The 72,089-nt window shown below is 42.1% G+C and overlaps 2 long non-coding RNA genes across 2 annotated transcripts; both read left to right on the forward strand.

Annotated features, from left to right (window-relative positions):
* The first annotated feature begins 11,344 nt into the window (after nt 1-11,344).
* On the forward strand, nt 11,345-20,983 carry LOC116352940 (uncharacterized). The gene is made up of 5 exons (XR_004211613.1): nt 11,345-11,463; nt 15,755-15,884; nt 19,827-19,965; nt 20,104-20,165; nt 20,506-20,983. It is a non-coding gene; the product is annotated as an uncharacterized LOC116352940 (long non-coding RNA).
* Nucleotides 20,984-22,125: 1,142 nt separating this feature from the next.
* LOC109898876 (uncharacterized) lies at nt 22,126-31,525 on the forward strand. Its single transcript, XR_004211614.1, has 3 exons — nt 22,126-23,381; nt 24,187-24,276; nt 31,114-31,525. It is a non-coding gene; the product is annotated as an uncharacterized LOC109898876 (long non-coding RNA).
* Nucleotides 31,526-72,089: the final 40,564 nt, after the last annotated feature.

Here is a 72,089-nt window from a genome sequence, read left to right on the forward strand (position 1 = left end):
CTTCAAACATCAGCTATCTGAGCAGCTAACCGATCGCTGCAGCTGTACATAGTCTATTGGTAAATAGCCCACCCTTTTCACCTACCTCATCCCCGTACTGTTTCTATTTATTTACTTTTCTGCTCTTCTGCACACCAATATCTCTACCTGTACATGACCATCTGATCTTTTATCACTCCAGTGTTAATCTGCAAAATTGTAATTATTTGCCTACCTCCTCATGCCTTTTGCACACATTGTATATAGACCCCCCCTTCGTTTTCTACTGTGTTATTGACTTGTTAATTGTTTACTCCATGTGTAACTCTTTGTTGTATGCTCACACTGCTATGCTTTATCTTGGCCAGGTCGCAGTTGCAAATGAGAACTTGTTCTCAACTAGCCTACCTGGTTAAATAAAGGTGAAATAAAAATAAAATAAAAAATAGGCCTCGGGCCATTTTGTGAAATAGTCCATGGCCGTGAGCACCCAGCGGTTTCCACTGTCTGTGGTGGGGAACGGCCCAACTACATCCACTCCCACCCTCTCCATGGGAGCCCCCACTGGGAACTGTTGGAGCTGGGCATGAGAGCGGCCTGGGAGGCACTTTCTCGCTGTGCAGTTGTCACAGCAGCGACAAAAGTCCTCCACATCCCTCTTCTGACCCCAAAGTGTCCAGTCCCCACCCCCCCATGAGTACTCTGGAGCACAGCCTCCCGCAATGCTTTTGGGACCACCACCTGCCACCTCTCCTCTCCCGTAGCTGACTCCTTCCATGCCCGCTGTAGCACTCTCAAACTTTGACCACAACCCTTTGGTTGCGAGTGAGAGCGCTGTCACCTCTTCCCATGGTGGCCTCACCTGCGCCTAGGTCTGTGTCCCGTCCCTGCTGCTGCCCCCATTCAGCCACGTCGACAGTCTGCAGCTAGCAGCAGACAGGCCCGCTCGCCCGACACACTGTGGCACAGACTATCCCACTTCTAACACCAATGTAATGAAACAGCAGGGAGCAGTTCTCGAACCCTCGACCTTCGAGCCCGAGGTCCGGCACGCTATCGACTGTGCCGCAAAAGCATGCTCGAACGGCAGAGTCGATTTCCGCGCTTATAAACCCAGGGTCGTTACAATATGTTCAACGAAACCAATTAACAAGCCAAATAGCACAGCAATCCAAATGCAATATATACAGTTGAAGTCGGAAGTTTACATACACTTAGGTTGGAGTCATTAAAACTCGTTTTTCAACCACTCCACAAATTTCTTGTTAACAAATTATAGTTTTGACAAGTCGGTTAGGATATCAACGTTGTACATGACACAAGTCATTTTTCCAACAATTGTTTACAGACAGATTATTTTACTTATAATTCACTGTATCACAATTCCAGTGGGTCAGAAGTTTACATACACTAAGTTGACTGTGCCTTTAAACAGCTTGGAATATTTCAGAAAATTATGTCATGGCTATAGAAGCTTCTGATAATTGACATCAATTGAGTAAATTGGAGGTGTACTTGTGGATGTATTTTAAGGCCTACCTTCAAACTCATTGACTCTTTGCTTGACATTATGGGAAAATCAAAAGAAATCAGCCAAGACCTCAGAAAAACAAGCAATTTCCAAATTCCTGAAGGTACCACGTTCATCTGTACAAACAATAGTACGCAAGTATAAACACCATGGGATCACACTTCCGTCATACCGCTCAGGAAGGAGAGGCATTCTGTCTCATAGAGATGAACGTACTTTGGTGCGAAAAGTGCAAATCAATCCCAGAACAACAGAAAAGGACCGTGTGAAGATGCTGGAGGAAACCGGTACAAAAGTATCTACATCCACAGTAAAACGAGTCCTATATCGACATAACCTGAAAGGCTATGTGTAACAGTATAGCTTCCGTCCCTCTCCTCACCCCTACTTGGACTCGAATCAGGGACCCTCTGCACACATCAACAACTGCCTCCCAGAGCAAGGGGAACAACTACTTCAAGGTCTCAGAGCGAGTGACGTCACCGATTGAAATGCTATTAGCGCGCACCCCGCTAACTAGCTAACCATTTCACATCGGTTACACAAGGAAGCAGCCACTGCTCCAAAACCGCCATAAAAAAGCCAGACTACGGTTTGCTACTGCACATGGGGACAAAGATCATACTTTTTGGAGAAATGTCCTCTGGTCTGATGAAACAAAAGTATAACATTTTGGCCATAATAACCATCATTATGTTTGGAGGAAAAAGGGGAGGCTTGCAAGCCAAAGAACACCATCAAAACCGTGAAGCACGGGGGTGTCAGCATCATGTTGTGGGGGTGCTTTGCTGCAGGCGGGACTGGTGCACTTCAAAATAGATGTCATCATGAGGGAGGGAAATTATGTGGATATATTGAAGCAACATCTCAAGACATCAATCAGGAAGTTAAAGTTTGGTCGCAAATGGGTCTTCCAAATGGACAATGTTCTCAAGCATACTTCCAAAGTTGTGGCAAAATGGCTTAAGGACAACAAAGTCAAGGTATTGGAGTGGCCATCTCAAGCCCTGACCTCAATCCCATAGAAAATGTGTGGGCAGAACTGAAAAAGCGTGTGCGAGCAAGAAGGCCTACAAACCTGACTCAGTTACACCAGCTCTGTCAGGAGGAATGGGCCAAAATTCAACCAACTTATTGTGGGAAGCTTGTGGAAGGCTACCCGAAACGTTTGACTCAAGTTAAACAATTTAAAGGCAATGCTACCGAATACTAATTGAGTGTATGTAAACTTCTGACCCACTGGGAATGTGATGAAAGGAATAAAAGCTGAAAGAAATCATTCTCTCTACTATTAATTCTGACATTTCACATTCTTAAAATAAAGTGGTGATCCTAACTGACCCAAGAAAGGGAATTTTTTACTAGGGTTAAATGTCAGGAATTGTTAAAAACTGAGTATAAATGTATCCGGCTAAGGCGTATGTAAACTTCAGACTTTAACTGTATGTATATAGCCTACACCAGATGAGAAGAATGAATGATATGAACAGCAGTAGATATGTGAGCTATATCCAGTATATAAATACACAGTATTTTACAAAACCCCATGACAAAATGGATAGAATTGCAGTAAATTAGCTTCCTGAGTCCTGACCAGAGTCCTGAGTATAAATATTTATGTATGAGAATAGTGTGTATAGACAGTATGGACAGTATGTGAATAGAAAAGGTATGTACAGCAGTATTTACAGTACATTCAGAAAGTATTCAGACCCCTTCATTTTTTTCATATTTGGTTATGTTACAGCCTTATTGTACAATCAATTAAATAGTTTCCCCCCTCATCAATCTACACACAATAACCCATAGTGACAAAGCAATAAAAGGTTTTTAGACATTTTTGCTAAATATCACATTTACATAAGTATTCTGACCTTTTACTCAGTACTTTGTTAAAGCACCTTTGCCAGCGATAACAGCCTCGAGTCTTCTTGGGTATGATGCTACGCACTTGGTACACCTGTATTTGGGGAGATTCTCCCATTATTCTCTGAAGATCCTCTTAAGCTCTGTCAGGTTGGATGGGGAGTGTCGCTCATAGCTATTTCAGGTCTCCCCAGAGATGTTTGATTGGGTTGAAGTCCAGGCTCTGGCTGGGCCACTCAAGGGCATTCAAAGACTTGTCCCAAAGCCACTCCTGCGTTGTCTTGGCTGTGTGCTTAGGGTTGCTGTCCCGTTGGAAGGTGAACTTTCTCCCCAGTCTGAAGTCCTGAGCGCTCTGGAGCGGGTTTTCATCAAGGATCTCTGTATACTTTGCTCCATTCATCTTTCCCTCGGTCCTGAATAGTCTCCCAGTCCAAGCCACCGAAAAACAGCCCACCATGCTTCCCCACAGGGATGGTGCCAGGTCTACTCCAGATGTGACGCTTGGCATTCAGGCTAAAGATTTCCATCTTGGTTTCATCAGGCCAGAGAATCTTGTTTCTCATGGTCTGAGAGTCGGTGTAGGTGTCTGTTGGAAAACTCCAAGTGGGCTGTCATCTGCCTTTTACTGAGGAGTGGCTTCCGTCTGGCCACTCTACCATAAAGGCCTGATTGGTTGAGTGCTCCAGAGATGGTTGTCCTTCTGGAAGGCTCTCCCATCTCCACAGAGAAACTCTGAACCTCTGTCAGAGTGACCATCGGGTTCATGGTCACCTCCCTGACCAAGGCCTTTCTCCCCCGATTGTTCAGTTTGTCCAGGCAGCCAGCTCTAGGAAGAGACTTGGTGGTTCCAAACGTCTTCCATGTAAGAATGATGGAGGCCACAGTGTGTTCTTGGGGACCTTCTATGATGCAGACATGTTTTGGTCCTTTCCCCAGATCTGTGCCTCGACACAATCCTGTCTCGGAGCTCTACGGACAATTCCTTCGATCTCATGGCTTGGTTTTTGCTCTGACATGCACTGTAAACTGTGGAACCTTCTATAGACAGGTGTGTGCCTTTCCAAATCATGTTCAATCAATTATATTTACCACAGGTGGACTCCAATCAAGTTGTAGAAATATCTCAAGGATGTTAAATGGAAACAGGATGCACCTGAGCTCCATTTTGAGTTTCATAGCAAAGGGTCTGAATACATATGTAAATAAGGTGTTTTAATTTTGAATACGTTTGCAAACATTTCATAAACCTGTTTTCACTTTGTCATTATGGGGTATTGTGTGTAGATTGATGATGAGGTTATTTAATTCAATCCATTTTAGAATAAGGCTGGAACGCAACAAAATGTAGATGAAGTCAAGTGGTCTGAATAGTCTCGGAATGCACTGTATATATGATAAGCCATGACTAAAATACAATATATACATATAAAGTGGGTAAAGCAGTATGTTAACATTATTACAGTGACCAGTGTTCAGTGACTCTGTATACATAGGGCAGTCTCTAAGGTGCAGGATAGAGTACCGGGTGGTTGCCAGATAGTGACAGTGTCTAAGGTTTAGGGCAGGGTACTGGGCGAAGGCCGGCTAGTGATGACTGTTTAACAGTCTGTTGGCCTGGAGATGGAAGATGTTTATCAGTCTCTCTGTCCCAGCTTTGATTCACCCATACCGTCTCTGCCTTCTAGATGGTAGTGGGGTGAATAGGCCGTGGCTCAGGTGGTTGAGCTCCTTGATGATCTTCTTTGCCTGCCTGTGACACTGGGTGCTGTAGATGTCCTGCTGTAGACACACTGCAAGGCTCTACACACACACACACACACACACACACTCTCTCTCTCTCTGCAAGGGTATAGTGCAACAAAAAAAAGACAGGTCAGTTCCCTTAAGCTTTCTCACAGGCAGACATATTGGCTATTTGCACATATATAATGTATATATACAATACATATTGCAATATATCTAGTAGTTTAGGCTACACTATCAGCCGATAATGAAATGATGACTTCTCATCATATCTGGAGCTTGCCACCATCTGCTGGCATTGTACTATCCACACATCATTCTGCACTATTATGCACTCACTAACTATTTGAAGGGTTGAGTGCAATATGTGCAATCTCTAATTGTAACTAAAGTGTAAGATTCTTGACAGTTAAGTAAGAAATGATCTGCTGACCACTATAATTATCTTCCACTGAACTCATGAGGATACAAAACAGTAGCGGATATGTTGAATAAAATTCCAATGTGAGTTTGGGGTCATGAGAGAATATGCTATTGTGTTGATCTCCTGACGTGCCCTTGCAGTTCCATGGAAAAGTCATGACCTTGAAAAGAGTTATGACCCTCCATTGAATAATATTCTTGTCTCCAACACCATTGAGAGCATGACCTTTGTGTGACTGGGGTTACAAATGTGTTCAGGATATGCTTATTGATGAATTGCACTTCTGCTACAATGAATGGGCTGATGGGAATACAGAAATAAATCACTATTAGCGATCTGCCTCAACCATGTGGTGGTTTCTATAGTGTGAGATATTTAGCATAAAAAATACATTAGAAATGTGTTGCATTAGAAAAGTCTTGCTGTTGCATCACACTCTTTATGAATCACATTCAACATTTTGGAAAGTGCCTTGAGACTAGAGTCTGCATAAGCCTACAGTATATCAGTAATATCTGCAATAATTCAGCAGGTGTAGCTGTTTTCCAAAAAATGTGATTTACTGAGGACAATGTATAGCATAATGGAACTTGACTGAGTCGGGTTCAGGATCTGTAGTCGTCCAAGTAGATGTGATCTAATAAATGCTGGCATTCATTAGAAAACTTGCCTGCCGTCTCATTCTCATGGATTACTTTTTGAGGTTTAGCTGGAGAACAGACAAGATCGGTCTGACATGAGTCTATCTACAGATGCTTGTTGACCGGGAATCACAAGCGTTGTTGACCATAGTGACTCACAAAGGAATGAAGAGGTACCACAGGTTCTCTTCTGGGCTCAGCTCTGTCTCTTTCTAAGACCCATGGACTAGATTTGCATGGGGCAAGTCTGAGTAAGCATGACTCTCCTACAGAAAGGACAGGTAATACGGGGCAATAAATGACCTCCCATCTTTATTCTATTGTAGACTTTTGTTGTTTCCCCCAGAAATGTCACTTAAAGGATCTAGGTTAATTAGAATACTTCTCAGTCTCTGTTTCTATATTTGCATAATTAAAAGCAACCCTTCATGACTTATTCTTGACCAACAAGCTTCTGTTTGCTGTGAGAATAAAAAGCAGCACCTCCCAATACATAATAAATTCCTTCAGAAATATTCTTGATTTATTTCACATATTCTTGTGTTACAGCTTGAAATCAAGATGGATTAAATAAAATGTCTCACCCATCTACACACAATACCCCATAATGAGAAAGTGAAAACATGTTTTTGGAAATATTTGCAAATGTATTGACAACGAAAGACAGACATATCTCCTTTACATAAGTATTTTACACAACTGAGTCAAAACAAAAATAAATAAATCTTCTAGCTCAGTCAAATTGGCTGTTTACACGGCCGGCCTGGTTATTAGTGTCACGCCTTGGTCTTAGTATTTTGTGTTTTCTTTAATTATTTGGTCAGGCCAGGGTGTGACATGGGTTATTGTGGTGTGTTTTTGTCTTAGGGGTTTTGTGGGGTGTCTACGTAGTCTATGGCTGCCTGAGGCGGTTCTCAATCAGAGTCAGGTGATTATCGTTGTCTCTGATTGGGAACCATATTTAGGCAGCCATATTCTGTGAGTGTTTTTGTGGGTGATTGTTCCTGTCTCAGTGTGTTTGTATTTCACCAGACAGGCTGTATTAGGTTTTCACATTTTCCGTTTGTTGTTTTGTATTGTTCGTATTCGTTCTCATTAAACATGTATCGAACTAACCACGCTGCATTTTGGTCCGACTCTCCTTCGACGGAAGAAAGCCGTAACAATTAGGCAGTTTTTTCCTTTCACAGCGATTAATTAATAACTTCACCATGCTCAAAAGGATTTTCATTGTCTGCTATTGTTTGTGTTTTTGTTTTTTTACAATCTACCAATAGGTGCCCTTCTTTGCGAGTCATTGGTGTTTGTGGGTGAATCCTTGTTTGAAATTCACTGCTCGACTATGGCGGCAGATTGACAAGGGCGGAATTTTCTGAGCTAAACTGACCAAGACGCACCTCCAACAAAAACACAAAATCTCACATAATTCTGCCCAATAACAATTTCTCTCAACCATTGGCATATGTGCTTCTTAGGTGAGCGTTGATGTCACCCTTTGGTCAGCAATGCCCACTTTGTCAAAGGCAGGGGTACAAAATATTTTTCTTGTCCATTCCCAGCGTACCTCTCCAGGGTGTAGCGCTGTAGCGCTCCACCAATATTCTGTCAACCCCCAAAAAACATACAGATCATGTAGCAGATATAGCATATGGTAGAAAGTGTATGTGCCCTTTTCTGTAGCCTACAGGATTTTCAAGCTGATTTAAGTCAAAACTGTAACTAGGCCACTCAGGAACATTCACTGTCATCTTGGTAGGCAACTCCAGTTGGTTATTGTCCTGCTGAAAGGTGAATTTGTATCTCACTGTTTGTTGGAAAGCAGAGAACCAGGTTTTCCTCTAGGATGTTGCCTACGCTTAGCTCTATTCCATTTCTTTTTATCCCAAAAAACTTACACGCATACCCATAACATGATGCAGCCTCCACCATGCTTGAAAATATGATGTGTGGCACTCAGTGGTGTGTTGTGTTGGATTTGTCACAAACATAATGTTTTGGATTCAGGACATAAAGTACATTTCTTTGCCACATTTTTTACAGTTTTACTTTAGCACCTTATTGCAAACAGGATGCATGTTTTGGGATGTTTTTATTCTGTACAAGCTTCCTTCTTCTCACTCTGTCATTTATTTATTTTTATTTAACCTTTATTTATCCAGTTAGGCCAGTTGAGAACAAGTTCTCATTTAAAACTGTGACCTGGCCAAGATAAAGCAAAGCAGTGCGACAAAAAAAACACAGAGTTACACATGGGATAAACAAACATACAGTCAATAACACAATAGAAAATCTGTATACAGTGTGTGCAAATGAAGTAAGGAGGTAAGGCAATAAATAGGCCATAGTGGTGGAGTAATAACAATTTAGCAATTAACACTGGAATGATAGATGTGCAGATGAGGATGTGCAAGTATAAATACTGATATTAATTCTGGTGTGCAAAAGAGCAAGAAAAAAACAAATATGGGGATGAGGTAGGTAGTATGGCTATTTACAGATGGACTGTGTACAGCTGCAGTGATCGGTAAGCTGCTCTGACAACCGATGCAAGTCTTCAGGGATTTTTGCAATTCGTTCCAGTCATTGGCAGCAGAGAACTGTAAGGAAAGGCGGCCAAAGGAGGTGTTGGCTTTGGGGATGACCAGTGAAATAGACCTGCTGGAGTGCGTGCTACGGGTGGGTGTTGCTATGGTGACCAGTGAGCTGAGATAAGGCGGAGCTTTACGTAGCAAAGACTTATAGATGAGGGTAGTATTGTGGAGTAACTACAATGTTGTTGATCCATCCTCAGTTTTCTCCTATCACAGCGATTCATTTTTAACTTCGCTATGCTCAAAGGGATATTCAATGTCTGCTTTTACATTTTTTTATTTTACCATCTACCAACAGGTGCCCTTCTTTGCGAGGTATTGGTGTTTTTGGTTGAATCCATGTTCTAAGTTCACTGCTCGACTGAGGGAACTTCAAGATAATTGTATGTGTGGGGTACAGAAATGAGGTAGTCATTCAAAAATCATGTTAAACACTATTACTGCAACTTATTAAGTGACTTGTTAAGCAAACTTTTTACTCCTGAACTTATTTAGGCGTGGCATAATAAAGAGGTTGAATATTTATTGACTGAAGAATTTTCAGCTTTTTATTTTTAATTCATTTGTTGAAAAAAATTATGGGGTATTGTTTGTAGGCCAGTGACACAAAATCTCAATTTAATACAGTCTAATTCAAGCTGTGACACAACAAAATGTGTAAAAAGTCAAGTGGTGGGAATACTTTCTGAAGGTACTGTTTGCCGGCCTAATTCACTTAAACACAAACAGGCTATGAACTGGAGTAACCTTGTGCTTGTGTGCACAACTGCCCAACACGATGAATGAAGCATGCTGTAAGAAAATATATTTGGAGGCTCTGTGAAGCGACTAAACTCCCATGTTTTGTGGGTTGCTATGAATGAAATTAAATATTACTCCTAACAACCAACCCACCCAGGAGTGGAGTGAAGAGACTAGGGTAAACTCTCACAGCAGTACCATGGACTTCAGAAAGGTATACAGATAGGCATTTGTAACACTTTGCAACCACAAAACTAAACCTAGGCTATAACATTCCTAGGCCTTGCTTTTATCTTTGCCACTGTCATGCTTGGACAATGTCTTATTGTGTTAGCTACAAATCAACTTTCCCTCAGTATTCAAATTAAAATAGGGTTTGTGCTCAAATAATAGGAGTATAGGTGAAGTGAAGATATAGAATGTACCATAAAATGTGTGCCTATGCGCAGGGGTTAAATTGGAACTATGAAGGTACTTCTTCCATCTGCAGTGGATGGAAGTCCATTCCTCCCGAAATGTAAATCTTGTATGACTCACATTTGGGATAACTTTAGTACTTCCACAGAAGTTCAGCTATTTTCAAGCCACTTCCATATATTTGAGGTGTAAAATACACTGTAGCCTATATTTTCATCTGGACAACTCAGTGATGAACTGGATTTAGTTCACAAAATTCAACCCTAAATGTACTTATTATATAGCAGTATCTGAATGAGGAGAAAAAAAGGTATGACAAGAAAAATGAAGTAACACATATGTGTAGATATGGCCAGGGCTGCCGATCCTTTTGATTGGTTCCATGCCTGCACTGTTTTCACACCTGGTCTGCAAACAATGGCCAAGTCATGTGCCAGAGATTCAGTGGTTTTAGGAGGGGAGGGAGGAAAGGGAGGGATGAATGAGGGAGGAAGGATGGATGGAGTAGGAACCCTGCCACAGACTCATCCATCTGGAAACAGTGGTGTTGGTACCTCCTTCCAGTGGCCCCTCCCTGCTCTCGATGCCCACACAAGTCAACAGGCTCGGCTCATGACTGGGCACATCTGCAGTTATGCAATACAAGGCATAGAGGGAGAAAATATGTCCATTAGGACATAAAAGGTCCATATGTGTCAGAGAGAGGCCTGAATTAGAATCTTGATGAAAAGTGAGAAGACAGAATAGATACAGTGCATTCATAAAGTATTTAGACCCCTTGGATTTCTTAACATTTTATTGTGCTACCAAGATGTATTAACATTGATTTAATTGTCATTTTTGTCAACAATCTACACAAAATGCTCTGTAATGTCAAAGTGGAAGATTACTATTATTATTTCACTTTTTTACAGATGAATAGAAATTAACTGTTAAAAAAAATAGTCGTTATGTAAGTATTCAGCTCCCTGAGTCAATACATGTTAGAAACACCAATGGCATTGATTAAATCTGTGAGCCTTCTTAGGTGAGTCTATAAGAGCTTTGCACACCTGGATTGTGTAGATTTGGCCTTGTGTTCTAGGTTATTGTCCTGCTGAAAGGTGAATTCCTCTCCCAATCTCTGGTGTAAATGTTACGATCAACTAGGAGTGGTGGGTGGAATCAGGCGCAGAGAGTAGGGTTCAGTCGTTTGTCAAATTTATTCACCAGCGCAACAAAACCGGTCACGCCTACACATAGGGCGTATATAAATTGCCAGTCCAAACAACAGGACAAAAATAGTCCGGAGAATAAAGACACGAATAAATCACAACATCAAACACAGAGTAACAAAAAAAACAAGCCCGCACAAATACCCAGCGGGCCTAATGCCCTTAAATACCCTACAAACAAACCCTAATACAAAACAGGTGTACCCAATTACCCAATAACCAAAACAAACGGAAAGGGAATCGATGGCAGCTAATAGGCCGGCGACGACGACCGCCGAGCACCGCCTGAACAGGGAGAGGCACCATCTTCGACGAGGTTCGTGACAGTAAAGCAGACTGAAGTAGATTTTGCCTGTGCTTAGTTCCATCCTATTACTTTTTATCCTGAAAAACATCCAATTATTTGCCGATGTCAAGCATGCCCATACCAACTCTGTAGCGGTTTTTAAATCACCAATGGTAACATCCCTGAGCAGTTTCATTCCTGTCCTGCAGCTCAGTTCAGAAGGACGGCTATATCTTTGATGTATCAGAGTGGTTTAATATATAATCCACAGCATAATTATTAACTTGGCCATGCTTAAAGAGATATTCAATGTCTGATTAGTTAGTGTTAGTCATTTACCAAATCATTGGCGTTCTTTGTAGTTGAATCTGTGCTTGAAATTCAATACTTGACTGAGGGACCTTGCAGATGTATGTATTGGGGACAAAGGACGGATTAGTCATTCAAAAATCATGTCAACTTGATTATTTCACACAGCGTGAGTCCATGTAACGTGAGTCCATGTAACATATGTGATTTGTTTAAGACATTTTACTCCTTGACGAATTTAGGCTGAAGGGGCTGAATACATATGCAATCGCTATTTTATTAATGCATTTTTATTTATAAAATGACGGAGTATTTTGTGTTGATTGTTGACAGAAAATTACAATTCAATTCATACCACTTTTCAATTCAATCCATACCACTTTGAAACACAATAAAATTTGAAGAAATCCAAGGAGTCTGAATACCTTTGCAAGGCACTATATACATACATGGACCTCATGCACCCAAAAAATCTGAGGGGCACAAGTACAGTGCATTCGGAAAGTATTCAGACCCCTTGACTTTTTCCACATTTTGTTACGTTACAGGCTTATTCTAAAATGGATTAAATTAAACATTTTCCTCAATCTACACACAATAGCCCATTAATGACAATGCAAAACCAGGTTTTTAGAAACATTTGCAAAAAAAACAGAAATACCTTATTTACATAAGCATGAAGACCCTTTACTATCAGACTCGAAATTGAGCTTAGGTGCATCCTGTTTCCATTGAACATCATTGAGATGTTTCTACAACTTCATTGGAGTCCACCTGCGGTAAACTCAATTAATTGGACATGCTTTGGAAGTGCACACACCTGTCTATATAAGGTCCCACAGTCAGAGCAAAAAGCAACCCATGAGGTCGAAGGAATTGACCTCTTAAATGGAAGAAGTTTGGAACCACCAAGTCTCTTCCTAGAGCCGGCTGCCCGGCCAAACTGAGCAATCAGGGAAGAAAGGCCTTGGTCGGGTAGGTGACCAAGAACCTGATGGTCACTCTGACAGCGCTCCAGAGTTTCTCTGTGGAGATGGGAGAAACTTCCAGAAGGACAACAATCTGAAGACTGAACTCTTTGGCCTGAATGCCAAGCATCACGTCTGGAGGAAACCTGGCACCATCCCTAAGGTTAAACATGGTGGTGGCAGCATCATGCTGTGGGTCGAGGCAAAGATGAATGGAGCAAAGCACAGAGAGATCCTTGATGAAAACCTGCTTCAGAGCACTCAGGACCTCAGTCTGGGGCGAAGGTTAATCTTCTGACAGGACAACAACCCTAAGCACATAGCCAAGCCAACGCAGGAGTGACTTCTGGACAAGTCTCTGAATGTCCTTGAGTGGCCCAGCCAGAACCCAGATTTGGACCCGATCTAACATTTCTGGAGAGACCCGAAAATAGCTGTGCAGCAACGCTCCCCATCCAACCTGACAGAGCTTGAGAGGATCTGCAGAGAAGAATGGGAAAAACTCCCCAAATACAGGTGTGCCAAGTTTGTAGCGTCATACCCAAGAAGACTAGAGGTTGTAATCACTGCCATCCAACCTGACAGAGCTGGAGAGGATCTGCAGAGAAGAATGAGAGAAACTCCCCAAATACAGGTGTTTCAAACTTGTAACGTCAGACACGAGGCTGTAATAGCTGTCAAAGGTGATTCAACAAAGTACCGAGTAAAGGGTCTGAATACTTAAATGTTTTATATATATATATATTTTTATAAATTTGCTAAAATTTCTAAAAACCTGTATTTGCTTGATCATTATGGGGCATTGTGTACAGATTGATGAAGGGGAAAAAATTATTTAATCCATTTTAAAACAAGGTTGTAACATAATAGGTGAAAGAAGTCAAGGGGTCTGAATACTTTCCGAGTGCACTGTATTGGCACCGGTGAAGTTAGCACAGCAAACCATGCCAATATATCTTCCATCCAAACACCGTCTTTGAGTGCATTATCACTTTTATACAATGGGTTACCAACATAATAAAATAATGATTGACATATTTTAATTTAAAAAAGTATTTTGATGAATTCATTCATACTTTTTCATCCTTCCACAAGATATAGTCACCACACAAATATAGGGTTGCTGTCAAAGGTGCTTCAACAAAGTACAGAGTAAAGGGTCTGAATACTTATATGAGCGACCGCTCGTTCTATCGGTTCGGTTGCCAGAGACGTGACCCAGTCACTCAGTCTTTTTGTTCTGTTTCTATGGGCGTGACTCAGTCGTTCATTCTAAGTGTTCCATTGCCATACTGTTTGGCAACTTTCTTATTCCTTGCTTGTTAGCTAGCCAACTATGGCTAACGTACAGTCATGTCTAAATGTGCAGTCAGAATAATATTTGTTTAAGCTGTTGTCTAGTGACATTTATTTGGATACATCCATAACAATGAGCTAATGACGCGCGATTTCACCTGGCATAGAAAATGTGCTCTCGTCAGGACACTATTGTTCAGAGGATCTAGCCAACAACACAGCTAACACAATCACTTCAAACTGATGCTAGAAGGACTGCAAACTAGCTGCACTTTGTTCAGTTGTAAGTTTTTTCAATTGACATTTCGTTGTGTGATTACGACTGGCTGAGAAACATTGCCTACCTGTCTGTCTCATCCCGACTCCTGACACGTTCATTACTATGAGACAGTTGAAGATCGAATATGAATATTGAAACAACGTTGCAAATGACGGAGAGACAGACAGCAAGGTTTATAAAAAGCTCTGCTGTTGAAAACTAAATGTTAGTCTAAAAGAAAAATGTACAAATTGCCTGGCTGGGCTGATGACACAGTCAGATGGAACAGAGTAAATAGGCATTTTAACTTGTGGAATAGACACAGGCTGGAATGCGGTTTAAACCAATCTTCATTCAGAATTAGATCCACCCATTGTATAATTGTCTATTAACTTACACTGCCTGGTGATGACACCAGGCAAGCCAAATCTCCACCCATGCAAAACCTGCTTATCATAAGATCCTGTGTAAATTGTATTTTCAACCAGAAACTATCCGGAAATAACACTGATAAAATGTTGTCAGACTTTAACAGTGTTAGTTTCACCAGCTGTTGTACGATATGATATAAAACTCAAGAAAAACATAATTTTAACAATATCTTGCCCACACTTTCTTGAGAATGTAATGTCTGAATCATGTCATTAGCCTAATCTTTTGTAAATGAAGATAAGTTATTTTCCTCCAGCTTGTGCATTTATTATTTTGTTGCCGCTTCTCAGAGCTCCACTCATGCACGTGGACGTGTGCGTGTACACACGTGAACACTTGAGAAGCTCGCACCCCATTTCCTGTGGGTTCATTCATTTTGTGAATTTACTATTTTGTTTGTTGAGAGCTCTGCTATTGAAATGTGTAGGCCTACCGGTTCAATGGAACTTCTATGAATAATGTGATACTTTGATAGACTAATCTGCTTTTAGACATATAGCCATAGTGTTGTGCACCCATGCTCATTGTGGCTATGGTTTAGCAAAGTGGCACTAGGAATTTCTACCTGGCTTTGCCAGTGTTCTGTAAACTCTATTGGAGAGTGTCCATGTGGTTAGGCTGTATTTTATCTTCACAGTACCCCTAGCCTGTTTCCTTAGGCCAAATCCTGATTTGGTTCAATTTCTTAGAAGTAGATTTTTGTTCACCATTTGTTTGTTTTTGTAACTCAATTTTGCCAATATTATTTATCCTAACCACTGCTACTACCACTACCATTATTTAGTGAATAATAAAAAAGAAGAACTTTTATCCTTTGCCTCCTGACCTCCTGAAAACATTTTCACAGACTTGGATTTGGAAAAGGTCTCACTCAATTCATAGCCTTTCATGGATCTGTCACTGTGGTCTCTGTAGTCAACATTCAAGTCTATGGCTGTAAGTCTCTAGTGACATCAGCTCTCTTGGCCGTGTTTAATTGGATCCACCCTGATAGCATGTCTACACTGTACGTTGTTTTCCGTTTTCCTCCCATGATGGTGTCATCTTCTTTTGACAGGGTTTGACGCTTGGAGCCAAGCAGGCCTTTCCCTACCTCAGCACATTCATCTCCTCCCTGAACCAGAGGAGGGAGACGGGAGGCAATGGCAGCTTGGGTATACACCCGGGTCTACCAGGAGGAAGACATGGTGAGTTAACAACACTGGGCAGACACACACCCATACTGAAAACACATGTATTATAATACATACTCAGTTTATTAGGTACAGCACGGCGTTCAAGAATATGGATCACTCATAGAGAAAGTGAGTCGTGTGGCCATGGCTTGCTATAGAGAGCAGGCAGATAAGCATTGAAGCATTCAGTTACTATTTGGGGAAAACAAATGACCTAAGCGACTTTGAGCGTGGTTTGATCGTCGGTGCCAGGCGAGCCGGATCCAGTATCTCAGAAACGCCCGCACACCAGAGCGTTTCACACACGACAGTGTCTATGGTTTACCGATAATGGTGCGACAAACAAAAAACCTCCAGTCAGTGGCAGTCCAGTGGGTGAAAACAGCTCGTTGAGAGATCAAAGGTGAATAGCAAGAATCATGCAAGCTAACAGGCCGGTCACAAACAGACAAATAATGTTGCAGTGCAATAGTGGTGTGTAGAACAGCATCTCAGAATGAACAACTTGTCGATCCTTGTCACGGATGGGCTATTGCAGCAAACGGCCACACCGGGATCCACTCCTGTCAGCAAAAAAAAAGAAGAAGAGGCGGGTCCAGTGGGCACGCAATCACCAACACTGGACAATTGGGGAGTGGAAAAACATTGACTGGAACATTACAGCGTGTTCAGTTTACTTGAGTGGCCTGCGCAGTCCCCAGACCTCAACCCAAAAGAGCATCTTTGGGATGAGATGGAACAGGCTGTTTGCAGAGTGTACCACCGTTCAATCTGCAGCAACTGCGTGATTCCATCACGTCAACTTGAACCAACATCCCTGTGGAACGTTTCTGACACCTTGTAGAGTTCCCCAAAGAATTTGGGGTGTTCTGGAGGCAAAGGGGTATCCGACCCGGTACAACATGGGTGTACCTATACAGTACCAGTCAAAGGTTTGGACACACCTACTCATTCAAGGGTGTTTCTTTATTTTCACTATGTTTCTACATTGTAGAATAATAGTGAATACATCAAAATTATTAAATAACACATATGGAATCATGTAGAAACCAAAAAAAGTGTTAAACCAATGAAAATACATTTTATATTTAAGATGCTTCAAAGTAGGCACCCTTTGCCTTAATGACAGCTTTGTACACTCTTGGCATTCTCTCAACCAGCTTCACCTGGAATGCTTTTCCAACAGTCTTGGAGTTTCAGTACAACTTATCCCAAACCAACTCAATTGGGTTGAGGTCGGTTGATTGTGGAGGTCAGGTCATCTGCTGCAGCACTCCATCACTCTCCTTCTTGGTCAAATAGCCCTTATACAGCCTGGACGTGTGTTGTGTCTTTGTCCTGTTGAAAAACAAAACCAGATGGGATGGCGTATCGCTGCAGAATACAATGGTAGCCATGCTGGTTAAGTGTGAATTCTAAATTAATCACAGACAGTGTCACCAGCAAAGCACCCCACACCATCACACCTCCTCCTTCATGCTTTACGGTGGGAACCACACATGCGGAGATAATCTGTTCACCCACACCGCATCTCACGAAGAAACACCGATTGGAACCAAAAATCTCAAATTTGTACTCCAGACCAAAGGACAAATTTCCACTGGTCTAATGTCCATTGCTCATGTTTCTTGCCCCAAGCAAGTTTTTTCTTGTTATCGGTGTCCTTTAGTAGTGGTTTCTTTGCAACAATTCGACCATGAAGGCCTGATTCACACAGTCTCCTCTGAACAGTTGATGTTGAGATGTGTCTGTTACTTGAACTCTGTGAAGCATTTATTTGGGCTGCAATTTCTTAGGCTGGTAATTCTAATGAACATATCCTCTGCAGCAGAGGTAACTCTGGGTCTTCCTTTCCTGTGGAGGTCCTCAGGAGTGCCAGTTTTATCATAGCACTTGATGGTTTTTGCAACTAAACATGAAGAAACTTTAAAAGTTCTTGAAATGTTCAGTATTGACTGACCTTCACGTCTTAAAGTAATGATGGACTGTCATTTCTCTTTGCTTATTTGAGCTGTTCTTGCCATAATATGGACTTGGTATTTTACCAAATAGGGATGTCTTCTGTACACCACCCCTACCTTGTCACAACACAACTGATTGGCTCAAACATATTAAGAAGGAAAGAAATTCCACAAATTAACACCTGTTAATTGAAATGCATTCCAGGTGACTACCTCATGAAGCTGCTTGAGAGAATGACAAGATTGTGCAAAGCTGTCATTAAGTCAAAGGATGGCTACTTTGAAGAATCTCTAATTTAAAATACACTTTCTTGGTTAGTACTTCATTTCATGTGTGTTTTTTCATAGCTTTGATGTCTTCACTATTATTCCACAATGTAGAAAATAGTAAAAATCTAGAAAAACCCCAGATTAAGTATGTGTTCAAACTTTTGACTGGTATTGTATATATTAATAAAATACAAATTAGAAAAACATATTTTCTTCACATAAATAGTGCACTGGGTCTTTGCTAGTCCCTTATTAACTGATGGATATAGCCGTCTGTAGCGTTGGTGAGAAATGTTTATCCAAGCCGTTGCATTGATTCTCTTAATGGGTAGAGCCTGTTAGATCGTGAAAAAGATGGGTAGAGTCAATGTGTGTCCACACTTAACGGAAGGTCAGTGGGGGTCAACTGAATGTCATGCAGTGAATGTACTAAATGATTACAGACTGATTGGGTTGTGGTTAAAACCTCTTTAGGCTAGGTGGGTAGAGACAATGTGGGAGACAAGCTAGCGTCCCACCTAGCCCAACATCCTGTGAAATTGCAGAGCGCGAAATTCAAAATACAAAAATCGTAATATTAAACATTCATGAAAAGACGTGTCGTACATCGTTTAAAAGCTTAACTTCTTGTTAATATAACCGCATTGTCAGATTTTAAAAAGGCTTTACGGCGAACGTATACCATGCGATTATCTAAGGACAGCGCCCCGCCGACAAAAGCACTAAAAACATTTTTCAAACCAGTAGAGGCATCACAAAAATCAGAAATAGCGATAAAATAAATCACTTACCTTTGAAGATCTTCCTCTGTTTGCAATGCCAAGCGTCCCAGCTACACAACAAATTGTTGTTTTGTTCAATAAAGTCCTTTATATCCCAAAAAAGTCAGTTTAGTTGGCGTGTTTGATTCAGTAATCTACCGTTCCACTTGTTCAACATGCAGAGAAAAGAATCCCAAAAGTTACTGGTAAACTTCGTCCAAACAAGGCAAACAACATTTCTAGTCAATCTTCAGGTACCCTAATATGTAAATAAATGATACGATTTTAGAAGGAATGTAGTATGTTCAATACCGGAGATAAATAACGAAGTGCGCGTCACAAAACTAGAGTCCTAATGAGAGACACCTTGAAAAAGTACAGCTACTTGCTATTTTTTTTTTTAAACAAGCCTGAAACTCTTTCTAAATATTCTTGACATCTAGTGGAAGCCATGGGAACTGCAATCTGGGAGGAATTATTTTGAATATCCCATAGACAAGCATTGGAATGGCCTGTGGCCTAAAAAAAAGAAAAGATTCCGGATGGATTCTCCTCGGATTTTTGCCTGCCATATCAGTTTTGTTACACTCACAGACATTATTTTAACAGTTTTAGAAACCTCAGAGTGTGTTCTATCCAATGCTACCAATTACATGCATATCCTAGCTTCTGAGTAACAGGCAGTTTACTTTGGGCACGTCAGTCATCCGAACTTCCGAATACTGCCCCCTAGCCCAAAAAGGTGTTAATGGCTTGGTTTTCTTAATCTGAACAAGTCGCAGACTGAGGATCTCGCTATCAAAGCCTTGTGAATCATGTGCATTGTGGAACTGCTGTATGTATCCCATCTGTGTCTTTGCAAGCAGTGAAAAAACAATTTACTTATCTGCCACAGTACACATTAGTCGTGTGTATTATACTCTATGTATAGAGAACTATGTGTCTCTTTTGTAATTTCCCAGGGAGGGAGCTACCTTCTATTTCCTGGAGTGTGATGCAGAAACAGAGGTTCTCCATCGACACACTTCCCCCCGAGGTGAAGGCCCCGTTCCTCTCTGACCCTATCATCCCTCTCCTCACTAAAACCACCAAAGAGTTCCAGTGAGTAACACCTCTCCCAATTAGCTACATTATGACCTTCCTTTGACCTTGTGTAACAGTGAGTAGCCTACCTTAATCCCCTCTTATGATCACCATGACCTTTGATTTGCTACGACAATGATCATAGTCTGTTCGCAGCTCCTCATGATGAGCTGCCCCCTCTGTCCAAGTGCTCCTGGTGGATTCTGGCTGCCACCAAGGTCCTTGCCCTCTTCAATAAGTCATGTCCACAACATCAGGAAAAGGGGATATTCATGGGGCTCTGGGTATCCCGCAGTGCTGCAAAATGAGCTCTGTGTAGTACAGTATGTGCTGTAAAACCTAATACTCACACATAGGCCTCCCAGAAACAGAGCGAAAGGCTATTTGCTCAAGGGAGGCTGGAGTTTCAGGTGCTGTCAAGAGGGTGGAGGTCGAAGGGGTGAATTGGTTTTTCATGCATATAGAACCTGGGTAGAGATCATATTTCACGTGTACTATAAAGTAATTTATAGACGTGTAGATAAACTCTAATACCATGGTATACCATGTCCACACCAGATGCAGCTAACAGCATATCCAAGCCCCCTATCATCTCCTTCACGGACTTCTACAGCATCACCTTGGACCACATTGATATCATGGAGCAGTATCGCACCTGGGCGAGCCATGGGAACTCCAACAGTGAGTCACCAGTCCACAGGAGCAACACCCATATCCCGTATTCAGAGCTAGGAGTTTTCCTGACCAGGACATTTTCTGAGCCTTTCTTATAGGCCATACATTCTTCTTGTTTAAATGTCTTCAATCCTGAACAGAGTTGGGAAGCCCTGCTGGGAAGAATGTAAACCACAGCAAGTTGTTTTCCCGTTTCTGTATTAATCAGTATCAGTAAATGATTGACAGCACATGGTACAGAAAGCAGAACACACTGCACATTCAGAAAGTATTCAGAGCCCTTGACTTTTTCCACATTTTGTTACAGCCTTGTTCTTAAATGGATTTTACACAATTTCCTTCATCAATCTGCTACACACAATACCCGATAATGACAAAGCAAAAACAGTAAAAGAAAATACAAATAAAATAGCACCTTTGGCAGCGATTAAAGCCTTAAGTCTTCTTGGGTATGACGCTACAAGCTTGGCACATTCTTCTCTACAGATCCTCTCAAGCTCTGTCCAATTGGATGGGGAGTGTCTCTGCACAGCTATTGTCAGGTCTCTCCAGAGATGTTCAAGTCCAAGCTCTCGATGACCTACTCAAGGACATTCAGAGACTTGTCCCGAAGCCACTCCTGCGCTGTCTTGGCTGTGTGCTTAGGGTCATTGTCCTGTTGTAAGGTGAACTTTTGCCCCAGTCTGAAATCCTGAGCGCTCTAGAGAAGGTTTTTATCAAGGATCTCACTGTACTTTGCTACATTCATCTTTTCCCTCGATCCTGGCCAGTCCCTGCCTCTGAACAACTGGGCGGCCAGCTCTAAGAAGAGTCTTAGTGGTTCCAAACTTCTACCATGTAAGAATGATCGAGGCCACTGTATATTTGGGAACCTTCAATGGTGCAGAATTTTTTTCTGACCCTTCCCCAGACCTGTGAACACAATCCTGTCTCTGAGCTCTACGGCCATTTCCTCTGACCTGATGGCTTGGCTTTATCTCTGATATACACTGTCAACTGTGGAACCTTAAATAGACAGGTTTGTGCCTATCCAAATGATGTCCAATTAATTGAATTTACCACAGGTGGACTCCAATCAAGTTGTAGAAACATCACAAGGATGATCAATGGAAACAAGATGCATCTGAGTTCAATTTTGTTAACTTGTTAATTGTTTACTCCATGTGTAACTCTTTGTTGTATGCTCACACTGCTATGCTTTATCTTGGCCAGGTCGCAGTTGCAAATGAGAACTTGTTCTCAACTAGCCTACCTGGTTAAATAAAGGTGAAATAAAAATAATAAAAATAAAAAAATTTAGAGTCTCATAGCAAAGGGTCTGAAAACTTATGTAAATAAGGTATCCGTTTTTTTTATTTTTAATACATTTGCAAAAATGTCAACATCTGTTTTTGTTTTGTCGTTATGGAATATTGTGTGTAGATTGATGAAGATAACAATTTAATACATTTTAGAATAAGGCTGTAACGTAACAAAATGTGGAAAAAGTGAAGGGGTCTGAATACTTTCTGAATTCTCTGTACTTCTCATAAGCTTCATGTTTTTCCTCTCTCCCTGCTTGTCCATTCCATGTTTTTGATGATAGAGCTCCCTCTTGTGTGCCATACCTCATATGAACAGTTCAAAGTGCTAATGCAGTGCTACAGAAGGTGAGCCTCCCCAGTTCTTCTCTCACTGTGACTACCCTCAGTGGAACAGCTCTGTGAGTCAGAGCCGAAACTCAAAACAGAGCACCACGCCTCCATATGAAGTGTGACCGTTATGGAGAGAGAAGGATATTGCACAATCATTCCTCATTCTAAAGATGGAAATTATTATGGATCTGGATCAGACCAGAGACTGTGGGTTGCTCTCTTCCTCTTCACGGAAATCTTCATGCTTCCATATTTGCAGTTATTTTTCCCAATCCATTATTTTGTCCTCTATTCTCCTCCTCAAGTTCTCTTTATGCCAGTTCCTATTTATCCTGTCAAAAATGGTGAAGAGAACCATCTTCCAGAGGGACTCAGAACAGCAGATGATCTGCATGGCCAGAGTGAGACACACAGCCTAGTGTCTTCTGTCAACTTTCCTTTATCATCGACACCGTTGACTCTGAGCTGTGCATAAACTGAGATGACCTGCTTTCATATTAAAATAAATAAATGTGTTTTTCCGGCAAAGCCTGGTGAACAAGGTCTCCTGCAGGCAGAGAGTGGACAAGAACCTGCTGTTCCTCAACATCAAGGTAAGACAGGCCCAGCTACTCAACGACTCACTGGATGAGGTAAGACCTAACACACCAAGCCTGGGTGGCCCAAGCGTTGGGTATGGTCGAGACATTGTTGAGACGCTGTCCTCTGTAAAAAAAATCCCACTCAGTATGCTCTTCTTTATGAAGTTGTCTGGTCCCATGAACACTATAATTGTCTGACAGCTTATTCAGCACTCTGCCTTCTAATGGTGATACATAACACTAAAGCACAGAGCCATTAGTGGCTCTCCATTCCTTCCCCCCCTAATGCCCATCTGGTCTTTTGCTCTAGAAAGTATTCTGTCACCATGGCTTGATTTGAAAAACCTGCCTGGATGTAAAACGTGTCACCCCTCCTCCCCCTCCTCTCCAACCCTCTGTCGCCCTGTCCAGCTGAGCAGGAAGAACGTGGACCTAAAGAAAAAGCTCAAGGTGACCTTCCTAGGAGCGACAGGGCTCGACATGGAAGGCCTCACCAAGGAGTGGTTCCTGCTGCTGCTTCAGTAGATTATTCACACTGACTATGGTGAGTCAGGAGGGTAAAGAGGCCCTCTTGGATGCACATTTGCTGTTTTAAAGATAATTACCACATTTCGTCATTCATGGGGCAGAGAGAACATTTTACAGTTGTAAAGCTAGTTTCCTGCAGTTATACAAGTTTGTCATGGGGCTGTGAGACAAATTGCAGTTTCAATTCTTATTTCTTGCAATTATATACATTTTGCCATGGCTAATCAAAACTTACAAAGAATCCATATATTTCCTAAAAACCCATGCAAGATTTTTCAAATGTTTCTCTCTCTCATTTTAGATACTGTATGCAATGCAATGGAAAGTAAATCAGCTTTAATTGAAATCTCAGCAGAATTCAAATACTAGCCATTAAGCCACACTCACACTACCAATAAAAACACAATAACTGTGAGTGTGCTTGTGGCTTTTGGAGGCAAAGAGTCGCTCTCTCTCCTTCACTCACAGTCCTCCAAGCTGAGTTATTATTTTCATAGATACATTTTCAGAAGTGCGGGCTGCTTGCCTAGACTTAATGAAAACTGTGGCCCGCTCATTAAAACTGCTTTTTTTGTACCAGTAAGTTCATGTCAGCTTTTCATAGCCGAGCTGTGAAAGGCACAATAATGTTTCATGTTTGAAGGTCAGTGTTTAAATCTGGTTAAGGAATGCTGCTGAATGCTCCTGGGAATGTTTTCAGTCTACTTTTAGAAAACGTCATTGAATAGACGTTTGTGTTACATTAGGCCTATGGAGGGGTTTTCCCAGTCGCATTTATGCCCTTTCACTGGATTAAATATCAAAATTGTTTGTTTTTTCAGGCATGTTCACCTACTTGAGGGATTCCTGTTGTCATTGGTTCAGCAGCTGGAAGTGTGACAACTACTCTTGAGTTTCAATTGGTCGGGACTGTATCCTTTCATTACCAACCTAGGAATTACTGTGTCAACGTTTTCAGATATACAGCAATCTGCACCACACACACACACACAACAGATGAGGCAGTGCTTGAAAACCACACTGGAGAAACATATACTTTAATGTATTTTTGATGCTATAAATCTGTCTAACCATCCAATATGTGCTTATTATCTATCTATATTTCATAGGACTTATGTCAACCACTTTTGCGAGACATGAACAATAACAGAATCTTCATGATATAAGAAATGATATTTCCTGCGATTAATAAGTGAGAGATACAAAAAAAGTACAATTTCAAACCACTGAACATAACATCCCTAACCCTCCGAAGATAAAGCTGATCTGGACTGCTGGTCTGTCTGCATATTAGGAAGGCAGTGGCCACATAATCATTATATTGACCCAATCATTCACATGTAATGTCATTGTAAGCCAACGTTATCTGACATAACTTTCCTAGGGTTGTCTTCTAGGCTTGGGCGGTATCCAGATTGTCATACCTTCATACCAACCTTGTGCCATACCAAGATATATTCGGTAATACAAGAACTGAACACAAGGGGCACTATTTTAAAACCCTACTGAGCCTTTGTAATCCTAAAGTTAGCAATATTATGTAAACAAATACATTTAAAATCCCATAGAGAATGCTAACTAAATGCTAACGAGCACATTGCGAACATTTTATTCAGTCTCTGACCTAAACTATTTGCAAGACAAACATCCAAGCTCGTAAAGTTATACAAGTAACTCAAAAATGCTACTCACAATTTGCTTCACGCACAAAACAAATATTAGACAGCATAGGTCCCCAGATCCTCAAAAAGTTCTACAGCTGTACCATCAAGAGCATCCTGACCGGTTGCATCACCACCTAGTATGGCAACTGCTCAGCATCCGACCGTAAGGCGCTACCGGGGGTAGTGCATACAGTCCAGTACAACACTGGGGCCAAGCTTCCTGCCATCCAGGACCTATGTACTAGGCGGTGTGTCATGGATCCCTCCGAAACTTTCATTACGCACACCTGTCCCCTATTCCCACGGATTAGTATTTGTATATATGTGCCCTTTGGTTTCCATTGGAGTTCGATTATTGTTACAATGTCCATTGGTGCGTGTGCGAATCTGTGCTGTGTGTTTATGGCTTTTTGCACTTGTGAATACGCAGATGATTACGGGTCTCATCCCGTGTGTTAATCATTGTGCCCGTGTGTTATTTATTTCAGGTACTCCTCACTCTTTTGTTTGGGTTGTGTTTTGTTACGTGTTTGTTTAGTTTTCGTCCCCGTTCCTTTACACGGCACGCTGTAATTGGGTGTAATGTAAAAAACGATTATACATTCCTGCGGCTGTCTCCCGAATCATTCATACCAACATGACACCATTCATACCAACATGACACCGTGTCAGAGGAAGGCCCCAAAAGTGATCACCCAAGTCAGATTGATCTCTCTGCTACCACACGGTAAGCGGTATCTGAGCGCCAAGTCTAGGTCCAAAAGGCACCTTAACAGCTTCTACCCACAAGCCATACGACTGCTGAACAATTAATCTCCCTTTGTTTTTACACTGCTGCTACTTGCTGTTTATTATCTATGCATAGTCACTTTACTCCTTCCTACACTTTACTCCTTCTTCAGTTTCTTGGCAATTTCTCGCATGGAATAGCCTTTCTTTCTCAGAACAAGAATAGACTGACGAGTTTCAGAAGAAAGGTCTTTGTTTCTGGCCATTTTGAGCCTGTAATCGAACCCACAAATGCTGATGCTCCAGATACTCAACTGGTCTAAAGAAGGCCAGTTGTATTGCTTCTTTAACCAAAACAACAGTTTTCAGCTGTGCTAACATAATTGCAAAAGGGTTTTCTAATGATCAATTAGATTTTTAAAATTATAAACTTGGATTAGCTAACACAACTGTATACTACACCCTTCACAGAACAGAGCCAACTGGCTCTAACCAGAATAGAAAGAGAATTGGGAGGCCCCGATGTACAACTGAGCAAGAGGACAAGTACATTAGAGTGTCTAGTTTGAGAAACAAGTCCTCAACTGGCAGCTTCATTAAATATACCCGCAAAACACCAGTCTCAGCATTAACAGTGAAATGGTGACTGGGATGCTGGCCTTCTAGGCAGAGTTGTAAAGAAAAAGCCATAACTCAGACTGGCCAATAAAAAGAAAAGATTAAGATGGGCAAAACAACACAGACACTGGACAGAGGAACTCTGCCTGGAAGGCCAGCATCCCGGAGTCGCCTCTTCACTGTTGACATTGAGACTGATTTGTTGTACTATTTAATGAAGTTGCCATTGTCACTGAGTGATTAGCAAACCAAATGCACAACTACAGAGCACTTAGCAATTTTTACAGAGTTAACGTAATAGTTATGACACACTACATGGCCAAAAGTATGCGGACACCTGCTCGTCGAACATCTAATTCCAAAATCATAGGCATTAATATGGAGTTGCTGCCCCCTTTTCTGATATCATAGCCTCCACTCTTCTGCGAAGGCTTTCCACTAGATGTCGGAACATTGCTCTGGGGACATGCTTCTATTCAGCCTCGAGCATTAGTGAGGGAAGGCACTGATATTGGCCGATTAGGCCTGGCTCCCAGTCTGCGTTCCAATTCATCCCAAAGGTGTTCGATGGGGTTAAGGTCAGGGCTCTGTGCAGGCCAGTCAAGTGCCCCAGGGGGGCAGGGTAGCCTAGTGGTTAGAGCGTTGGACTAGTAACCGAAAGGTTTCAAGTTCATATCCCCGAGCTGACAAGGTACAAATCTGTCATTCTGCCCCTGAACAGGCAGTTAACCCACTGTTCCTAGGCCGTCATTGAAAATAAGAATTTGTTCTTAACTGACTTGCCTAGTTAAATAAAGGTAAAAAATAAAAAATAAAAATGTTGCCATAAAGTTGGAAGCACAGAATTGTCTAGAATGTCATTGAAACTAAGGGGCCTAGCCTGAACCATGAAAAACAGCCCCAGACCATTATACCTCCTCCACCAAACTTTACAATTGGCACTATGCATTGGGGCAGGTAGCATTCTCCTGGCATCTGCCAAACCCAGATTTGTGCTGTTGGACTGCCAGATAGTGAAGCGTGATTCATCACTCCAGAGAACGCGTTTCCACTTCAGCCGATGCTTGGCATCGCGCATGGTGATGTGAGGCTACTCGGCCATGGAAACCTATTTCATGAAGCTCCCGACAAACAGTTATTGTGCTGACGTTGCTTCCAGAGGCAGTTTAGATCTTTGTAGTGAGTGTTGCAACCTAAGACAGACAATTTCTACACGCTGCAGCACTCGGCGGTCCCGTTCTGTGAGCTTGTGTGGCCTACCATTTCGTGGCTGAGCTGTTGTTGCTCCTAGACGTTTCCACTTCACAATAACAGCACTTACAGGTGACTGGGGCAGTGCTAGCAGGGCAGAAATCTGACCAACTGACTTGTTTGAAAGGTGGCATCCTGTGACGGTGCCACCTTGAAAGTCACTGAGCACTTCAGTAAGGGCCATTCTACTGCCAATGTGTGTCTATGGAGATTGCATGGCTGTGTGCCTGATGATTTTATACACCTGTCAACAAGGGGTGTGGCTGAAATAGCTGAATCCACTCATTTAAAGGGGTGTCCACATACTTTTGATATTTTAGTGTATCTTGCTGGCAAACATTTTGTTGTGAATTACATAATGTAACTAGATCACCTGGCACGTGCTGCACAACAGTGAGTGACTCACAAGGCTATGTTCTTTCCTCGTTGTGTGCTTGTAAACACATACCATGTGACTGGGGACTACTGGTAATCTTCATAATGAAAAATGATGTGACAGGTGAAATGAAACACGATCTTCTTTATCTCTTAACATATTGCACAAGTTCACTGCTGGTATTTACTTAAAAAGTAGATACAAATATTCAAATTTATTACAAAACTTAAAATAAATAGTTGAATTGTATTGAAAAACCATCCTGTGGCTATTTCCAAATACCCCGGTACACAGCATACCAACCAAGCCTTTTGTCCTCACTTGATCCACTGTACCTTCCTATTTATCTACGAGCTAGATTCTATCTAGGTTAAGTCCATTCATCTGACTCTTGTTTTTTAGTTAACATAACATATTTAGGCAACGTTGTAAACAGCCTGTTGATAGTCCTTTGTCTGTAAAGCCTTTCCTGGAGTACTCATGACTTACAAACTTTGTCCTCGTATAACAATACATTAATTTATAGGGTTGTCCTCTCGACTTGATCTACCTGTCTACCTGGTTGCACTGCCTGAAGAAGACTTACTGTCGATACAAAAAATGTAATCCATGGGTGTGGATTTAGTGCTGTTAGGACTGATCACGAGTGACCGCAGCACCAACACAGAAACCACTGTGCTGCGATTGGTCGGCCCGGTGTGCGTCTGCCTTCTAGTGGCATGTCACAATCAATCAATCAAATGTATTTTATGAAGCCCTTTTTAAAATCAGCAGTTTTCACAAAGTGCTTTACAGATGCCCAGCCTAAAACCCCCAAAAACAAGCAATGCAGATGCAGAAGCACAGTTGCTTGGAAAAACTCCCTAGGAAGGCTGTAACCTGTCCTTTTCTTGTTGTACCTGGTGGAAATGTAAAAGGATAGTGTAAAATTTTGTCATTTAAGCCCCTTTTACTTGCCCAGAGTCAGATTAATTTGTGGATACCATTTTTATGTCTCTGCTTGCAATTTCAAGGAAGTTGAAGGTAGTTTTGCAAGCCATTGCTAACTGTTATTAGCACAATGACTGGAAGGTTATGGGAACAGCTCCTATAGACTTCCAGTCATTGCTCTAACACTAGTTAGCAACTTCTTTCAAACTGCACGCAGAGACATAAAAATGGTATCCATAAGTTCATCTGACTCTGGGGAAGTAGGAAAGATTTTGAAACTTTCACCTCAGTAGTTGGAATCATATCAAACATTTTGAGTGAGTTGACCTCTCAGCCCTCTGAATAGCATTCTGTCAACATCTTGTCCAGTTTATAGTGTTTTCTTTAGTGCAGCACCTCTGTTCATTAACTGCCATAGGGTGTCATTTAATGAAAGTAAATTACATGAGTGTGTTTTCAAGAGATGGAAATAGGAGGTAAATAAATAGAGTGAATATGTTTTCCCTTGTGTGTGTTTCAAGGGAGTGATGTATTACTACATTAGGAAGTTGATCATATCCAGTTTATTCCTACCTGCAGGTGAGCTGGGGCTTGTCAAAGCTCTGTGTTATGTTACAGTTACGTTTTGCACAGTGCAGAGACTGTGCACGCAGCATGCCGTTCTTACTTTGTGCATGTTGCTTGGAATTTGTACACGTTGCAATAGTGTTGTGAGGAAATTGAGCCTGCTTTCTAACGCACTGCATCTCAGTGCTTGAGGCGTCGCTACAGACACCCTGGTTCAAATCCAGGCTACATCACAACCGGCCATGATTGGGAGTCCCATAGGGCGGCGCACAATTTGCCCAGCGTCATTCGGGTTTGGCCGGTGTAGGCCGTCATTGTAAATAATAATTTGTTCTTAACTGACATGCCTAGTTAAATCAAAGTTAAATATATATATATTTTTAAATCACTTCCAATGAGCTCGATAGAGACACGTTGCAAAATGAGACTACAAGAACAAGGATAGATTCAGAGGAGAGATATTTGGACGGAGAGAGAAAGTGAGAGGGAGAGAAATATAGAGACAGTTGAAGGCAGCCGGTTGTCCTGGCATTACCTCTCTGATTGCCCTGGGTTCAGAGACGCAATGTCAAGAAGTCAGTCTGTCAGCTCCTGTACTGATATAGCTTGGCACGGGACTGTACCACTCTCTTAAAGCACATGATACAGCACATTTATGTGTGATACAGTATGTTCCCTATAGCCTACTATTATGTCTTTGCCCTCAAACTCCTCGAAAGAAAGACGTGTGAAGCTCCTTCCCTTTGTGTTGCCTAACATTGTAAAGTGAGAATCTGATTCGTATGTAAGGCCAAGAATCAACCATGGAAATAATCAATGATATTGAGTTGTGTAGTAGGTGGTGGTGTATTCCCTTCGCTACAGAAACCCTGTTTAATTTCCAATGGTCTTTAAACGTGTGTGTGTGTGTGTTCGTTAGAGCGTTGTGTGTCTGAGCAGTTTGCATGCATGTGTTTGTACTCTTGAATCAAGGCACCCACTCTACCTGCAGTTACACATTATAAAGGGATCTGTGTGCTATTCCTATGAAATACAGCCAAAGTGGCTCCCTCATACGGAGACCATATGGAGACTAGACAGCTGGGAAAATGTTCCGTCTGTGTGTGCGTGCAAGGTTGCATGCAGTACTGCTTGTGTCTGTGTGCATGCATGAGTGTGCGTGTGAGTGCCTGTGTGTGTGTGTGTGTGTAGGTGATGGAGAATTAAGGACTAAATGTTCTGTTCACCTCCTGGGTTTTGTAGGAAAGGGGCGGTGGCTGACGTAGACCGAACACACACAGTAACACAATATAGTAATTTGCTCTGTCCTGGTGTAGTTCAGAAACACTGTGCAGAAACACAGCCTCTGTGTTTACTGGGCATTAGCCCAAACATTCACAGTTGTAAGGTACCGTACATTATGTTAAAATTTCCTGTGTTATTGTGTTGCCCTAATATATTCATTTTCACTGAGTTATGTGCAGTGATTTCATATATTGTCTGGGCATTGTTAGATGGCTCAGGATAATAGATTTTTGACATAAGACACTGGTCCTGCTTTGGTAAAAACCAATCACCTAAAATGGTCTAAACTGTCTGTGAATCAGTGTATTGTCCTTAACTCTGTGCGTCAGCTCATGGGTCTCGCTGTGTACAACAGCATTTGCCTGGACATCTAGTTCCCTCCATACTGCTACAACAAGCTCTTGACTCCACACATCGTGCCAAGTGACCAGAATACTCCTGCCAGCATGGCAACCACTACGCTGGGCGACCTGCATCAGGTTATTCCAGTTCGTCTTCTACGATTGCTTCATCTCAAGCACAGCATTTAGAGTAATACACTTTCTCTGAGGATAGGCATCCTCATTAGAATAGGTAAATTAGCCTGCAGACCAGTGTGGGTTTTAGGGGGTTAAAGTGAGGATCACAATACCCCAGTTAACCTGCACGGGGACCAACCATTCAGCTTTCTGTCTTTACTCCCAAACGTTTTCCTCTGGACTGGATCCAACCTCCTCTGAATAAATTAACATTTTCATTCAATCTGTCCAATGCGAATCAACTCTCAGGTCACAATTGCTGACATAGTTTTTTTTTGTTAGTATAAGAGTTTTGTTTTAATTGGTAAACTGTGCCAGATTCCTGCCTCTTTTTTAAATGTATATTTAGGCTTTGTTCATAGTTACATAAGAGTGAAGCATTTTTCTCTCCCCTATCTGTCCTAAAAAAAAACTGTTAATAACACTGTGGCTTCAATGAAGCAGGTTGGCGGGCCTGGCATACTCTAAGTGCCACAGTAATTCTGCACTGGCTCCCTTGGGGTGTGACAGGCAGGCACAGCCATGACACTGTACGACCGATCAGAAATCGTGCCCTCACCTCACATTAGGCTGAATAAGAAGACGGTTAAAAGTTGTTTGCAGTACAGTCTCATCAGAAAAGTCAATTGTGTTGAATGGTTTGCTGAATACACATTTCTCCAGACACAGATGATCAGCTTTCAAACAGAAGCTTGGTAACATAATGCGCACATTCATGCAGGCACACATAGTAGTATATCACCCGTGTGCATTCCGTTGACAGTAAGCAATAAAAGTGACATACAGTATTTTCCATTTCTGAACCTGGCAAATGGGCTTGGAGAGCTGCTCAGCAAGGGCAATTGGAGGAAGACTTCTAGCTGACCTTCCAGGTAATTTTTTTTTACCTCAGTTTATTTAGTAAATATTTTCTTAATTCAATTTCTTGACCTGCATTGTTGTTTAGACGTCCCGCCAGCAGTACACCAGTCAACAACATCCGGTGAAATTGGAGGGCGCGCAATTCATATAGATAATCGTAATATTAAACATTCATGGACATACAAGTATCTTATATAATTTAAAAGCTTACATCCTTGTTAATATAACTGCGTTGTCCGATTTACAATAGGCTTTTTAGAGAAAGCATACCATGCAATTGTTTGAAGATGGCACCCCACATCAAAATATTTTTCAACCAGCACAGGCTTCATAAAATCAAACCAGCTACAACATGATTGGTCGTTTTGTTATAAAATCCTTCTTTATATCCCAAAAAGTCTGTTTGGTTGGCGCCATCGATTTCAGTAATCCACTCTATCAACCTGCTGACAAAGGAGTCCAAAAAGCTACCACTAAACTTTGTTCAAACAAGGCAAACTACATTTCTATTTAATCCTCAGGTATCCTAAAATGTAAATAAACTATAATATTTCAAACGGAAAGAAGTATGTTCAATTGAAAAGTAAAATTAGTTAGTAAGGGCGCGCCAGAAGACTGATTTTGAACTGGGAATCTTTGTACAAAAACTCAAAATTCTTGTTTGTTTTTGAAGAAACAAGCCTGAAACAATGAACAAAGACTGTTGACATCTAGTGGAAGCCATAGGAATTGCATTCTGGGAGCTGGAATTACATAGAACCCATAGCTTTCCATTACAAGAGCCTGGGAGCTCAAAAAAATGATCTGTTTGGTTTTTCTTTGGAATTTCACCTGCCATATCAATTGTGTTGTAGTCTAAGACATTATTTTAACATTTCTAGAAGCTTCCATGTGTTTTCTATCAAATGCTACCAATTATATGCATATCCTGGCTTCTGGGCCTGAGTAACACTATCCAATGCTACCAATTATATGCACATCCTGGCTTCTGGGCCTGAGTAATAGGCAGTATACTTTGGGCACGTCAGTCAGTCAGGAAAATAGACCCTAGCTCTAAGAAGTTATTTAGGGCTTTTAAGTAAGCATTTCACTGTAAAATCTACACCTGTAGATGTAAAATGTGATTTGAATTGATCTCCTTTCCTATTTATTACCTGTGCAAAGGCAACAGTGCACCAGGGGGCCGATTCCAACCTGAGTTAAGCATGCGTAAATGGAACATAATTACCTTTTTATGCACTTTTCTCGCCATGCGTATTCTGACTTTGAATTTAAGCATGAGAATAGCATGCTCTTCACCCGCGATTCGTTTGGGGTGTAGATCTAATAAATTAAGGTGTGGCAGAGGTGTCTACAGATACACCATATTCTGTACTTGACTTAATTCCCTAATAATTCCACCACCTTTATACATGAGGAAACCGTGAGTAAGGTCTATCTAACATACCAGTTCCAAGTGGAAAAAGCATCTACTTTCAGTTAGAAATAACACCATTCTCCAAGCACTGTAATTTACAACTTGATTAGAGGTATTAATAAGAACTAGGTAAATTAATAATCCATTTGGATAAGGGAATTGTAAATATATGGAGATTTCAAGGTAGTTACAGTTAAATGGCTGTGATAGGACAAAGCTGAGGACGGATCAACACCTTGTAGTTACTCCACAATGCAGACCTAAATGACAGTGAAAAGAAGGAAGCCTGTACAGAATAAAAAATATTTCAAAACATGCATCCTGCTTGCAATGAGGCACTAAAGTAATACTGCAAAAAATGTGTCAAAGAAATGTATTTTTCGTCTCGAATACAAAGCATTATGTTTGGGGCAAGTCCAACACAACACTACTGGGTTTCACTCTTCATATTTTCAAGCGTATTGATGGCTGCATCATGTTATAGGTATGCTTGTCATTGGCAAGAACTAGGGAGTTTTTTAGGATAAAAAAATGAATAGAGCTAAGCACAGGCAGTGTCCCAGAGGAAAACCTGGTTCAGTCTGCTTTCCAACAGACACTGGGAGACAAATCCACCTTTCAGCAGGACAATAACCTATAACGCAAGGCCAAATATACACTGGAGTTACTTACTAAGACAACATTGAATGTTCCAGAGTGACCTAGTTACAGTTTTGACTTAAATCGGCTTCAAAATCTATAGCAAGAATTGCATTTTTTTGTCTAGCAACAATCAGCAACCAACTTGACAGAACTTGGAAAACTTTAAAAATAATAAATGGGTAAATATTGTACAATTCAGGTGTGCAAAGTTCTTAGATACTTACCCAGAAAGACACAGTTGTAATCACTGCCAAATCTGATTCTAACATGAATTGACTCAGAAGGTTGAATACCTATCTAATCAAAACATATTAGTGTTTTATTTCCCATTAATAAATAATTACAACTAAATCCATTTTAATCCCACTTTGTAATAACAACATGTGGAAAAAGTCAAGGGGTGTGAATGCTTTCCGTAGGCAATGTCTAAGAGTTCTGAACTCTTACCTGGGCGGGGCCTTGATTTTCATCATTGGATGTGAACCTTAATCTCAGTATTGGAACAACAATAACTAATCAACTGACTGTGAATATGTCATTATTGTGATTTTAGATTTTAGCCTGGGAGTGTCTTTATTTACATTTCTATGCCTTGTCTGCATTAGTAAGGTAAGAATGTATGAGGTCAAATTCAGTCAGCACTCTTTTATTGATCTATCACCACTTGTCATGAGTTAAGTTGTCACACCTCTGAACTTTTATGATATTGAGATAAAGATCTTTGTAATGTGCATTTTGGCCTCTGAGTCAAGGCCCAGGTCATGGTCTCATGGTCTTTCACCATCTTACTGGGTGAAGTGTCTTTCACTCTTACTGAGGCAGAGGTTCAGTATACTCACTGAACCGTATTCAGTTCACACACACCATCATCCATTACCCCTCTAAAAAACAGCTTCTATATGCTATATCCTTTACTTACCCGCTGAGTTAAACACCAGAGCAAATACATTATCTATACCCCTGGTTACTGATTACAGTAGGCTATTTTTAAGCCCACATGTTTACCGTAAGTGAATGTTGACCATTAACTAATATAAGCTTTGGCCTTTCACAGGAAATTCACTCTCTTTTTTTAAAGATAATGAGTGGGTGATTATATCTAGGTTTTCCAAGAGGAGCTTGGCGTGGTCAAGTCCTATAACTTGAAACCTGGAGGTGACAAGATCCTAGTCAACAAACAGAACGGATGATCTCCGCAAGTGTAGTTCCCACCGTGAAGCATGGAGGAAGAGGTGTTATTGTGTGAGGGTGCTTTGCTGGTGACACTGTCAGTGATTTTTTTTTTATTCAAGGCACACTAAACGAGCATGAATACCACGGCATTATGCAGATACACCATCCCATCTGGTTTGCACTTAGTGGGACTATCATTTACTATCATTTTAGTAGGCTAAAATATGAGAGGTAAACATACAGGGGCCACAAGATGTGCTTTGTTTTGTTCCATCCCATCTCTAACACAGCTTATTCAACGAATCAAATGGTCATGGTTGTCTATTTAAAACATGATACAATGAAATCAAGCTTTGAACCTCCAGGACTACATTTCTGTTCAAAAAACAGAGACGTGCCATTCACTTAAATCTAATTCCCCTTAGTGTGTCTTTTTCTGTTCTACATATTATGTCACAAGGCTCCTCTTTGTGTTTGAGTATATGTCTCCTCTATTTGTGGGCGTGAGTGGTTTATTAAATTATTTTCTTTCTCTGCAGAATATGTTCAGCTGTACACTGATTTCCTACTGAATACGTCCATTTACAAGCAGTTTGCAGCCTTCTATCATGGCTTCCATAGTGTGTGTGCATCAGACGCTATGATGGTGAGTCAGGACTTCTCTCTGCGTTCTGTGGGGGTGGGGTAAAAGTCAGCTCGGCTCTCAGGTTCTTTGAGGTCTTTCGGTATGTAAAGTACAATAAGAGTTATTCACGTCACTGTGGTCAGAAAATATCCAGATGAACATTCTGATATAGGTTTATAACTTGAACATTCTGATATAGGTTTATAACTTGAACATTCTGAAACAGGTTTATAACTTGAACATTCTGATACAGGTTTAGAACTCATGCAGTTCTGAGTAACAGATTGAGAACGAATTGAGTCTGTTCTGAGGGCAAAAAGGGGTGCAACTCAATATTAGGATAGTTTTCCCAATATTTTGTATACTCAGTGTATATGCTGATGTGTCACGATCGTTTAGAGAGGGATTGGACCAAGGTGCAGCGTGGTAGGCATACATTTAACAGGCCTTCATGGTTGAACTGCTGCAAAGAAACCACTACTAAAGGACACCAATAATAATAAGAGACTTGCTTGGGCCAAGAAACATGAGCAATGGACATTAGACCAGGGGAAATCTGTCCTTGGTCTGATGAGTTCAAATTTGAGATTATTGGTTCCAACCGCAGTGTCTTTGTGAGACGCAGAGTAGGGGAACGGATGATCTCCGCAAGTGTTGTTCCCACCGTGAAGCATGGAGGAAGAGGTGTAATTGTGTGGGGGTGCTTTGCTGTTGACACTGTCAGTGATTTATTTTCAATTCAAGGCACACTAAACCAGCATGACTACCATGGCATTATGCAGATACGCCATCCCATCTGGTTTGCACTCAGTGGGACTGTCATTTATTTTTCAACAGAACAATGTCCCAACACACCTCCAGGCTGTGTAAGGGCTATTTGACCAAGAAGGAGAGGGATGGAGTGCTGCATCAGATGACCTGGCCTCCACAATCACCCGACCTCAACCCAATTGAGATGGTTTGGGATGAGTTGGACCGCAGAGTGAAGGAAATGCAGCCAACAAGTGCTCAGCATATGTGGGAATAACTTCAAGACTGTTGGAAGATGGTTTGGGATAAGTTGGACTGAAACAAGACTGTTGGAAAAACATTCCAGGTGAAGCTGGTTGAAAGAATGCCAAGCGTGTGCACAGCTGTCATCAAGGCAAAGGGTGGCTACTTTGGAGCATCTAAAATATGAAATATATTTAGATTTGTTTAACACTTTTTTGTTTCGTACTGTACATGATTCCATATGTATTATTTAATAGTTTTGATGTCTTCTCTATTACTCTACAATGTAGAAAAAAGTCAACATAAAGAAAAACCCTTGAATGAGTAGGTGTGTCCAAACTTTTGACTGGTATTCTATATATTCACACATACATACAGTCGGGAACATGCGGCAAATCTGTCAGTGAACAGCGTGTAGACAATACAGGCCTTTGGCAATATTTCAAATAAAATCGCTGAAAACAAAGGTTGGAAAGCAAATGGCTCCTGCTGGAAAGAGAAGACGCTAATCTGTATGCTGTAGGCTACCAAAATATCTGATCAACTTCCAAATATTGAGTGAGATAGGCTTTTGGCACAAATGTTTCGGCCATCTCCGGCGAGTGAGCATATCATTGGTCGAGTCAGTGAAACTGAAAAGCATGTTTAGGACTATAATTTCCTCCTCATATTGTAGCCTATAATATGTGCGTCTCCACAATGCTAGGCCTAGGCTGTTGATTGGATTCAAGACAAGGGCCTTTTTATTGATCTCAGTTTGTCAGTGTCAAAGTAGCCTGTATGTTCTGCCAGTCTCCAGTCATGTACTTAGAATTGCATGCGTTTATAAAATGATTTTTTTTCCAGATCCTAGGCTACAAAACATTTTCCCCAACCCTACTGCAATGATATGCATGCGATGCTTTAATATAAGAGCCGATTTATGGAGGGTGTGACACTAACATATCCTCCGGAGGCACGCAAAGGCCAAATTGAGCTCCATACCGCATCTCTGTGTGCCCCCCAAATGTTGTAACAATGCGGAAGGCTCCGTATAGCTCCGCATTGACATGATTGGTTGATGGTAGGTGGTGGCGGGAGGTCCTGTATAAACACAAACTCACTTCCTTGACAACTTCCTTCACAACAGCTCTGCTGAATGCACTTACTGCAGAGGCCGTATCACCGTAAATGCTGCACGCATGGCAAATGCAGACGTCGGAATGACCATGCAGCGCCTTTTAAGGTGATTTTATTTCTCATGCGTTCTTGTACCTCAGAGCTCACCAGGTCACCCCACTCCAGCTCACTTTTTGTTCCAGTACCTCCCGATTTACAAATTGGCATATACTAAATAATATGTGCGAAATTAGTTTTAATATAGAATGGGCCTGTCTGAAACAGGGGCATGGTAAAAAAAAAAAAAGATCATATGCACTTGAATAGCAAATGGAGGACACTTTTCCCGTGGTTCATTTTCATGCCAGCAAGGTAGGCTACCCCAGTTGTAATGCGAAGCAATGTGCTTAATATTAGGTAAGTTGATAAATAAAGGCCTAGTGATAAGAAAGCTGAACGGATCATCCGATTTCAGTCCATCAAAACTCAGTTTTCTTACGTGATTGCATAGCCTATAGAAATGTTCAGCAACTGGAACACTTATTTCATTCCATGCATCAACCAGCTATGAGGAGCTGGCTTTCGCTGTGCAACAGGTTATTCGATTTCACTAAAACTCAATGCCAGAGCTCTCATTAAGTGTTTCATTTGATTTTCGAAAAACTATTTGCATTGATGTCAGAGTGATTAGAGGGACAATAGAGCGCTGAGTACCGGCCATTAGCAACTGGCAAGTTTGGTATGCTACTAATGACCATCAAAGGCATCAGAGAACTATTTTGGAGAAGCCTATTTACCGTGACTCAATCATCACTGGAATTTGACTGTGGTCATGACACCGGACTGCCGGTGTGGAGGTGATAAGTTCACAGAAACAGCCCTAGGCACACCTTGTGTTGTGGTTATGCAGCTGCTGAGACTTGAGAGGGTGGAAATCCTGGTATGTGGGACTCCAGAGCCGGGCATGAACGCCCTGCAGAAAGCAGCTCAGTATGAGGGCTACAGCAAATCTGACCTCACAGTATGGTGAGTGTCATGCACATAAAACTCCCAGTGCACCTAATCTATACAACTGTTCATTATTTTTCAATCTTTCAACTGGCAAACATCCCCAGATCCTCCCCTCACCATGCCGTGTGACTTTATGACCTTAGTACTGTTGTTATGTCTTTGTTTAGTATGGTCAGGGCTTGAGTTGAGTGGGTTGTCTATGTACATTTTTCTATGATTTGGGATTTCTGTGTTTGGCCTGGTATGGTTCTCAATCAGAGGCAGCTGTCAATTGTCCCTGATTTAGAACCATACTTAGGTAGCCTGGTTTCACTTTTTAGTTGTGGGTGATTATTTTCCGTGTTTGTGCCAAACGGGACTGTTTTGTTTGTTTCACTTTGTAATTTTGTATTTTGTAGTGTTCAGTTTTACATATTAAAATGGACACCACGCTGCAAATTGGTCCGATCTCTCTTACTCCTCGTCAGAAGAAGAGAACGAGCGGTACAGAATCACCCACCACCAAAGGACCAAGAAGCGTGGTAACGGGCAGCAGCAGCGATCTCAGAACTCCTGGACATGGGAGGAGATTCTGGACGGCAAGGGACCATGGGCAAAGGCTGGAGAGTATCGCCGCCCCAAGGCAGAGCTGGAGGCAGAGAAAGCCAAGAGGCGGTGGTATGAGGAGGCAGCGCGGTTGGAAGCCCAAGTGGCAGCCCCAAAAATTTATTGGAGGGGGCACACGGGGAGAGTGATGAAGTCAGGTAGGAGACCTGCGCCAACTCCCTGTGCTGACCGTGGAAAGAGAGGGACCGAGCAGGCACCGTGTTATGCCGTGAGGCGCACGCAGGCATAGCCCGGTGCGGTACATAGCAGCGCCTTGTATCGGCCGGGCTAGAGTGGGCATCGAGCCAGGTGCCATGAAGCCGGCTCAGCGCATCTGGTCTCCAGTGCGTCTCCTCGGGCCGGGGTACATGGCACCAGCCCTACGCATGGTGTCTTCGGTTCGCCAGCACAGCCCAGTGCGGGCTATTCCACCTCGCCGTACTGGCCTGGCTACGGGGAGCATTCAGCCAGGTAGGGTTGGGCAGGCTCGGTGCTCGAGACCTCCAGTGCGCCTTCACGGTCCGGTCTATCCGGTGCCACCTCCACGCACCAGCCCTCCGGTGGCAGCCCCTCGCACCAGGCTGTCTGTCCGTCTCCTCCCTACAGGTGCCCCCGCCTGTCCAGTGCTGCCAGAGTCTTCCCCCTGTCCAGTGCTGCCAGAGTCTTCCCCCTGCCCAGTGCTGCCAAGAGTCTTCCTCCTGCCCAGTGCTGCCAAGAGTCTTCCTCCTGCCCAAAGCTGCCGGAGTCTCCCGTCTGTCCCGGAGCTGCCGGAGTCTCCCGTCTGTCCCGGAGCTGCCGGAGTCTCCCGTCTGTCCCGGAGCTGCCGGAGTCTCCCGTCTGTCCCGGAGCTGCCGGAGTCTCCCGTCTGTCCCGGAGCTGCCGGAGTCTCCCGTCTGTCCCGGAGCTGCCGGAGTCTCCCGTCTGTCCCGGAGCTGCCGGAGTCTCCCGTCTGTCCCGGAGCTGCCGGAGTCTCCCGTCTGTCCCGGAGCTGCCGGAGTCTCCCGTCTGTCCCGGAGCTGCCGGAGTCTCCCGTCTGTCCCGGAGCTGCCGGAGTCTCCCGTCTGTCCCGGAGCTGCCGGAGTCTCCCGTCTGTCCCGGAGCTGCCGGAGTCTCCTGTTCATTTGGGACCCATTGCTACGGTCCCCAGTCCGAAGTCGGCGGCGAGGGTCGGCGCTCTAAGGAGGCCATGGAGGCGGGGAAAGACTGGTGGAGTGGGGTCCACGTCACGTGCCAGAGCCGCCACCGTGGACAGACACCCACCCAGAACCTCCCCTTTAGGTTCAGGTTTTGCGGCCAGAGTCCACACCTTTGGGAGGGGGGGTACTGTCACGTTCTGACCTTAGTACTGTTGTTATGTCTTTGTTTAGTGTGGTCAGGGCATGAGTTGGGTGGGTTGTCTATGTTCCTTTTTTTATGATTTGGGATTTCTGTGTTTGGCCTGGTATGGTTCTCAATCAGAGGCAGCTGTCAATCGTTGTGCCTGATTGAGAATCATACTTAAGTAGCCTGGTTTCACTTTTGAGTTGTGGGTGATTATTTTCCGTGTTAGTGTTTGTGCCACACAGGACTGTTTTGTTTATTTCACTTTGTTATTTTGTATTTTGTAGTGTTCAGTTTTACATATTAAAATGGACACCACGCTGCAAATTGGTCCGATCTCTCTTACTCCTCGTCAGAAGAAGAGGACGAGCGTTACACTGTGGAGTACCACAAAGCCTTTGGCAACAAGCAATTATGACAGACCCATTATGCTATAGGGTCTTTCACTCTGTTGGAGACACCTAGTGCTGAACTCTATACCACCTCCACTCTGCCGACTGTCCAGTCAGTGCAGTTGTTGCCCCACCATAACTCATCTCTGCCAACCTGTGCCACTTTACAGCTGCATGCGTTTCCGGTCCCTTTCAGACCTGTTTTACTCTAGCTGCACTCCCTCCCCTTCCCCCTTGGGGACCAATCACTTGCTTTCATTTGAAAGTCAACCTTAGCATAGCTCTTCAGTTGACCTTTCCTATTACACAAGTCTATGTATTCACTTTTCCTATTACATGAGTCAATGCAGTGTCATGCAACATAACTCAACTTCTCAAGGAGCTGTACACTCTTAGAAAAAAATGAGCTATCTAGAACCTAAAAGAGGTCTTCGGCTGTCCCTATAGGATAACCATTTGAAGGACCCCTTTTGGGCCCAGGTAGAACCCTTTCCACAGACGGTTCTACATGGATCCCAAAAGAGTTCTACCTGGAACCAAAAAGGGTTATTCTATGGGGACAGCTGTAGAACCCTTTTGGGACCCTTTTTTGTAAGAGTGTAGTTCACTCTCAATTTCATGCAATCGTGAGTGATGTTACAACAGCCGTCTAAATGTAGGTCTTGACTTGCTGCCATAACATAATAGTCACGTTGGCTGTGTTTTACATTGCCTGTCTGGAATTATTTATTGACACCACCTGTTTGTGTGTGTGTTTAGCCATTTCTGGGACGTGGTACTGGCCTTCCCCTTGGAGCTGCAGAAGAAGCTGCTCCACTTCGCCACAGGAAGTGACCGTGTCCCCGTGGGAGGGTTGGTTGACCTCAACTTCAAGATCGCCAAGATCGACATGTCCACTGACTGGTACTATAGTCATCTCATCACTCATTGCCTCTTACTCTCATATATATCCAACAATATAATTTAGAACAATATCCAAACACAAAATAAACATTTTAGACTGTAACATTGACTAACAATACTGTTCAAGGAGGGAAACAAGGTACAGCATACTATGGGGAATTGCACTCTCAAGGCTTTGGTTGAAGGATCTGCAATCACACCTGACAAGGCCAATGAAATCCATGCCTCGCTGGAAGCCCTGTCTTCCACAGATGACAAGCTTGAGGCTCTGATTCATTCCTTTCATTTAATATCGCTCTTCACTGAGCCCAGGAACGGGTGGTAGGGGCCAAACAGTGTAATCATAATGCTACGTTCCTTTTATGTCAGTCAACTTCGGTACAACATACTATGGGGAAATGTAATCGCTCCCCAAGCCGACCCCAACGGATGCTAAATGAAATAGCCCTTGGCATACCAGCCAGACCTGACCCTGCCAGATGAGGCAGTCTGGGTATTGTGCAGATGGCGTGCTGCCTAGTGACTTTCCCCTGTCCCAACCGTAAGCACACTATGTGCTAAACTGGGAGCAGTGACATCCAAGCGATTAAAACCTCACAAAAGTGTGTAATGAAGCCCAACTCGCCGTAGCACAAATATCTCCTATAGTCAACCCTTTGACAAACCCATCCTGGTGCAGTTGAGACAAGTTCTGAGAGAGTACCTGCCCTTGATGTGAATGGTGCATATGTACAAACCCAACAACTACTTTGACTACTGTGGTATAGTGTAGAGAGAGAGAGCTAGAAACGTATTGACGCCCGAGTGTCCCTCATCCTGCTGATGCATCTCTGTGTTAGAAATGGAAACACCACACACATCCTGTATTAGGAGGAAACTCACAAGAAAAATAATTTCAAACATCTTTCACTTGTCTGCAAGACAATAATATTCAATCGTCCTATTGTCATGGTAATCATTCACAAAGTCCTTTAAAAGTGACCAGCTCTTCCATACTGGTATCAGTCCCACATAGATAACTATTAGAAATGATGTTCTGACCGTCTGCCGGTAGTGAGGAATTCTTCTTCCCTTCCACTGGTTACACTTCACCAGGGATCTTTTATCGTTTCAGGTACAGTCAATCTTCTTCCCTTCCACTGGTTGCACTTCACCAGGGATCTTTTATCGTTTCAGGTACAGTCAATCTTCTTCCCTTCCACTGGTTGCACTTCACCAGGGATCTTTTATCATTTCAGGTACAGTCAAGGGATATTGCTGCAGCCTCAGACGATAGATTCTCATGACCTGTAACGAAGGAAACAAAACAGTGAAAGTAACATGTCCTGGTTTCAAGAGATATTGATATTTCACATAGATTTCCCTAAGTAATCATGTCCCGATTTTCAAGAATGTTTTTTACATTTCACCTAGAAATCCCTAATATGACGACTGCGGTATACAACATAGAAGCTTATCAGGTTCTAATCACGTTACTATGCTTCTTCACCCAAGATTGAGTCCTAATTGCTAATCAATCAGCTCTTTATTCTCCAGGCTCCGCTTTGTCATCAAAATGTACAACCTTGAAATGAGTGACATGTATCCATTGTGATTTTCCCTGGACTTTTACTGTGGACCTCGTTATCAGTAAAACTTGATAATTACCTTCCCATTTTGGCCCTAATGTCTCTGTCATATATTTTTTTACCATCACCCACTGTCCTGGCACTACGTCATGTCCCCGTTCTAGAGTTATTCCCCATTAGAGAGTTTTATGCAATAGTTAAGCATTGTGTCGCTCAAAGTGAACATCTGCTTTTCTCAAATCTAACATTCCTGGTAGTGACATTGACCATTGTAGTCACTGCCCAGCCTACCTTCCTCACACCCCCCTTCACAATGCTTGAACTGTCTGTGTATAAGGTAAACTCAGGGTTTTCCAAGAAATTACTCTATAAACTCATCAGAGAGCTGATCCAAAACAAGTCACAACAGTCGTGTTCAAGTAATGCGGTATCACACTATGTTTGTCTATTGCTGTGCTTTGATGAAGATGAGATCAAATTTGATGACCAATTTATGCAGAAATCCAGGTAATTCCAAAGGGTTCACATACTTTTTCTTGCCACTGTGTATGTTTTGCATAAGATAGGGGCAATACAGTGACTTCAGCACCCGTATCTACAAAAAAAATAGACTGCAAAATTGTTAACCATCATGTTCACAAATATTTGTACACCAGCTGAGATGGGACGTAAAGAGGGGGTCTGTGAGTTTACCTCTCAAGCATCCAGCAAACTCTGCTGCTGAGACGGAGAGAGGTTCTTACATTTCAGCACCACCATTGTGTCGTTTTGGGCTGTTGCCTTGATTCCATTTTCCCTTAGACGGGCCCTGTTTCTCCTGGCCACTTCTCATATAATCACATTTTCTTTTCCAACAGTCTCGTTGCCAGTGACCAGAAATCCCGCAATTATGACATTGACCAGGTTTCTCTTCTACTGAACGAATAATGTTGTTGGTTTCACTCGGAAACTGCACAACTCTGATACCCTCATCTCGTGGATGCTTAAACGTTTTTGACCATTCATGCAACTGTTTTGTAGATGCTGATTTATGTGTGATTACTGTCACTAGAGGTTTATCTTTACTATCTTTTACAAGCCTGTGTTCTGGTTGGCCTAAGACATTGTTCATCACTGCTGTCAGAATCTATTGACTCAAAGCCAGGCAATGCTGACTCAGTGTGAGGATAGATAGAGGGAACAGAGAGGCCACAGGTGGGGGTCACGTCTGACTTTTTCACCCGTGTCTCCTCCTCTACTTTTAAATGGTTCTTTATATCACTAGAGAGTGAATTTAAAATCTGTTTCCCGCTCACATCCGGAAGAGGTGGTCTACTCTTTTCCAGAGTGGTTTTCTCACTTAACCCCAAAATATATATATATATATCAGTGCCTCGCAGTGCCTTGCGAAAGTATTCGGCCCCCTTGAACTTTGCGACCTTTTGCCACATTTCAGGCTTCAAACATAAAGATATAAAACTGTATTTTTTTGTGAAGAATCAACAACAAGTGGGACACAATCATGAAGTGGAATGACATTTATTGGATATTTCTAACTTTTTTAACAAATCAAAAACTGAAATATTGGGCGTGCAAAATTATTCAGCCCATTTACTTTCAGTGCAGCAAACTCTCTCCAGAAGTTCAGTGAGGATCTCTGAATGATCCAATGTTGACCTAAATGACTAATGATGATGAATACAATCCACCTGTGTGTAATCAAGTCTCCGTAAAAATGCTCCTGCACTGTGATAGTCTCAGAGGTCCGTTAAAAGCGCAGAGAGCATCATGAAGAGCAAGGAACACACCAGGCAGGTCCGAGATACTGTTGTGAAGAAGTTTAAAGCCGGATTTGGATACAAAAACATTTCCCAAGCTTTAAACATCCCAAGGAGCACTGTGCAAGCGATAATATTGAAATGGAAGGAGTATCAGACCACTGCAAATCTACCAAGACCTGGCCGTCCCTCTAAACTTTCAGCTCATACAAGGAGAAGACTGATCAGAGATGCAGCCAAGAGGCCCATGATCACTCTGGATGAACTGCAGAGATCTACAGCTGAGGTGGGAGACTCTGTCCATAGGACAACAATCAGTCGTATATTGCGCAAATCTGGCCTTTATGGAAGAGTGGCAAGAAGAAAGCCATTTCTTAAAGATATCCATAAAAAGTGTCGTTTAAAGTTTGCCACAAGCCACCTGGGAGACACACCAAACATGTGGAAGAAGGTGCTCTGGTCAGATGAAACCAAAATGGAACTTTTTGGCAACAATGCAAAACGTTATGTTTGGCGTAAAAGCAACACAGCTCATCACCCTGAATACACCATCCCCACTGTCAAACATGGTGGCGGTAGCATCATGGTTTGGGCCTGCTTTTCTTCAGCAGGGACAGGGAAGATGGTTAAAATTGATGGGAAGATGGATGGAGCCAAATACAGGACCATTCTGGAAGAAAACCTGATGGAGTCTGCAAAAGACCTGAGACTGGGATGGAGATTTGTCTTCCAACAAGACAATGATCCAAAACATAAAGCAAAATCTACAATGGAATGGTTCAAAAATAAACATATCCAGGTGTTAGAATGGCCAAGTCAAAGTCCAGACCTGAATCCAATCGAGAATCTGTGGAAAGAACTGAAAACTGCTGTTCACAAATGCTCTCCATCCAACCTCACTGAGCTCGAGCTGTTTTGCAAGGAGGAATGGGAAAACATTTCAGTCTCTCGATGTGCAAAACTGATAGAGACATACCCCAAGCGACTTACAGCTGTAATCGCAGCAAAAGGTGGCGCTACAAAGTATTAACTTAAGGGGACTGAATAATTTTGCACGCCCAATTTTTCAGTTTTTGATTTGTTAAAAAAGTTTGAAATATCCAATAAATGTCGTTCCACTTCATGATTGTGTCCCACTTGTTGTTGATTCTTCACAAAAAAATACAGTTTTATATCTTTATGTTTGAAGCCTGAAATGTGGCAAAAGGTCGCAAAGTTCAAGGGGGCCGAATACTTTCGCATGGCACTGTATATATATATATATATACAGTGGGGCAAAAAAGTATTTAGTCAGCCACCAATTGTGCAAGTTCTCCCACTTAAAAAGATGAGAGAGGCCTGTAATTTCCATCATAGGTACACTTCAACTATGACAGACAAAATGAAGAAAAAAAAATCCTGAAAATGACATTGTATGATTTTTTATGAAATTATTTGCAAATTATTACCTACAAACAAGCACGATTTCTGGCTCTCACAGACCTGTAACTTATTCTTTAAGAGGCTCCTCTGTCCTCCACTCGTTACCTGTATTAGCGGCACCTGTTTGAACTTGTTATCAGTATAAAAGACACCTGTCCACAACCTAAAACAGTCACACTCCAAACTCCACTATGGCCAAGACCAAAGAGCTGTCAAAGGACACCAGAAACAAAATTGTAGACCTGCACCAGGCTGGGAAGACTGAATCTGCAATAGGTAAGCAGCTTGGTTTGAAGAAATCAACTGTGGGAGCAATTATTAGGAAATGGAAGACATACAAAACCACTGATAATCATCCTCGATCTGGGGCTCCACGCAAGATCTCACCCCTGGGGTCAAAATGATCACAAGAACCACACGGGGGGACCTAGTGAATGACCTGCAGAGAGCTGGGACCAACGTAACAAAGCCTACCATCAGTAACACACTACGCCGCCAGGGACTCAAATCCTGCAGTGCCAGACGTCCCCCTGCTTAAGCCAGTACATGTCCAGGCCCATCTGAAGTTTGCTAGAAAGCATTTGGATGATCCAGAAGAAGATTGGGAGAGTGTCATATGGTCAGATGAAACCAAAATATAACTTTTTGGTAAAAACTCAACTCGTCGTGTTTGGAGGCCAAAAAATGCTTAGTTGCATCCAAAGAACACCATACCTACTGTGAAGCATGGGGGTGGAAACATCATGCTTTGGGGCTGTTTTTGTGCAAAGGGACCAGGACGACTGATCCGTGAAAAGGAAAGAATGAATGGGGCCATGTATCGTGAGATTTTGAGTGAAAACCTCCTTCCGTCAGCAAGGGCATTGAAGATGAAACGTGGCTGGGTCTTTCAGCATGACAATGATCCCAAACACACCGCCCGGGCAACGAAGGAGTGGCTTCGTAAGACGCATTTCAAGGTCCTGGAGTGGCCTAGCCAGTCTCCAGATCTCAACCCCATTGAAAATCTTTGGAGGGAGTTGAAAGTCCGTGTTGCCCAGCAACAGCCCCAAAACATCACTGCTCTAGAGGAGATCTGCATGGAGGAATGGGCCAAAATACCAGCAACAGTGTGTGAAAACCTTGTGAAGACTTACTGAAAACATTTGACCTCTGTCATTGCCAACAAAGGGTATATAACAAAGTATTGAGATAAACTTTTGTTATTGACCAAATACTTATTTTCCACCATAATTTGCAAATACATTTCTTAAAAATCCTACAATGTGATTTTCTGGATTTTTTTTCTTCTCATTTTGTCTGTCATAGTTGAAGTGTACCTATGATGAACATTACAGGCCTCTCATCTTTTTAAGTGGGAGAACTTGCAAAATTGGTGGCTGACTAAATACTTTTTTGCCCCACTGTAAGTAGCTTTGTGGCCTTATTTCTGCCTGCCTGGTAGATTTAAAGAGAAACCTTTGGTCAGAAATGTTGTGTCGGATCTTTGGATAGACAAAACATTATCAACATAAACCTGAAAAGAAAATGCACATACCTTATTGCACATGCCTTATTGTTTAAACAAACAGAGGATTAAATGTAAATCAAACCAAGATTGGTTGGGTAATTCAGTAACTTGACGCAATCCTGCCTTTAACAATTTTCAGGAAGCTAACGATAGATGTTTGACACATTTATCATAGAAGTAGCCTGTGACAATAAAAGCATCTCATTCTAAGACTGATAGACAGTACAGATATAGGATGTTAATTTGATCACCCTGTTGAAGGAGAACTTTCCTGCAATGCAGAACATTTAAAACTTGTAGTGGATTTGATGTTTCAAAAGGCTTCTGAAGTTTGTAATTTCTACTTTGGAATTTCAGATTTCAAAGTAGAATGCATCAACCGCTACATAAAATGCATCAACCGCTACAAAAATGTCCATTCATTATAATCCACATAATAATTCACATTTCCTTTTGCTGTGGGATTATTTACTGCTGTAGCAAACTGGCTGAAATAAGATCCTACATCTGTATCAGACCTCGTCAACCTTTCGGTTCTAAATTACCATACCGATATATATATATTTTTGTGTTTGTTACTCTATACTAATCTGGCAATAGAAGATAATCTATCATTTTCTTGTCTTACAAACTAACTAATCATACAGTAAATCAATGTCATAGTCTGTCACATTAATTATTGAAAATGTGTTCTCTATTCCGAATGTACAGCTATACTGTAGATCTGTAGAGCAAGTCTATGAGACATCAGGTTACAGTTCAGATGTGTAATGTAACTGTTGATAACGTTATGTTGTGTTTCTATTTATTTGTGAGAATTACTGTCTTGTCACAAGAAATAAACTTCTCCTTTTGAGGTATTTACTCTCACAAATGAAGTGACTGATGGAAAATCTTTTATGTTGTGAATTTGAATGAGTGCAGGGCCAGGTTAAATGTCCAGGATCGATTCCGTTTGGCAAAATCTCTAAAGTGAATATGCGCAAAGACACTCACAGGTAAATGTTATCAGGCGTCTGTTTTGCAAAACTTGTGTCGGCTGTGGCTCCATCCAGGGAAAGCACACTGTAACTTAAAGTAATACCTCATATCTGTATTTCAGCCTCAGACAACCATATCTGAGTTTGAACTATAGCCCCACAAGCCATAATATAAGCAGTCAGAATGGCCTGCCTCAACAGGAGAAGAACTTCACACCCTGAGAGAAGGGTAGAGGAACAAGCTGTAATTTTTAGGTATGCCTAATGGGTCAGGTCCTGCAGTCTGACCACTGCCAGGGTCATAGGCCACAGTAGTACTAGGTTCTGGGAATGGCCGCAAAACGATTTCACAATATTTAGGTGCCGATACGATATGTATTGCCAATGAAAATGGCGCCGATATATATTGTGCTTCTGGCCCCTTGGTAACTTTGCAGTATTAAACATTTTTATGTGTTATTTCTTACATTATTAGCGCAGACTTTTTTGTTTGTTATTAATATATTCTTAACTCTATTCCTTTACTTAGATTTGTGTGTGTTGTTTGGAAATTGTTTGATATTACTTGTTAGATATTACTGCAATGTTGGGGCTAGAAACACAAGCATTTAACTAAACCTGCAATAACATCTGCTAAACACGTATGTAACCAATAAAATGTTATTACATTTTTCTACATGTATCAAGATTCTATATGTATTGCAATTCAATACTGTTATTTTATTGAGATTCAATGTTCCAAACATATTGCTTATATACTGTATGCCTGATGCAGAGGGACAGGAGAAAGCCATGAGAAAATGTGACTGACCAGTCTTATGTAGCAACATTTGAAATTGTGTTTTTTACATTGGATAAAAGTAGCGACAGAGCTAGAAAATTGAATATCATACACTACGGTTGAAAATCAATGGGAAAGTAATTCTGCTTTGAAAGTTGATACATTTGTAACCTTACTTTTGAGAAAATGACCTATGAATGTTTTGGTAAAGTTACTGGAGACCTCTTCTTTGTCTACACCCATTCAGCATCGTTCACACCCTCTTAAGCCTTAGCCCCACCCATCTCTTTAAGGATTCACATGTCAGGCCATGTACTAAACAACCAAAAATGTCAAGACTAAAGACTAGTTTATACTATGGCTGTGTCGTAAATTCAATCTGGAGTGCCAGAGTAAGCTCTGGGCGTTCGTAAACTCAGAGCGTTGTCAGATTGCTCTCGGAGCATACACTGGACGCTCTGGCTGAGGAGTAGGGTTGATCCGAGCGTTCAGACCTATCAAAAGCAGTCAAGCACCAATGCCAATTGGCTAATGTTAGCTAGCTTGCTAGCTACTTCCAGACACAAGCGAGATAACAGCTCACTCGGACTATTTCACTCTCCCTAGCAGAGCTGGTTAGGCTGTTTTTATGTTATCCAGAGCATTGGTGACTGTAACTTGGCAGCTGGCAATTTTTTGCCAATGTTTACTGACACTGGCCATATTCGTGTGTTGAGTGTTGAGCGTTCGTAAATTTGTCAGTTATTCTGCACTCGGATAAGAGTGGTCTGAAAAATCGGAGTAGATAGCCAGAGTGAATTTATTAGCTACGTCTATCGATAGTTGTCACAGTGACATCATGAACATTCTATTGAAATGGTTACTTGCATAATGGAGTCTTTTGTTTAGACATGTAGCTAGCTAGCTAAACAATTAACCATAATCCCAACTCATAACGTTACTACTCTGCATGAATCTGCAGATAACTAACCAGCCAGGTTCAATGTTAGCTAGTTAACATTAGGATATAACTAGCAATGCAAATGGCTCTGAGATACAAATAATATTACTACATAGATGATACATTAGCTAGCAAGACAGCCAGCTAAAGTTAGCTAGCTAGCTAACAGTACGCTTTAACTTGAAATGAAAATGACTTTCTGACAAAATTAGAAACCTGTAATATCTGAAAATGTAGCTAACTAGACTATCTTACAAGGATGGACGCTTCTCCCTCTCTGTCACGGATGCCATAGTTGCCCGTAGTTTGAAGATGTAACTCGGAGACAGGTGTTTTATACAACAGTGTGTTCTCTTTTCGACTCCCTCTGCATATTTACAATTCCATTTGCAATTCCAAATTCCATCTCCTCAGCTATCATACTCTAATTCCACCAAGCATTCCACTGATTTCAAAAGTCGGTCCTCCAGAAAGTGGAGAGCAACACTTTTGCAGTTCTACTATGTGATATCTAAAAAAAAGCCATGTTAGAAAGGATTACCTACACATACTGACCAGCTCATGTTATAGACAGAAGCTACATGGCAGACCAATCCAAACTCATCTCTTGGCATGTCCAGCCCACCCATTATCTCAGCGAATCATGGCTAGCGGGAAGATTGCTTTCTTTTTTTGGTGGCTAAACAGACTGGTCTCGTAATTTAACAATTGTATTTGTATTTACAAATGGCATACAAGTTTGTGAGTAAGGCACATGAAAGTTCATATGTTCCAGAAGGCATTTCTGTTTTAAAAACAGTTTATGTTCAAATGGCTCTCCTGTGAAGTAGTGACTCGCGACATACACCTAGTCAACACAAAGTTTACACGCTGCTGCAGAAGAGTATGTCCCTGCAGTCTGACCCAAGCATACCAGCAAGTAACCATCTGTGCTTACATGGATGAATCATTTAGATGTTAAAGTGCATTGTTAAAAAAATATATTGTACAACTTTTGAAATAACCACACACTATGCACAATAATCATAGAACAACTAGAAAATTACTTATTAACAGGAGTTTGTTATATAGAAATTTCCAAATATTTTTTGCAAATAGTGTTTACTGATCTGGGTTGTTCTCATATGATGCAGTCTAACCCCACATTATTGTGATAAAGCATAGAGTTAAGTCCCAAGGATTTCCTCCTTGCCATGCGCATGGTTTATAAAACTTTTGTTCGGTAGTGATTGTGTCATATCTGACTTCAAATCAGTACCTACAATTAATTGCTGGAAAGCAATTAGTTTGCTATAGCATGACCTTCTTCTTCCTGCCTTGTCTGTACCAAGTGTACTCAACCTGACTTCTACCCCCTCACACTCTCTCACACACACACACACACACACACACACACACACACACACTAAACCAGCATAATTCCTGTTCCAAATCACCATTTTCTACCACAGCAATATGAAGCTGACTTTGTTTGTAGGTATGAAAAATCTTTCCACACAGCTGGAAGGGTGTTTCAGTGATGTACTTGATTGGTGAAAAACTGTCAAGCAGGGACAACTCTTATACAAGGAGCATTAAACATGCTCCACCATTGCTGTGTGTTTACACGGATGAGGAAGTCAATAAAGTGTGTGAAAGATAAATTATTAGGTTTTATTATTAGCTTTTTTATGAATTTTAGTACTGGTAGGCAGGTTATGCTTGTGAATATGCCTAGGACCTTTAACCCTTTACACCCAATATGGTTAGGGCTAAATTTAAATGTGTCTTACAGAATAAATATGAAATGCGTAAGCATGTTAGAAATTGAAAGGGAACAGTTTGGAGATCATGGGGAAATGATTTATTATTATTATTATTATTTTACATTTACTGTACTTTTCACCACATTGTTTGGACGTTTGTTGATAATGAAATCTGAAAAAATGCTGGATACATTCAGTAACATGATAAGAATATTCCTGGAAAATGTGGGGTAGGTGCAACATAAGACAAAACAATGACAGGGTTTTGAGTGAGAGGACTAACTAGTGTCTCCAAGTGGCACCTCTCCAAAGTGTGCACAGTTCCTAAGTAACTTCAATGAGGAGTTTTTAACTCTGATGTGCTTTTTTGAGCTCTCCTAGCTGAGCCATTGAGGAACTAGAGCAAGCACACTTGTAGTTGTTTTCTTTGGAACACAACCCTGTATCCCCGCCATCACACAATTACTGTTGTTCTTCATGCAATCCAAAAACAGCCAATTCAAAATCACAATCTGGGTCAGGTGGGCATCATTTACAAGCTTGTCCTATTTCCAACATGACTAGCTAGCTAAGTTATAAAATATGATCTTACAGTGTTAGGCTTTCACAGGGCAATACAAAGAAACAGATCGTAGTTCTATTGTGCATTTCTTCACAATAGACAAATAGGCTCAATCTGTTCAAAACAACCCGAGGCATGACGCCATGTCATCTTGTAACTGTACATCAAACATAGTGATCATAAACGTTAACACTTTATATGACATGAGTGTTATCATATGGAAATGTCAAGTGCACATTTGGACAGCATTTCATTCCCTCCCTCAGACAAGAAAAATAAAAAACTTTCCCAATTAGCAGGAGGGATGGGGGTAACTTCTTGTCATGTGCAGTGCTGAAGTTCAGAACAGCTGTCACTCAAAAAAACATAAAACCATACAGCTCTGTGAAGTGCAGAGCCTGAGCTTTGAGGTCATTAGCGTGTTAATGTACAGCTACTGCGTTCCAATTTAAGTGCTTATCAGTGCCCCAATCCAGTAGCGGTGTGTGGGTAATGCCAAGACAGTAAAAAAAGCAATATTGTGATAATTGCATTGTTTGCTCTATTACCTATTCTTTCATACGCCACCATGAAATACAATAAGGACGTGACAACAAAAAGTCACACAGTGGCAGAATAAATTAAATCACAAAACCAGACAGCAACGTCTGTCTGGTGAAGTCCACCAAGCAAATGTTGCATGTAACAAACAGTTATATGACCTGCATCATTGTCAAGCAAGTTAATGTTTGACAGTTTACCAAACAACTACTGATTTAGAACCATGGAATTACTGCAAGTTAACACAAGGAAAACATGAGCACTGCCTCCACTATTCCAGCACCATTTCAACTTAAACACTTAAAATACAAAACAATATATGCTTAGTTTAATACACTGAAAACAAACTTAAAGATACAACAAAATAATTTAGTCCAATCAATGTTGCTAAATATCAAGTGGCTGTCCATGGTGTGTGTGTGTGTGTGTGTGTGTGTGTGTGTGTGTGTGTGTGTGTGTGTGTGTGTGTGTGTGTGTGTGTGTGTGTGTGTGTGTGTGTGTGTGTGTGCGTGTGTATAAGTAAAACAAAAATGGTTGACTCACCCTACTTGTAGACTAGATGAACGCCAATGCCATCCTCCTCACCTTCATCAATGGCTTTCTCATCCAGTACGCTTTTAGTTTTATTTGTCATAGGCTACCTAGCTAAAACGCTTGCTAGCCTAACTTACTCACATGGGTAACAATGAACCAGCTAAGTTAGCTAGCTAGTTAACATGAGCCTACGAGGCTACATATTGAACTTCAATTCAAAATATGAGGCACAACATATGAATTTATGCTTAGATCAGAATCGCTGTCATAATCATTGGCCTGTACAGACATTTAAGTTAAAGCTAGTTCAAATTCCCCATCTCCATCAATGGCGTAAGAAAGGGACGATTTAGAAAGCTAAGAACTGCAGAACATCAATGCAAGCAGACCAGAAACAGACACCATTTTCCGACAACGATGACGTTTCGTTTAGGATGTGATTTGATTGATGTGAAGCCAAATCCAAACAGACCTCCATTGAGGGGCATTTTACTGTGCCAGGACAACCCACATTTGAGATCAGCTCAATGCTGATTGGCCAAGTGACCCAGTTAATTTTATTTTAAAAATTATCAAGGGTGGCCAAACACTTGCTGGCATCAATCAAACAAATTCTACGGCAGCAACATGTCATTCTCTTTTGTTCCAGATAGTGTAAGATATATTGGCTACACATACTGAGATAGAGGGGCGCGGTTTCCCTCGCTCGGATGATTTCTCCCTTCAGCCACAAAATGTTGAAAACACAGAGAGATGAAAGAGACATTTTATAAGTTATATGTGTATATTGGTCAAATATTTGGGGAAGCCTGGTTTCCCTTGGCATCCATAAATACACTCCACTACCCAGATCTGACATTTTCAATCCGTAATGGGTACAGATGTAAAGGGTTAAAAAGGTTTACTGTCATTTAATCAGTCTCCTGATTACTTTATTTTATTAGGAATAATACAGACTAGGGGAATCAGATTATACCAAATGCCCTTCTGATGCAAAATACTTGTAAACAGAAACAAGACTGATTAGTACGAAGGGACAACCTCAAAGCTCCATTGCTATGCTGTTCATTGCCCTAGAAACCCCAGAGTAGCCAAGTGACCCAGTTAAGTCACCTTGTTTGGGTTCATGAGGACATCACGCACATACAGTGCATTTGGAAAGTATTCAGACACCTTGACTTTTTCAACATTTTGTTACACTACATCCTTATTCTAAAATTTATGAAATTGTCCCTTCCCCCTAATCAATCTACACACAATACCCCACAATGACAAAGGAAAATAGGTTTTAAAAAAACAACAAAAAAAACATCACATTTATGTAAGTATTCAGACCCTTTACTCAGTACTTTGCTAAAGCATCTTTGGCAGCAATTAAAGCTTTGAGTATGACACTACAAGCTTGGCACACCTGTATTTGGGGAGTTTCTCCCATTTTCTCTGCAGATCCTCTCAAGCTCTGTGAAGTTGGATGAGGAGTGCCGTTGCACAGCTAGGTCTATCCAAAAAGTTTGATCAGGTTCAAGTCCGGGCGCTGGCTGGGCCACACAAGGACATTTAGAGACTTGTCCCGAAGCCACTCCTGCGTTGTCTTGGCTGTGTGCTTAGGGTCGTTGTCCTGTTGGAAGGTGAACTTTTGCCCCAGTCTGAGATTCTGAGTGCTCTGGAGCAGGTATTCATCAAGGATCTCTTTGTACATTGCTCCGTTCATCTTTCCCTCGATCCTGACTAGTCTCCCAGTTCCTGCCGCTGAAAAACATCCCCACAGCATTATGCTGCCACCACCGTAGGGATGGTATTGGCCAGGTGTTAAGTGATGCCAGGTTTCTTCCAGATGTGATGCTTGGTTTTCAAGCCAAAGAGTTCACTCTTGGTTAATTCAGATCAGAAAATCTTCTTTCTCATGGTCTGAGTGTCCTTTAAGTGCAAACTCCAAGTGGGCTGTCATTTGCCTTTTACTGAGGAGTGGCTTCCGTCTGGTCACTCTACCATAAAGGCCTGATTGGTGGAGTGCTGCAGAGATGGGCGTCCTTCTGGAAGGTTTTCCCATCTCCACCAAGTAACTCTGCAGCTCTGTCATAGTGACCATCGGTTCTTGTTCACCTCCCTGACCAAGGCCTTTCTCCTCCGATTGCTCAGATTGGCAGGGCGGCAAGCTCTAGGAAGACTTTTGGTGGTTCCAAACTTCTTCAATTTAAGAATGATGTAGGCCACTGTGTTCGTGGGGACCTTCAATGCTCCAGAAATGTTAGTACCATTCCCCAGATCTGTGCCTCGACACAATCCTGTCTCGGAGCTCTAAGGACAATTCCTTCGACCTTATGGCTTGTTTTATGCTCTAACATGCACTGTCAACTGTGGGACCTTATATGGACAGGTGTGTGCCTTTCGAAATCATGTCCAATTAATTGAATTTACCACAGGTGGACTCCAATCAAGTTGTAGAAACATCTCAAGGATGATGAATGGAAACAGGATGCACCTAAGCTCAATTTTGAGTGTCGTTGAAAAAAGGTCTGAATACTATGTAAATAAGGTATTTCTGTTTTTATCATGAATACATTTGTAAACATTTCTAAAAACCTGTTTTGCTTTGTCATTATGGGGCATTGTGTGTCAATTTTTATTTTTTATATTTAATACACTTTAGAATAAGGCTTTAACGTAAGTGGCTAATGTTAGTGAGAGCTATGGGTTAGGGTTAAGGTTAGCTAAAAGGGTTAAGGTTATGGTTAGGGGAATGGTTAGCTAACCTGCTAAGTAGTTGAACAGTTGCTAATTAGCTAAAATGATATTTCGAATGAGATTTGAACTTGCAACCATCAAATCCACCACGACCAATTCCCCCTCAATTACCCTACATTTATTTTTGCCTTCAGTAACTATATGTCTTATGAAACCATGCCAATTGTAACATATACTCATTTGATGTTCTCGGATTTACGTTTACTATGTCACGTCTAGTCTATGAGACCAGGCTGGAATACCAAACTGTATGAAGCTCAGTGTCATTATGACCCCAGAAAGCTATTTCTTAACCTGATACTTTCCTGTGAGGGACACACTGATCAAGTTGCGGCAGCACACATACCAAATGAAGCAACTCAACAATACAGAGGACCTGTCTGCAATATCTATAGCCTACAAAACATCGTCGCCACGTACTGCACTCTAACACTGTCTTTGTCCACTTATTATTTAAGTCTGCCTTGAACATACTCATGCGGCCAATACAGGTGCCCAGTATCATCTCTGGTAACCATTCAGACCATATTTTATCAAACACCTGATTTAACCACACAAATCAAATCACCTGGAACTTGTTATATATTGGCTTGCATGCTGTACCAAAATGTTGGCTGTGGTATCTGTTGGATTGAGAGAATATATTTGCCATGTCAGTTGGCACCATTGGTCTCGTTTCCAGCCTTGTGTCTTTGACAGACAGCTGCTATACTATAGTGGCACTGTAAGCCTGCAAAGCATGGCTAGCTAAGTATCAATGGGAGTGCCATGTTACATGCTAGAGAGCTGAAAATTAGCTGGACATTGCTGAACAAAATTATACTGAATAGAAAATATCAATATTCTGCATGCATCAATTCAGCCTATATACATTTTGATACACTAGATAGCCAATACCATAGTTATAAGTTGAATAAAGACAATATGGATCTACAGTTGCCCCCTGTTTAAGTGACAGTGTACACCTCATCATTAAAGCCTTAGCCCACCATGTTGGACTCTTGCCCGTTACTATGCACAGCCCTGAGTGGTCAGGTTGCACCAGGCAGATCAACTGCATGTTCTGGCTGAGCAGGGCTTTCCACTCTCCCCTTTAGCCAAAATACCATGCTCTTCATGTCCATTCAACCTCCTCTCATACAACAGGCCATGTGAACATTAGGCCTGTCCTAGTTGCTATAGGGGACTGGAGTACAGAGGATGTGTGTTAAGAGACAGATTACATTGTTGATTGTTTTTGGGCTGTACACCTGTCCAACATTTTACGCTCTTGACCCTCAGAGGACAGGTGAACATGTGTATATGACAGAAAACAAAAGAGTGGAAGTAGGGTCAGTATCAATGGATGAATGTTTGTTATGTCAGCAAGATCTGAACACTGATTGTGTTGTGCACATTTAGATGAATGTAGCCAATGAGGGGTAACGGCTGTCCACTGAAGGCGGGTTGGGGTGAGGAGTGCGCCCCTCTCACCTTTGTTGTCACAGAATGTCATAGACTCTTCTCTCTACTATCGCATGACAAGTGGTACCGGAGTGCCAAGTCTAAGACAAAAAGGCTTCCCAACAGTGTTTACCCCCAAGCCATAAGACTCCTGAACAGGTAATCAAATGGCTACCCGGACTATGTGTGCCACCCCCCCAACCCCTCTTTTTACGCTGCTGCTACTCTCTGTTTATCATATATGCATAGTCACTTTAACTATACATTCATGTACATACTACCTTACCAGTGATCCCGCACATTGGCTAACAGGGCTATCTGCATTGTGTCTCACCTATCACCCGTCTACCCCTATTTTTACGCTACTGCTACTCTCTGTTCATCATATATGCATAGTCACTTTAACCATACCCACATACTACCTCAATCAGCCTGACTAACCGGTGTCTGTATGTAGCCTCGATACTTTTATAGCCTCGATACTGTATATAGCCTGTCTTTTACTGTTGTTTTATTTCTTTACCTACCTATTGTTCAACTAATACATTTTTTTTGCACTATTGGTTAGAGCCTGTAAGTAAGCATTTCACTGTAAAGTCTACATCTGTTGTATTCAGCGCACGTGACAAATAAACTTTGATTCGATTTGATTTGAAAGGCCCTCTGTCTATGAGACTCACATGACCTCTGTTTTTTGTGAAGGGTTATCTCAAATTCCACTCTTCTCTGTCCTCACATTTCCCCTGATGCTTGATGGAAAGGAAAACAAGCTCTACTCTTTCCACAATGACAACAGAATGGAGGTAGACATAACTTTTCCATGTACAGTCATTTGAAAGCCTGTATAACAACATTCTAAATTGCAAGCCCCGTGTTCCTCTTCAAGACTCTTTCTACACCTCCCTCCTCTCCCACCATCTCCTGCTCCCTCTGTCCCTCTCTCCTACCTCAATTTGAGGTTGATCATGCCCAGAAAGCATGGGCATTGAATGACTGCAGTCAGTAACACATGGACCAATCCTCAGTCATGGACAAAAATAGTGCTCCCCTATCAAATGTCACCATCCACACAGAAGGGCAGGTGGGCAGGTGGTCCATATCTTTCCCCAAAATATGTCAACTGAAATAAATGTAGGGGGATGAAATATGTAAAGCGATAGCTATCTATCTTAAGAAAGGACAATGACCCTTTCATGGATGTTCAGGCAAGGTTAGCTCTCACATCAATTATACTTATTCCAGTAGGGAAGACCAATGCCACACTTATAGGACTTTACTTTACCAGATACAAGTATATAAGCTATTAGCAGCTTGATTGATTTCATGCTGTCTATAAATTGGACTTTTGAGAGGCCATGTGAACATCATGCTTGTTGTGACCTTTGGGACCTTAAATGATTTAAACTTCATTCAACACTGATTCATGGTCGTGAGTCAGTCTACATTGTCCATTGCTTAATAACTACATTTATGGCCACTACCTTTGCCAACTCCTAACCATCTATATTTACAGTCTCTCTTATATCTCCAACCTCATATCTATCAGATATAGTCTATTCTAATCTATTATTGTCTGATACTTTACATTTAGGTAAGTACTTTGTTCTTCCATTGCATAGCATTCTATTGGAAATTAATAATTTAGTGAAACCTTTTCAGTCAGTTGCATCAGGGTTCCCAGGCTAATTGCGCACAAGTGTCTGGTGCACGAAATATGATAGGCTTCTTACATTCTTGTCACTACTTACTTTCTTAGGTTACTTTTGCACTCTTTTGGTAGAACTTTTTATATTTACCCATCTGGATCCTCTGACTTGGCTCTGCCATTGAGCTTCCCATTGAAGGTGCATGACATGCATCCAAATGAAGGATTGATGTGTTGTCTTAGTGTCAGGGATTACCCTGGAAAAGGCCAATAACAACATATATTTTCAGCATAATGTAACGAATCTCCTCTTCGGCTCTGGCAGCTACTGACTGATGGGCGGCTCTGGCAGTGCTGGACAGGAGGGAGACTCTGGCAGCACTGGACAGGAGGGAGACTCTGGCAGCGCTGGACAGGAGGGAGACCCTGGAAGCGCTGGACAGGCGGGAGCACCTGGAGGGAGGAGACGGAAAGACAGCCTGGTGCGTGGGGCTGCCACAGGAGGCCTGGTGCGTGGAGGAGGCACCGGATGGACCGGACCGTGGAGGCACACTGGAGGTCTCGAGCACAGAGCCTGCACAACCTGTCCTGGCAAGTGCGGTGGGGTGGAACAGACCGCACTGGGCTGTGCTGGCGAACCGGGGACACCGTGCGTAGGGCTGGTGCCATATACCCCGGGCCGAGGAGACGCACTGGAGACCAGATGCGCTGAGCCGGCCTCATTTCTCCTGGCTCGATGCCCACTCTAGCCCGGCTGATACTAGGTGCTGCGATGTAGCGCACCGGGCTATGCCTGCGCACTGGGGACACCGTGCGCCTCACGGCATAACACGTGCCTGCCCGGTCCACCTCTCTCCACGGTAAGCACAGAGAGTTGGCTCAGGTCTCCTACCTGACTTAGCCACACTCCCCGTGTGCCCCCCAATACATTTTTGGGGCTGCCTCCCGTCCCTGTTGCGCTGCCGTGCTAGCTCCTCATATTTCCACTGCTCGGCCTTAGCAGCCTCCAACTCTTCCCGGGGGAGGCGATATTCCCCAGCCTGTGCCCAGGGTCCCCTACCGTCCAAAATCTCTGGTTGTGGTGGGTGGTTCTGTAACAAATCTCCTCTTCGTCTGAGGAAGAGTAAGAAGGATCGGACCGATATGCAGAGTGGTAAGTGTCCGTCATAATTTATTGACTGAACGCACAAAACAAAATAACAAAGTGAAATGGACGAAACAAAACAGTTCTGTAAGGTGACATACACTAAACAGAAAACAACCACACACAAACAAGAGTGGGAAAACAGGCTACCTAAGTATGGTTCTCAATCAGAGACAACGATTGACAGCTGCCTCTAATTGGGTACCATACCAGGCCAAACACATAGAAATACACAACATAGAACAAAAACATTGATTGCCCACCCCTACTCACGTCCTGACCAATCTAAAAATAGAAACATCCAAAGGAACTAAGGTCAGGACGTGACACATAAACACATAAACTTCAGGTCTAGTGGAATGTGAGGCCATACACAACAAGACACCTTCAGTTCTATGGACTTTACATGGTTAGATTACACTAATTCAATGGAACTATAGCTCAGATCATCCATTACTAACATCACTGTCATCATAATTAGTTATAGTTTCTTATGTATGTCATGTCATATTGCATCTTTAACAACAATGAAATGCAACGTTGTTTACATGTTTTCTTGAAGTTACAGTATATGAAATGAACTCAATGGCTTGTCTTCACAGGACTCTCGCCTTTTCCAGGGTAATCCAGTGTTTTGTTCTGAGTTTGTCACTCAAGAATGTGACATCCATACAGGCTTTGGCAGATTCACTAGTAGCTGTACACTCTTAAATTTAAAAGGTTCCAGACGGAACCAAATAAGGTTCTTCAGAGTGATGCCATAGGGGAACCATTTTAGGTTCTCTGAAGACCCTTAAATGGGATGGTTCTTTGAAGAACCATGCCAAAAATCAAAAACTCCAAAGAGCCATTATTGGTTCCACAGTGAACCGTCATAAAAGGTTATACAAAAATATGTTTATGATTCTTTGGATGGTTTTGGAGTGTTGTTTTAACACTGTAGGGTTGAGCCTTATTTGCATATTTTTCAGGGGGGCATTTGAGTGTCACGCCCTGACCTTAGAAATCCTTTAAATTCTCTATTTGGTAGGTCAGGGAGTGACGAGGGTGGGAAATCTATGTTTATATTTCTTTGTTGGCCGAGTATGGTTCCCTATCAGAGGCAGCTGTCTATCATTGTCTCTGATTGGGGATCATACTTAGGCAGCCCTTTTTTCCCACCTTCTGTTGTGGGATCTTGTCTTTGTGTGTTGCATGTGTTGCACTCCTAGCTTTGCGTTCGTTGAGTTGTTTATTGTTTTTTGGTGGAACATTTCAAATTAAAGAAAATGTACGCCTACCACACTGCACCTTGGTCTTCATTTAACGACGGATGTAACAGAAGATCCCACCACAAACAGACCAAGCAGCGTGGTCAGGAGGACTGGACCTGGGAGGAAATCCTGTAGGGAGCAGGACCCTGGACAAGGGTCGGGGAGTATTGCTGTCTGAAGGAGGAGATAGAGGCAGTGAAAGTGGAAAAGCGACAATACAAGGAGATAACTCAACGAAGCAATTACGAGAGGCAGCCCCCCCCCAAAAAATTGGGGGCACACGGTGACATTGGTAGGGTCAGGGTTCAGACCTGAGCCAACTCCCCGTGCTTACCGTGGGGAGCGAGTGACCGGTCAAGCATTGTGTTATGAGGTTCTGCGCACCATGCCTTCAGAGCGCATCCACAGCCCGGTGCGCTCTGTGCAAGCTCCCCGCAGTTGCCGTTCTAGAGTGGGCATTCAGCCAGGATGGATTGTGCCGGCTCAGCGCTCCTGGCCTCCGGTGCATCTCTCCGGTCCAGGATATCCTGTGCCAGCTCTACACACGGTATCCCCAGTTCACCAGCACAACCCAGTGTGGCCTGTTCCAGCTCCCCGCACTTGTCGTGCTACAGGGAGGATTCAACCAGGACGCTCTACGCTCCAGGCCTCCAGTGCGCCTCTACGGCCCAGCATATCCTGCGCCGGCTCTACGCACTATGCCTCCAGTGCGCCTTCATAGCCCAGTGTGTCCCGTGCCAGCTCTGCACACTCACCGAGCTAAAGTGGGTATGCAGCTGGGACGTGTTGTGGCAGCTCCCCGCACCAGGCTTCCAGTACATCTCCTCAGTCCGGTGAGACCTGTTCCGGCTCCACGCACGAAGCCTCCAGTGATGATCCATGGTCCAAAGCCTCCAGTGATGGTCCATGGCCCGGAGCCTGTAGTGATGATCCATGGCACAAAGCCTCTAGTGATAATCCATGGCACGAAGCCTCCAGTGATGATCCATTGCACGAAGCCTCCAGTGATGATCCATGGCCCGGAGCCTGTAGCGACGATCCATGGCAAGGAGCCTGCAGCGACGGTCCCCAGTCCGGAGCCTGCAGTGACGGTCCACAGTCCGTAGCCTCCAGCGACGGGCCGCAGTCCAGCACCTCCAGCGGTGGTTCAAAGTTCAGAGCCTCCACTTCTGATCCACAGTCAGGTTCCTCCGGCAACGATTCACGGTCCGGAGTCTCCGGCGACGATCCACAGTCCGGTTCCACAGAAGCGGAGGGATCAGCGTAGGTAGCGGGGGCTACGTCCCGAATCGGAGCCGCCACCGAGGGTAGATGCCCACCCGGAGTCCGTACCTTTGACCTTTGGGGGGGGTACTGTCACGCCCTGACCTTAGAGATCCTTTAAATGCTCTATTTGGTAGGTCAGGGTGTGACTAGGGTGGGAAATCTATGTTTATTTCTTTGTTGGCCGAGTATGGTTCCCAATCAAAGGCAGCTGTCTTTCGTTGTCTCTGATTGGAGATCATACTTAGGCAGCCCTTTTTCCCACCTGCTGTTGTGGGATCTTGTCTTTGTGTGTTGCACTCCTAGCTTTACGTTCGTTGAGTTGTTTATTGTTTTTCGGTGGAACATTTCAAATTAAAGAAAATATACGCCTTCCACACTGCACCTTGGTCTTCATTTAACGACGGACGTAACATCGAGTGAATTTTTGTTACCAGTACATGACTATGTTTTCTAGTGACAGAGTCATACAGTAGTTCATTTTCAGTCATGTGGCCTTCATGTGAGATCCTTAAAATTAAGTTCTTTAAGACAATAAAATACATAGGGTACCGGTCAAACGTTTGGACACACCTACTCATTCCAGGACTTTTCTTTATCTTTACTATTGTCTACATTATAGAATAATAGTAAAGACATAAAAACTATAAAATAACACAAAACCCAAAAAGTGTTAAACAAATCAAAATATATGTTATATTTGAGATTCTTCAAAGTAACCACCCTTTCCCTTGATGACAACTTTGCACACTCTTGGCATTCTCTCAACCAGATTCATGAGGTCACCAGGAATGCATTTAAATTAACAGGTGTGCCTTGTTAAAAGTTAATTTGTGGAATTTCTTTCCTAATGCATTTGAGCCGATCAGTTGTGTTGTGAAAAAGTAGGGGTGGATCTTGCCATATTATGGCAAGATCCATATTATGGCAAGATCAGCTCAAATAAGCAAAGAAAAATGACAGTCCATCATTACTTTAAGACATCAAGGTCAGTCAGTCAGGAACTTTAAAAGTTTCTTCAAGTTCAGTTGCAAAAACCATCAAGTGCTATGATGAAACTGGTTCTCATGAGGACCACCAAAGGAAAGGAAGACCTGTTTACCTCTACTGAAGAAGATAAGTTCATTAGAGTTACCAGCTTCAGAAATTGCAGCCCAAATAAATGCTTCACAGAGTTCAAGTATCAGACACATCTCAATATCAACTGTTCAGAGGAGACTGCGTGAATCAGGCATTCATGGGCGAATTAATGCAAAAGAAACCACTACTAAAGTACAGGAATAAGAAGAAGAGACGTGCTTGGGCCAAGAGACAGGAGCAATAGACATTAGACCGGTGGAAATCTGTCCTTTGATCTGATGGTTCCAACTGCCGTGTTTTTGTGAGACTCGGAGTAGGTGAACGGATGATGTCCGCATGTGTGGTACCCACCATGAAGCATGGAGGTGTGATGGTGTTGGTGTGCTTTGCTGGTGACAATGTCAGTGATTTATTTAGAATTCAGGGCATACTTGACCAGCATGGCTACCACAGTATTCTGCAGCGATACGCCATCCCGTCTGGTTTGGGATGAGTTGGACCGCAGAGTGAAGAACAAGCAGCCAACAACTGCTCAGTATATGTGGGAACTCCTTCAAGACTGTTGGAAAATAATTTGTTTAACACTTTTGTGGTTACTGCTTGATTCCATATGTTTTATTTCATAGGTTTGATGTCTTCACTATTATTCTACACTGTAGAAAACAGTAAAAATAAAGAAAAATCATTGAATGAGTAGGTGTCCAAACTTTTAAATGGTACTGTACTGTACATGTACAAACTACTTCTGCTAACCTATACCCCTGCACATTGACTCAATACAGGTACCCCCTGTATATAGCCTGGTTATTGTTATGTCATTTTATTCTGTTACTTTTTATTTTTTACTTTATTTTAGTCTATTTCTTGTCCTGTATTGTTGGTTAAGGGCTTGTAAGGAAGCATTTCACGGTAAGGTGTTGTATTCGGCACGTGACAACAACAATTTTATTTTATTTGATCAGCTGCACCATCGAGAGTACCTTGACTGGTACAACAACTGCAGCGCCCTCAACCAGAAGGCCTTACAGAGCGTGATGCAGACAGCCTAATACATCAGTGGGGGCGTGCTCCCTGCCCTCCAGGACTTCTACACCAAGCGGTGTCTGAGAGAGGCCTGAAAGATCATCAACAAATCCAGTCACCCGAGTCACCGTTTACTCTATTACCATCCGGCAAGCAATACCGGGTCTCAGACCAACAGGATCCGATACAGCTTTTAACACCAAGCCATCAGACTGCTGAAAAGCTCAACCTAACTCTCTCCGTGCACAGACCTGCACCTGCACTATGCATACTAATTCTTATGTTACTTCTACGACTTGTTATGTTTTTGTTGCGATTGATTGTTGATTAATGTACTGCATTGTTGAGGGAGCTAGCACATAAGCATTTCACTGCACCTTTTATACCTAATGTAAACTGTGTATGTGACGAATACATTTGATTGGATATCAACTGGAACAACCATTTCAGTAACGGGTGCAATGAATCCAAGTAACAGATTGGATTAGTTTCGAAAATGTACGTTATTTATTTTTGAGAAGCATAAGATTCATTTAACAATCAATGTCCATACAAAACATAGATATTGACACAAACAATTGTAAAATGGACCTGCGATATAACATGCTGGGAAATGTGAAAATAATGGGCATATTTTTGGTTAAACTCTGGTTATTAACACCAACACTGGGGTTCTTTTACACTACTGAGTTTTAATTGAACTCTTTACAGTTTTAATTTCACTCCTGAATCAACACTATAAATGTTACACTGAAAAATCAACACTAGTTAACACTTGCCAATTTGGTGTGTGCTATGAAAGGGACTTTCTTCAGAATTCTGAAGAAGTGTAGATGTCACGCCAAGAACCCCCACTTAACTCAAGGGTTCTTTATCAGACACTAGTTGTCCAAGGAGTCTTAAGTGGTAAGAGCTGAGGAAGAAGCTCTATGTTTTCCGGCCTCTTAACAACTCATATGTTGGTTTGCATGCAGTTTTTGGTGAAGGTAGATTATTCTAATAAGCTGTTACTGAAACCAAGTATAAGAACAGTAATGGACTCCTCAGAGCTGCAGTGGCTGATGTTTGACTTTTAGAATGATACACCTAATGAAACTGTTTTTAATGTCCAGGGACCTAATTTACACAGGCCATCAATGTGTTTTATTTTTGAACTTTTTGCACTGAAACAAGACATTCTTTTTTTTATATGGAATCAAAGTAATTTCAGCCCAGGGACTGGAGACTGGGGAGGGAGCGACATGCTTGAGCAAACAGTCCACTCCCATCCTATTCCTACTCAAAGTGGACCTTTTTTTTACTGTGGTGTTATAAAACCAAACAGGCTCCAATAGACATAGGCTATTTGCAGTGTGTATGCATGGTTAACCAATGTTATACTATTGGCATTTGCAATATCTCCATTTTTGGATAATAAAAAGTTCATGCAAGGTTTCCCTGTAAATCTAATTTAAAATATAAAAATGGTCTGATATTATGGGTTAGGTGTAGGCTTTTAAGATTCTGTCAATTTCAACCGGCCTTGTATGTAGGTAAAATAGTTGTGGTATTCGGTTCTCATGGTGCAGTGTCCCTTTTTCTCAAGGTACAGAGTTCCCTTTGGCAGTGCTGCAATGACAAGAATGGCATCACATCACATAAGTGAGTTCTTAATGGCATCACATCACATAAGTGAGTTCTTAATGGCATCACATCACATACGTGAGTTCTTAAGAGATTGGATAAGACTGTGGTTAAGCTTGGCCATTTATCAGTGTAATTTAGTTGTTTCCTTGAAACCGCGTGTCTGGGTAGAATTCCTTGCCTATCATAGTCAGAAGTGAGTTCTGTACAACAGTGTTGACTTTGAAAAGTTATGAAACAAAAACAGTTTGTTCCACCAGAATATTGAATATACTCTTCTTAACAACCTATCCCTACCCTTCCAGTTCCACACTGTTCTTTTGTTTTGATATCTACCATGACAATGAACAACCACAATGCCATTTTCATGGCTGACCGATCGCAAAACACACAATGTAGTACAGTGCATTCTGAAAGTATTCAGACTCCTCGACTATTTCCACATTTTGTTACGTTATAGTCTTATTCTAAAATGATTTGTAGATTTTTCTGTAAAAAAAAACTGCAAATGCAAAAAAACAAGCGCATCCAACAAATTTGAAGTCACAAGATAGATGTAGTCATTTCTTGCTACGAATATGTCAACAAATACTTCACTCTTTACTACTTTAATAAACATACAGTTGATGTCAGAGGTTTACATACACTTAGGTTGGAGACATTAAAACTCGTTTTTCAACCACGCCACAAATTTCATGTTAACAAACTATAGTTTTGGCAAATCAGTTAGGACATCTACTTCATGCATGACGCAAGTAATTTTTCCAACATTTGTTTACAGACAGATTATTTCACTTATAATCCATTGTATCACAATTCCAGGGGGTCAGAAATGTACATACACTAAGTTGACTGTGCCTTTAAACAGCTTGGAAAAATCCAGAAAATTATGTCATGGCTTTAGAAGATTCAGATAGGCTAATTGACATCCTTTGAGTAAATTGGAGGTGTACCTGTGAATGTATTTCAAGGCCTACCTTCAAACTCAGTGCCTCTTCGCTTGACATCATGGGAAAATCCAAAGAAATCAACCAAGACCTCAGAAAAACATTGTAGACCTCCACAAGTCTGGTTCATCCTTGGAAGCAATTTCCAAAAGCCTGAAGGTACCACGTTCATCTGTATAAACAATTGTGCGCAAGTATAAACACCATGGGACCACGCAGCCATCATACCGCTCAAGAAGGAGACGTGTTCTGTCTCCTAGAGATGAACGTACATTGGTGCGAAAAGTGCAAATCCATCCCAGAACCACAGCAAAGGACCTTGTGAAGATAATGGGGGAAACCGGTACAAAAGGATCTATATCCACAGTAAAAAGAGTCCTTTATTAACATAACCTGAAATGCCACTCAGCAAGGAAGAAGCCACTGCTCCAAAACCGCCATAATGACCATAGTTATGTTTGGAGGAAAAAGGGGGAGGCTTGCAAGCCGAAGAACACCATCCCAACCGTGAAGCACGGGGGTGGCAGCATTAATTTTGTGGGGTTGCTTTGCTGCAGGAGGGATTGGTGCACTTCACAAAATAGATGGCATAATGAAGACGGACAATTATGTGGATATATTGAAGCAACATCTCAAGACATCAGTCTTAAAGCTTGGTCGCAAATGGGTCTTCCAAATGGACAATGACCCAAGCATACGTCCAAAGTTGTGGCAAAATGGCTTAAGGACAACGAAGTCAAGGTATTGGAGTGGCCATCACAAAGCCCTGACCTCAATCCCATAGAAAATTTGTGGGCAGAACTGAAAATGCGTGTGTGAGCAAGGAGGCCTACAAACCTGACTCAGTTACACCAGCTGTCAAGAGGAATGGGCCAAATTTCACCCAACTTATTGTGGGAAGCTTTTGGAAGGCTACCCGAAATGTTTGACCCAAGTCAAATAATTTAAAGGCAGTGCTACCAAGTAGTAATTGAGTGTATGTAAACTTCTGACCCACTGGGATTGTGATGAAAGAAATAAAAGCTGAAATAAATCATTCTCTCTCCTATTATTCTGACATTTCACATTCTTAAAATAAAGTGGTGATCCTAACTGACCTAAGACAGGGAATGTTTACTAGGATTAAATGTCAGGAATTGTGAAAAACTGAGTTTAAATGTACTTGGCTAAGGTATATGTAAACTTCCGACTTCAACTGTATCTACAATACAAAATGTATACTACCACCATACAACAATATAACAATGTACCTGTGTGTAGAGTGTGTGTGCTAGCGCTTGTGTGCTAGTCCCCTCTGTTCCATAAGGTGTATTTTCACCTGTTTTTTAAATCTGATTCTACTTCTTACATCAGTTACCTGATGTGGAATAGAGTTACATGTAGTCATGGTTCGATGGGGTTGAGGTCAGGGCTCTGTGCAGGCCAGTCAAGGTCTTCCACATCGATCTCGACAAACCATTTCTGTATGGACCTCACTTTGTGCATGGGACATTCTCATCCCCAAAAGCACAAAATCATCTAGAATGTCATTCTATGCTGTAGTGTTAAGATTTCCCTTCACTGGAACTAAGGGGCCTTGCCCGAACCATGAAAAACAGCCCCAGACCATTGTTCCTCCTCCACCAAACTTTCAAGTTGGCACTATGCATTGGGGCAGGTAGCTTTCTCCTGGCATCCGCTAAACCTAGATTGTTCCGTCGGACTGCCAGATGGTAAATCGTGATTCATCACTTCAGAGAACGCGTTTACACTGCTCCAGAGTGAGCTTTACACTACTCCAGATGACTTTTGGCATTGCACAAGTTGATCTTAGGCTTGTGTGCAGCTGCTTGGCCATGAAAACCCATTTCATGAAGCTCCCAACGAACAGTTATTGTGCTGACGTTACTTCCAGAGGCAGTTTGGAACTCACTTGTGAGTGTTGCAACCGAGGACAGACCATTTTTATATACTACGTGCTTCAGCACTCTGTGGTCCCGTTCTGTGGGCTTATGTGACTTACCACTTCGCAAACGTGGCGTTGTTGCTTCTAGACGTTTCCACTTCACAAGAACAGCACTTACAGTTGACACGGGCAGCTCAGCGGGGAAGAAATTTGACTAACTGACTTGTTGGAAAGGTGGCATCCTATGACGGTGCCACATTGAAAGTCACTTGGCTCTTCAGTAAGGCCATTCTACTGCCAATGTTTTCTGTGGAGATTGCATGACTGTGTTCTCAATTTTACACACCTGTCAGCAACAGCAACTTTTGAATGTATAGTGCATTTTATTGTCCATAATGTAGAGAATTTGTTTATCAGATAGTTTCAGGAAATGAAAACACTTGTATTTTGCCCATCATTCAGGGGCTGGTGAGCGGACGTATCCTGGGGCTCTTCCTGTTTGAGGCAAAGAAGTTATTATGTATCCTGCAGGGTATGAGTCTGCACAGAGCACAGGAAACTGACTGGAGTCAGAGAACACTTTAATTTACGTTCCACTGACAATAATGCATGGACATATAACCACCTCTGAAAGAAGAGAGTGATGAAAATATAACTCGGTTATCCTTCTCCCCTCTACATTTAAGAGGTTATTTAAGGCTTTTTTTTGCTATTGTATATGTAATAACCAATGACACACTGCAACTACTTGTCTTAATAAAACTTTAATGCTGTATGTAATTTCCATCTATGTGTAGCCACACTGCCCACACTGCCCAACACTTGTTGGCCACACTGCCCTTATGCCAAGGTGTCACAAGACGGGTGTTGAGTTTCAGCACTCCTCTGGCATGTGAGCGGCCAACAAGCATTTATGTGTCATGCTGCTGGCCTAGGTGTAAAGGATTCTAGGGGTTACCCAAAAGGGGAGGCTGTAGTAGGTAGTTGACTTCAACCCTCTCCAATACCTCATCGTCAAAGTAATCTGTTTAACATTTGTCAATAGAAAGTTCTGCTCACAGTCAGTGACAAGAGGAGCACTTTGCCTTATTAGGCCTTACATTGAGGCATACCCCTCAAGAGGTGATGAAAAGTGACTCGGGATCATGAACGGTTTGCACAATATTTTATTTCTAAAAGTATCACATGCACTTTAAACACACATTCAAGTGCACACTGAGATGCCTACCTTTTTTCACAGTAATTAAATAGTACATACATATTTCAGACTCATGCTCACCACTTCTCAACACTCACACCAAAATTGCTCTTAAAGAAATTAGAAAAACAATCATATGGCCCAGTTAAACTTTGAATAGATCCACAACAAGGCACAGT

Source organism: Oncorhynchus kisutch, linkage group LG11 (genome assembly GCF_002021735.2).
Source record: "Oncorhynchus kisutch isolate 150728-3 linkage group LG11, Okis_V2, whole genome shotgun sequence".
Lineage (NCBI taxonomy): Eukaryota > Metazoa > Chordata > Actinopteri > Salmoniformes > Salmonidae > Oncorhynchus > Oncorhynchus kisutch.